This window comes from Choloepus didactylus, chromosome 26 (assembly GCF_015220235.1).
Source record: "Choloepus didactylus isolate mChoDid1 chromosome 26, mChoDid1.pri, whole genome shotgun sequence".
NCBI classification, from domain to species: Eukaryota; Metazoa; Chordata; class Mammalia; order Pilosa; family Megalonychidae; genus Choloepus; species Choloepus didactylus.
In genome coordinates this window covers 980,112-1,052,200 of record NC_051332.1, presented here as the reverse complement: position 1 = coordinate 1,052,200, position 72,089 = coordinate 980,112, and positions in this window count along the sequence as shown.

Genomic DNA, 72,089 nt, shown 5'->3' with positions numbered 1-72,089 from the left:
CACAAAAGATATGAAAAGACAGTTGTCTGAAGAGGAAATACAAATGGCCAAGAAGCACAAGAAAAAATTTTCAGCCTCACTAGTGATTAGAGAGATCCAAATTAAGACCACAATGTGATATCATCTCACACCAATTAGAATGGCTGCCATTATACAAACAGGAAACTATAAGTGCTGGACAGGATGTAGAGAAATTGGAACTGTTATTCATTGTTGGTGGGACTGTATAATATTTCATCCACTTTGGAAGTCAGTCTGGCAGTTCTTTAGGAGACTAGATATAGAGTTACCCTTTGATGAAGCAATTGCACTTGTCAATATATAGCTGGAAGACTTGAAAGCAGTGATGCAAACAGAGATCTGCATGCCAATGTTCATAGCAGCAGTATTCACAATCACCAAGAGATGGAAACAACCCAAATGTCCTTCAACAGATGAGTGGATAAATAAAATGTGGTATATACACATGATGGAATAATATGTGGCAGTTAGGAATGATGTCATGAAGCATATGACAAAGTGAATGAACCAGGAAGACATAATGCTGAGTGAAGTAAGCCAGGCACAGAAACAGAAATATTATATGCTACCACTAATGTGAACATTGAAAAATGTAAAACAAATGGTTTATAATGTAGAATGTAAGGGACCTAGAAATAGAGAGCAATTAATGGAGAGGGAGCAATAACCCAATAAAAACAGATAAGCTATTGTGTGTAAATTTAACATTCTGGGAATGCCCAGGAATGACTACATTTTGTTTATTTGTGGTGAGTATCATAGAAGTAAGTTCACAGAAATGTTGCTATATTAGGTTATTTTCTTGGGGTAGTGTAGGAACATGTTGGAAGTAAAGTAGTTATTTTAGGTTAGTTGTCTTTTTCTTACTCCCTTGTTATAGTTTGTTCGAAATATTTTTTGTTCTATGTTTTTAAAATTATTTTGTTATGTTAATTAAAATAAGAGTTAATTTAAAAACAAAGAAAAATTATACAGAGTCTCCCTGAGGAGCTGGTGGAGAATGCAGGGGTGTTGGTCTTCCCCAACTCAATGACTGATGATGTCCTCACAGACATAGGGGACTGGTGGTTTGATGGGCTGAGCCCTCTACCATGAGACTTACTCTTGGTATGACTGTTGCTGCAAAGGAGATGCTAGACCTGCCTATAATTGTGCCTAAGGATCTCCTCCAGAATGCCTCTTGCTCAGTTGTGGCCTTCTCTCTCTAGCTAAGCCAACTTGGCAGGTGATATCACTGCCTTCACATCTACATGGGTTCTGCCACCCAGGGGAGTGAATCTCCCTAGCAACATGGAATATGATTCCCAGGGAGGAATCTAAACCTGTCAACATGCGATGGAGAACATCTTCTTGACCAAAAGGTGGATGTGAGAGGAAATGAAATAAGCTTCAGTGGAAGAGAGATTGCAAAAGAAGCCAAGAGATCACTCTGGTAGTCACTCTTATGCACAATATAGACAACTCTTTTTAGGTTCTAATGAACTGGAATAGCTAGCACTAAATACCTGAAACTATCAAACTGCAACCCTGAACCCATGAATCTTAAGGAAGACTGTATAAAAATGTGGCTTATGAGGGGTAGCAATGTGATTGGGAAAGCCATATGGACCACATTCCCCTTTGTCCAGTGTATGGATGGGTGAGTAGAAAAATGGAGGCAACCAAAAATCAGCACCTATTGTTTTTACTTTAATTGTTCTTTTTCACTTTAATATTTATTCTTATTATTTTTCTGTGTGTGGTAATAAAAATGTAAAAAAATTAATTTTGGTGGTGAATGCACAGCTATATAATGGTACTGTGAACAATTGATTATAAACTTTGTATGATGGAATGTATGAGAATATATCTCAATGAAATTGAAGGCAAAATTTAATCAATATGAAGAAGGAGCTTTAGAAATATATTTTGAGACATTTAAAATCAGTGTATCTTTTATTTATTAATGTGCACCATATACAAAAATTGACACACCACAGAGGAATATTTCTCAAAATATAATGCAAATTTATATTTCATATATAAATGTATCATATGCAGCTATAAGGAGAAAAACCAAACTAAGGTTTCCATAGAGAAAAATGGGCAAATAGACTGGACTGAAAATTTACAAATTAAATCATACACATGGAATACAAAAATGGAAAAAATAAATTTAGAAAAAATGTGATAATACATCACCAATTTTCCTTTACTGATTGAAAAATGGTTTCAAAAATGGTAAGTTTAAAATTGGTTAAAAGTCAGGGAGACAGACATCCTTATATTATGCTGATAGTCGTGAAAATTGATGTGATGTTCTAGGACTTACACATTTTAGTATACAGTAGTTAAAGAATCACATTTATTGTCCTGGAGTTTCTATTTTCAACTACTAGTTTGAAAATCACAAATATAAACAGAATTGTATGTATTAATAAATTAATGAAAACTTATTTATAAGATCAATAACCTGAAACAAGTTCTATTTATAAGAGTAGATTAAGGGCCATAGAAATTTTGATATATATTAAGAATACAATATGCAGTAAAAATATTCTATTTTTCAAGATATTGCTCTGATAAGTAATGTCTACACATTAAAACATGGATTAAATTAGCTAAATTATTTTCTGTGTATTTTAGACCAATATTTACATTATTATGAAATAAAATAATAAAAATATGCATAAAAGGAGTACTACAGGAAAAATTACTGTAGTTTTGGGGAAAATATCTTAGGAAATGCAGAGAAATAAAGGTTTGTTAATCAAATAATGAATCCAAAGTGTCAATGACAATGCCACTATATTTAGAAGTGCTAAAAGATCCCTTTCAAAACAGTGGAAAATACATTATAATTGTATTTATAACTTGATGTTTAAGCATAGATATGCAGGTTCAGTGTGGTTGTTAACTCCTTAATGTCATGATTCTAAAAACCAGTAGCTTCTTCCTGACCAGAACCTAAACTCATGGAAATCCATCAGTTGATGGAAGCTCATAGATTAACCTGTTCTAAACCAGCTCAGAACATTAGATTAGATATAGATTTATTCTGAAATGTAGGCATCATCTTTACACAAGAGAACTGGCTGCATTGCATGTTAGGTCAGTTAAATCTTCAGTCCAGATGCTTTACTAGGGGTAGCAGGCACACATACACACACAAACACACACACATATGTGTGTACGTACAAACAGGTTTTGTTCATTCAGAATTTTACAAAAAATAATTTGGAAAAGTGAAGATGTAACTTAGGAGATATATACAGAGGAAGACATTCCTGCCAGAGAAAGCATCAAGGGCAAAGGGTACCTAAGGCAGAAGCAAAGAGGATGCTGGTACCTGGAGGAGATGATGAGTAGAATTCAAGATAGAGATGAAACTGAAGAACTGACAGTGGGTGGCATTGGACGACACTGGGAGGACTTTGGTTTGAGTGTCATTACTCTTGATCCTACAAGGTATAGTGGCTGCTGGACTGAGAATGAGTGAAATCAACTGAGGGAAGAAGCTAGATAACTGGGTCAGGGACTGTGGCAACAAAATCAAGAACAGGTGATGAGGTGTGGCCCATGGTGATAACGGTGTAACATACAAGAAGTGGTCAATTCCTGGATATATTTTGAGAACAGAGAGAAATGAGTTTTCTGCACTATTAGAGTTGGTTGTTAGAAGAATAAAAGAGGCCAGAATCTCACTAAATCACACACAGATCAGTAGGAAAGACAGAATGATCTTTAACTGAAATGCAGAATATGCTGGGAGAAAATTATTTGAAAGACCAATAGTACCTAAAATGTTCAATTATATTATTTGTAAAATTAATTGTAAATTTAAGATATGAGAATAAACATCATATGTACCCTAATAAAGAAGCATGAACTTTGAATATTTGTGGTAAAATACTCTTGCCTGAGTTATCTTTTAATAAAGCTCAGAGATAAAATGAATTTCTTAGTCAATGACAGGGTTGGGGAAGGAAAAAGAAAGGAAAGCATTTTGATACCTAGGTAACAACACATTCATATACTGGCACAAGGTTTCACAGCTAAATGTTACACTGAGACACAGTCAGCAGTGGTCATATCCACACCACAGTCACCAAAAGGAATATAGAAGTAATGTAATGTGAGTTTTGAATGTTAGGAGTAGGATAATCTGTTTGGGAATAAAAATAATAACATGAAGCAATGAAAGGCGATTATAATTAAGTGGGAACATGAACAATCTATGCTCAAATGATAGAATAATGATTCAAGGACAGAAGATGAAGAAAGGAATAAACAAGAGAAACAGGAAATGTAAATAGAAAGTCCAGGAAAGAAAGTAGGAAAGAAGGAAGTAATAGCAGAATAGAAGTAAGTAAATTAAGAAGAAAGAAAAAGGAAGGCATAGAAATTTGTGGTAGGATATTGTATTAGGATAAGGACTACTTGATGGATAGATATATGGAAATGTGACATGTTCAGAATGGCTTCATGACTGTGACATACTGTGTTATTACAAAAATTCCTGTTGAGTTTCTGTAATGAATCTATATTTTAATAATGTTTTTATCACAACCTTTGGGTATTCTTAATACTTAAGTGACCAGAGATCGCAACAATTTGATCAGTCTTATGAGGGTTCTGCTCTGAACTCTGCAAGTAAATATTTAATAGCATGAACCAACAGAACCCTTAAAGTCAAGCTTTAAAGATTTATACATCCTCATTTTAACTACTGTCTCCCTAAAAATAAAATTTACATCCAGAAAAGAAGCAAAAATGCTTTTTTGTGACAATCCAGAAATGTTGGAAGGTTCCAGCATATTTGGAAACAGTGAAAGTGGACATAATATATCTAAATTTTTCTCCCAAGCAGAACATGCTGATATGAAATGGATACCTGAAAGAAACATTGAGCCAAGAATTTCCAGGCTACTCATTTGCTACACACAAAATAATATATTTTTGAACTGGTATACTCTTAGGTAACACATTTTTTAAACTGTTGACTAGAATTAGGATTATTTTTAGTATCTACTTATTTGGAAAGGTCATTCATTTTAATTAAATACTGAATCTCAAAATCAAGAAATTATTTTGCATGTTTACCAGCTATCACTTTTCCTAATGCCATCTGCATGCCCTTTTTCCTCAGGCTATAGATGAGAAGATTCAGGGTAGGGGAAAACACAGCATAAAGCACAGACATCAACAATTTCAGGGAAGAAGATTTGATTTTTTTTGCTAAATATGTAGTAATCCCTGAAAACAGGAACAATGTCACCACAGTGAGCTGGGGCAGGCAGGTTGAAAAAAAAATTTAGCCTGCTCTTTGCCACTGGAATTCTTAGAACATTGGAAAAAATGTGAACATAAGAAACAAATGTTAAAATAAAACAAAAGCAAAACTACAGCTAAGAATAATAAATGCATCTTCAAAAATATGTTCCCTAGAACAAGCAAGTGTAATCAGTGATTGAACATCGCAGAAGAATTGGTGCAATATATTGGACCCACAAAAAACTGACAGAGAATGTACCGTCTACATGAATAGAACCATAGACACATCCACTGGGCCATGATGCTGTCACTATCTCCACACAGGCATCTCTATGAGCAATGGCATCATAGTGCAAATGATGACAGATGACAGCATAGTGGTCATAGGAAATCACTATTAGAAGGGCAAATGCTGCACCATCAGAAACAAAAACAAGATAATGTTGCATGGCACATCTCAGGAAGGAGATGGAATTGCTGTTGGTCAGAAAGTTCATGATGGATTTAGGGACAGTGATAGAGATGAAGCAGATATCAATCAAGGACAAGTTCTTCAGGAAGAAATGCAGGGGAACTTGGAGATGCTGGTCAGTGGTGGTAAGGGTGGTAATGAGGAGATTCCCCATCACTGATGCCAGGTAGATTGGCAAGAAGAGCATGGCATAGAGTCTCTGTACCAACCAGTCATCAGAGAATCCCATGAGCATGAATTCTGTTATGATAGTAATTTGGTAAATATCCCAGTCATGTTACAGAAATAGAAAAACAAAACACACAACATTCTCATTCACAGACTTCCGCCTGTTTTCTTCTGCTAGTGTCTTAATGCTATTCTGTTGTGAATCATATGCTTAGGGTTATCATTACCATATTGAGTAATTCTAACACGTGAAATAGATTTCCTTTTAAAATATATGGAGTTACAAATTATAGCATAAACATTAATGTATCTGCCAGTCAATTGTTCATGAACACAAAAGGGCTACTTCATTGCTGTGACTTCAGACACTGGAAGGCAGAGGTAATTGTTTTGGAGCATATTCTGAATATACAAGAGCTAAATTCCCTTACAAAAATGATCAACAAAATATGTTTTCCTTTTCCTATAAAGTTTTTTTCCTAATACTTAGATAACTGTTTCTCTGTTCTTGGTTCCCAGAAGAAAACATTTAAATTTCCAAGAATAGGGAAATGCCCTATATTTTTCAGAGCTGTGTAAAATGTCGCAGGGAATTTAGATGATAAAACAAAGAAAATATATATTGGTGTACATGGGGTAAAGCCATCCTTTAAAATCTCTATAACTCTGTGGAATTATATAAATACTTCTGTATGTGTACGTATTTGCACACACCAATATAACATAGGAACTATAAATGGATTATCTGTTTATTTGTTGGCTTGTATTAGAGAGTGCTGTTGAAAGCTTTCCAAATATCATATCTAATCATACTCTTTAATCCTTGAAAAGGGTAGTGGGCCTTGTTCTCTATGAGCTACAATAGTGGAATTAGTATCTCATTACCAAGCAGAAATGTCAGACAGGATCAGAACATGATCAAAATTTTAGGATTCTAAAGGCCAAATGTCATTTATCTAGTCAATGGAAAAATAAAGATAAATAAGGATATTCCAGCTTGTCAGATACTGACTTGGAAAAATATACTGCATTGAATTTATTTGAAAATAGTCCCAACTATTTGAGTTTGTACTCACCTCCTAGTATATCATCTTATTTTAAGGAGAAAGGAGAAGATGGAATAAACCAACTGGCAAGATATATTTTCAAAGTGATCATGTCTTTCCCTAGTACTCTGCTTTCCTTTGGTCTACAGCAAGTGACAAGTTCAGGGTGTAATGATGCTATCACTAAAGAAGGACTAAATTTGGCTCACCATCTAGATGTCTTCAGAGACTCTGAGTTCCATCTCTCCCTTAAGGGCATTTGTTATGAAATGAAGATCTGGGAGCACAGTTTGGAATAATTTTATCATTTTCATACTTACAAAACAACCCCTCTTGTAAAATTGGTCCTGGATGTACATTATTTTACTGTATTACTGGAGTGCTTTCTAGATGGCAATACTGTACCAAAATGCATATTTTCCACTTAAATATTTAGATTTAAAAGATCATAAGGTGTGTGCATATCCTGGACTTCCCAAGTGGCTAAATAGACTGTGACCTAAATGGCCAAAAATGAGGATGAGTGGCTTGTTTTCCTAGGAGACCTTGGTCATCTTGGGATTTGAAGCCTAAGGGCCAAGATTTTACATCCAGTGCTGTGATGGTATGGTTAAGGTAATGTGTCATCTTGGCCAGGTATTGATGTCCAGTTGTTTGGTCAAGTAAGTACTCAACTGATTGTTACTGTAAGAATATTTTGTGGACATAAACAATCAGCAAGTTGATTGAATATATGACTAATTATATCCACAATCAACCTAGGAAATTGCCTTCAACAATGAGAGATTTCTCATCTAATCAGTTGAAGTACTCAAAAGGAGAAGTGATGAGTTCAGCTGTCAGAAAGGAAAATTTCCATCCCTACTTCAGAAGCTACAGGCTAGCTTCTCCTGGGCAATTTATGGGAAACCTTCATTGGAGTGGCCAGCTGCTGGCCTGCACTATGGTATTTGGACTTTCTCTTCCCCACAGTCACTTGAGCCATTTCTTATATTAAAATCTCATAATATTTACATTATATATATATACACACACATCCTATTGGCTCTGAATCCTTACAGAACTCTGCCTAAAACAAGTGCCATGTGTCCCACACAGATTTCTGTGAGTCACAATTAAATAGGAAAGACACTCAGTTGCTTTCCCTCTTTTGTTAGTAAATTGTTACTGTTTGGATAGGCAGTCTTTCAAGACCTAAGTTCAGGAATTTATACATGTCAGAGTGGCTTAGGTGCCATGTTTTCTATTTTTAATGTATGTACATAAATTTTATATTAAAATAGTCTCTACAAAAATGATTTTAAATTTACATATAAAACATATTAAAAGTGTAATCTTTATCTGCATATATCTATAATTACATCAAATGGAAATGGTCCAATATCTCCAATTGAAAGACAGAAATTCTCAGAATAGATTTACAAAATCACTGAAACATGTGATGAGAACAAAAACACTCACTTCAAATATAATGCTACAGGTTGGCTAACAGTGAAAGTAAGAAAAATATACTATGCCAACACTAATTCTTAAGTGCTGGAGTAGATCTACTATTATCACAAATAAACTTAAGAATAAATGAGACATTACTAATGATAAAATGTATGAAAAACACATAATCTTAAGATGACAGATGAAAAACTTATGAAGTAAAAACTATCAGAATTGAAAGGAGAAATTTATGAATCCACGATCATATTTAGACATTTCAACACTTCTCTCTCAGCAATAGAGTTAGTAGAAAGAAAATCTAATAGGATATAAAAAGTCTGAAAAATGGCATTGACTAGCTAGTATCCAAGGGACAGTACTAAAACACTGCACCAACAACAGCAAAGCACACATTTCTCTCAAGTTAACATGGAATATCCACACAGTTAGAATGTGTCCTCATTAGTACAACAAACCTTAAGAAATATAAAATAATTGAAATATATGAAGTATATTATCCGACAATAATGAAATCAAACTTAAAACCAATAATAGGAAGATAACAGGAAAACCTCTCTACACTTCAAAATTAAATAGCAATAGAGAACCTAAGATGGCAGCTAGGTGGGATGGGGCAAAAGGACACCTCCATGAAAAATACTAGATGAAAACCAGAAAGTGACCCAGAACACCAGTCCCAGCAATGCACCAGCCAGACAAGTTCTGCTGAATCCACAGGGACTGTGCATTTTGTGAAACCAGGAGTCTGCATTCTGAAATGCGTGGGTGAGTTGGCTGAAAGTCCCTTGGACACACTACAGTGTGGGGAAATGATGGGTTGGCATTTGGAGACGGACTAGTTCTTTAAACAAAAAAGCCTGGGAGCAGCTGCAGATATGACCAGGAGAGTTGCACAATTAAGCATGGTGGGAGCAGGTTGGGCTAATGCCTCGGTGTCTGGCATGGAGGATACCATTTCCCACACCTCCTACTGGTTGTCTTGGGGCCAGGGGAACAAAGGAGAGCCAAAAGGAGAAAAAACTGCACAACTTACAGTTGTCTCCATGGTGGGTGGGGTACACTACTGTCCAGGGCCAGGGCCACAGCCCAGAGCCATGCTGGAAAACCCAGTGTGATGGGGAGTCTTTCCCACAGCACTGTGCACATGCCACAATATTGGCCATGGACAGTGGCCTTTAATACACCCATGGCTGACTGTCCAAGAGCTGGGAGGATGGAGCTGTGTGAAAAGGGGGAAGTTAATGTATCCCATTCAAACACCTATGAAGTAGGCTGGGAACACCCCTGCACAGCCTGGCAGCCCAGGGTTTCCCTGGAGGCTGTCACACACTTGTGATGTGGCACAGCCCTCCCTCAGCAGAGGTCCTGGAAGACCACAGGAGGGAAGGGGAATCCACTTAGAAATCCCAGGGAACCTACACCAATACCAAGGACTTGTGGGTCAGTGGCAGAGATGGTCTGTGGCAAAAATGCAATGACAGCTTAGATTCTTGCAACAGCCTTGAACCTCTGGGAACACCTGGGAGGTTTGATTATTAAAGCTGCTCCCCCTCCCTAACCACTAAGACACATGGCCCTAATTCAGGGCAGACAGCACCAACACACCCATATTTAGTGTACTAGTTGAACCCTACAGGAATCAGATCCCCACACACCACAGGGACAAGGTTGGGGATAACTGACTTGAGGGGAATAGGTGACCCACAGAACATCTGCTGGTTAGTTAAAAGTGTATGACACCAATCTGCAGTTCTGACAAATTACAGATCAAGTAAAGCAAATGCCAAGAGGCCACAAACAACAGAAAATCTTAAGGCATATGATAAAACCAGATGATAAGGAGAAGCCAAACCCAAAACCCAAACCAAAAGATCAGAAGACTCACAGTACTTGGTACAATTAATCAAAGCACTACAGACAGGCAACAAGAGCATGGCACAGGATATAAAGGACATGAAGAAGAGCATGGCACAGGATATAAAAGACATGAAGAAGACCCTAGAAGAGTGTTCTAGTTTGCTAATGCTGCAGAATGCAAAACACCAGAGATGGATAGGCTTTTATAAAACAGGGGTTTATTTCGCTACACAGTTACAGTCTTAAGGCCACAAAACGTCCAAGGTAACACCCCAGCGATCGGGTACCTTCACTGGAGAATGGCCAATGGCATCCGGAAAACCTCTGCTAGCTGAGAAGGCAGCTGGCATCTGCTCCAAAGCTCCAGCCTCAAAACGGCTTTCTACCAGGACGTTCCTCTCTAGCAAGCTTGCTCCTCTTCAAAACATCACTCCCAGTGCACTCCCTTCCCTCTCTCTGAGTCAGCTCATTTATATGGCTCCACTAATCAAAGCCCACCCCGAATGGGCGGGGCCATGCCTCCATGGTAACATCTCATCAGAATTATCACCCACAGCTGGGTGGGGCACATTCCAAGCAAATCTAACCAGCACCCAAACTTTTGCCCCACACAAGACTACAAAGATAATGGCATTTGGTGGACACAATACATTCAAACTGGTACAAAGAGCATAAAGAACAAACTGCAAGAGTAAATAAAAAAAAATAGAAGATCTTATGGAGACTAAAGAAACTGTAGTCCAAATTAAAAAGACTCTGGATACTCATAATACAAGATTAGAGGAAGTTGAACAACAACTCAGCCTCCTCAAGTACCACAGAACAGAAAATGAAAGAACATATTGAAAACATCAAAATGGATCTCAGGCATATGATAGATAAAATAAAACATCCGAATTTAAGACTCATTTGTGTCCCAGAAGGGGAAGAGAAGCATAGAGGTCTAGAAAGAGTATTCAAACAAATAGTTGGGGAAAACTTCCCAAATCTTCTACACAATATAAATACACAAAACATAAATGCCCAGTGAACTCCAAATAGAATAAATCCAAATAAACCCATTCCAAGACATATTCTAATGAGACTGTCAAATACTGAAGAGAAAGAGCAAGTTCTGAAAGCAGCAAGAGGAAAGCAATTCACCACATACAAAGGAAACAACATAAGACTGAGTAGTGACTACTCAGCAGCTACCACGGAGGTGAGAAGGCAGTGGCATGACATATTTAAAATTCTGAGAAAGAAAAATTTCCAACCAAGAATACTTTATCCAGAAAAACTCTCCTTCAAATTTGACGGAGAGCTTAAATTTTTCACAGACAAACAAATGCTGAGAGATTTTGTCAATAAAAGACCTGCCCTACTTCAGATACTAGAGAGAGCCCTAGTGACAGACAAACAAAGAAAGGAGAGAGAGATATAGAGAATTTTAACAGACATATATAGAATATTACATCCCACGTCACTGGGACACACATTCTTGTCTAGTGATCACAGAACTTTCTCCAGAATCGACTGTATGCTGAGACATAAAAACAAGCCTCAATAAATTAAAGAAAAAGAATTTGTTCAAAGCACATTTTCAGACTACCATGGAATACAAATAGAAGTCAATAACCTTCAGAATTTTGGAGAATTCAATAACTCCTGGAGGGTAAAATTGTGGAGGAGATGAAAACATTTCCAGATAATCAAAAGCTGAGGAACTTCAGCACCATTAGATCAGTCCTATAAGAAATGCTAAGGGAGTTCAGCAGGCTGAAAGGAAGGGACACTAAACAATTGACTGAAACTGCATGAAGAAATAAAGATTTTCAGTAAAGATCACATGGTAAATTTAAATACCAATACTACTGCATTTTTGATTTGTAGCTCCACTATATACTTCCTACACGATCTAAAATACATAAACTGTAATGATAAACCAGTGGTTTGGGGCTCAATGTAAAATATTTAATTTTTGACAAGTACTACATACAGGTAGGGGAATGATGGAGTATAGGAACATAGTTTATGTGTCATGTTGAAGTTAAGTTGGTATCAAAGAAAAACAAGATTGTTATTGATTTAAGAGGTTAAATTTAAGCCCCACAGTAAACACAAAGAAAGCATTAGAGAATATGAACATAGAGATGAAAAGTAGAGTATGGGTTACAAGAAGTGGGGGAAGGGGCAATGGGGAGTTAAGAAATGAGTGTAGGGTTTCTGTTTGGGTTGAAGGGAATCTTCTAGAAATGGATGGTGGGAAGATGATAGCATCGCAACCTTCTAAATGTGATTAATCCCATTAATGGAAAGCTGGGTGGGTGGAATGGGAAGATTAGGACTGTATATATGTTTCCACATTTGAAAAAAGAAGACAGTCTAAATAGTGACAATTAAATGTCAAGGATGACCTGGATTGGATCTGAGGATGGAGGAGAGGAAGCTCAAAGGGACACAGATGAGACATAAGAAAAAAAAAGGAAATACAGAATGTAAGCTTTTAATCAATGTTGAATTTCTTGAACTTCTTGGCTGCACTTAATGGGATTGCATAAAATAATGTTCTTGTCCATGGGAAAGGTATACGTGAATTATACTGTTTGTTCAAAGATATGTGCAGCTTGCTCTCGTATGTTCACAGGACAGAATATTAGATGATGGATGATAGGGAAGGAGGGAGGGAGAGAGGGAGGGAAGAAAAGAAATGGTGTGACAGGATGTTAAAGGTGGTGGATCAGGGTATTGGGGGAGGGGGGTTGGGGTATGATGGAGTTCTATGTATGGGGCTTGTACTGTTTTTGCAACTGTTCCTGTAAGTCTGAATTTATTTCAAAACAAAGTTTATTAAATAAAAAAAAGATACACAATGTATGATAATCTCAATTGATCAAGTGTTGACAGCTAGGATGTAATCTTCCTAACAAAACATAAATTACTGTCATAGAATATAAACAATAACCAGAAAAGCTCATATATGACTGTTGTGAAACAAGAAAGAATCCAGGCCATGCTGAAACCACAAATATTTCTAATATTTCCCTTTTATAAATAATATGAATGACTACAGTTCATTTACCAACATCTGTGCCAGTTTGAATGTATTATGTCCCCCCAAACACCATTATCTTTAATGAAATCTTGTGGGTCAGATTGATTGGTCTTTTTGATTAGGGTGTGACCTTTTGATTGGATGTTTCCATGGAGATGTGACCCATTCAACTGTAGGTGATAACTGATGAGCTATTTCCATGGAGGTGTGGCCCCACCCATTCAGGGTGGGCCTTGATCAGTGGAGCCATATAAATGAGCTGGCTAACAGAAGGAACTCAGTGGGGATGTGAGGAACATTTTGAAGAGGAGCTACATCCAAGAGGGACATTTTGAAGAAAGCACAGGAGCTACAGATGAGACATTTTGAAGATGGCCATTGAAAGCAGACTCTTGCTCCAGAGAAGCTAAGAGAGGACAAATACCTCAAGTGCAACTAAGAGTGACATTTTTGAGGAACTGCAGCCTGGAGAGGAATGTCCTGGGAGAAAGTCATTTTGAAACCAGAACTTTGGAGCAGACATCAGCCACATTCCTTCCCAGCTAACAGAGGTTTTTCAGACACCATTGGCCATCCTCCAGTGAAGGTACCCAATTGCTGATGTGTTACCTTGGACACTTTATGGCCTTAAGACTGTAACTTTGTAACCAAATAAACCTCTTTTATAAAAGCCAAAAAAATAAATAGCAATCATCTAAAGAATCCATGTGCTCAAGGGGAATTATTTTTATTTGAAATAAAGTGAAAATACAACTGCCACAGTTTGTGGGATGCAGGTAAAGCAGTGCTCTGAGGTCTTAATCTCATGAGTAACATTTACTATCTTATTTTAGTAAAAGAGTGTAAGAGAAATGCATGGTTATAAAAATTTAAATAGAGAATGAAAGCTAATAAAAACAATGGTGTCAAATTACATTATTATATTTGCTTTGAATGCCTTCTAGAAAGTGTTGAATAGTGACTAAATTTCTGCTTAATATTATGTTAAGACTTGAAACTCCACATGACATCTTGGTCCTTAATTACTAGAGAGAAATTGGGTAAACTGTGTTAATTCTAACTTAGCAGAGAAATTAAATTTGAGTATGTTAAAAATTGAATTTCTCTTGTCACCCATTCTTTCACTTTTCACATCTTGATCAGAGGTACCATGGTTTCTTGATGACATCATATTACAGCTTTGCCAACATTTTATCAGTATAAACTTTAGGGTTAAAATTCTCTTTGTGCATCTGGTCTGGAAAGTTCAAAACGTTTTAACTTCAGGCTATCAAATTCTTTTATCTTAGATAACATGCAATCTGTTGGCTTAAACAACATGAATGTATTGGCTCACAGTTTTGAGGCTAGAAGTCCAAAATCAAGGCATCATCAAAGCAGCACCAATTGGGTGCTCTCTCCCAAAAGACAATGGCATTGTGGAGCTGGCTGATTGTAATCCTTGTTACTTGGCTTTTCTGTCACATAGCAAAGCACATGTTGGCCTTTCCTCACTTCCCTGGCTTCCATTGACTTCCAACTTCATGATGCAACCTGTGGCTTTCTCCCTGTGTGTCTGAATTTCATTCTGCTTATAAAGGATTCCAGCAAAAGGATTAAGACTCACCCCCATTCTGTCTGGCCCCACATTAACTGGAGTAATCTCACTGAAATTTCCCTTTGACAATGGACTCACATCTGTGAGAATAAAGTAAGTTTAAAAACATGGTTTTCTGGGAAACATATCTTCCATCACTACAGCATCCTACAGTGTTCATGTTAGTCCCCCACAGCAAAGAATGATATGTTCTAAAATGGAAATAATGCCTTGTTTGGGAAGCCTTGTGCTAAGCTATAAACAGCCCTATGAACTATCATAGAACCTATAAAGGATGTTCAGAAACAATCATAAACATAATTTGGAATCTACATAATAGAAGTTAAGCAAAGCTCAAAGAAAACAAAACATGCACTTTAATACTTGTTCCAATAGTAATAAAATATGAGACAAAAACAATATTCTACATCAATCTGTTAGAAAAAAGAAATTGACAAAAAAATGAAAGAAAGTGAAAGGAATAAATAAAGAATAACGTTTGTTCTGTTTGCTAGAGCTCTTGTTATGCAAGATAAGAGAAATGGATTGACTTTTTAAATTTTTTTCATTTTTTCATTTTTATTTTGAAATAAACTCAAACTTACAGAAACAGTTGAAAAAATAATACAAACCCCATACACAGAACTCCAGCATACCCCAACCCCCTGCCACCAATACCCAGATCTACCAACTTTAATATTTTGTCACTTTACAATTTCTTTCCTTCCCTTCCTCCCTCCCTATCTATCATCCATCATCTATTGCTCTGTCTTCTGAATATATGAGAGGAAGTTGCACACATCCTTGAACAAATAACTTAATTCACATATACTTTTCCTATGAACAAGAACATTCATTTATTTAATCACATTAATTGTAGTTAAAAGTTCAAGAAATTTAAAACTGATATAAATCTTTCATTCTATATTTCATTTCTTTTCTTAGGTCCCAATTGTGTCCTTTTTAGCCTCTTCTCCTCTATTCTTAGATCTCATTTAGCATCAACTATGGCATTTGATTGTCACTATCTACTTAGACTGTTTTATTTTTTCAATTGTGAAAACATACACAGCATGAATCCTCCCATTCCAACCCCTCCCAAGCATTCCATTTAGTGGGATTAATCACATTCACAATGTTGCAGTACCATCACCTTCCCACTATCCATTACTATAAATTTCCATTCACCCCAAAAGATACCCTACACTCATTTCTTTTTAACTTTGCATTGCTCCTTCCCCCAATTCTCATAAGCCATACTCTCCATTTCATCTCTATGATTCTATTCTCTGATACTTGCTTTGTGTTTACCATGGGGCTAAAATTTAACATATTAAATATATAACAATCTACTTTTCTTTGACAACAACTTAACTTCAATAGGACATATAAACTATGTTCCTATACTCCTCCATTCTCCCACCTTTATGTAGTTCTTGTCAAAAATTGAATATTTTACATTGAGCCAAAACCACTGATTAATCATTACACTTTATGTATTTTAGATCCTGTAGGAAGTAAATAGCAGAGTTACAAATAAAAAATACAGTAGGATTGGAATTTATATTTACAATGTGTTCTTTACTGAAAATCTTTATTTCTTCATATGGTTCAGTAAATTGTTTAGTGTCACTTCCTTTCAGCCTGCACAATTTCCTTTGGCATTTCTTATAGGACTGATCTACTGATGATGAAGTCCCTCAGCTTTTAATTATCTGGGAATATTTTCATCTTACCCTCATTTTTAACCTCCAGGTGTTTGTGAATTTTCTAAGTCTCTGATGGTTATTGACTTCTATTTGTATTCCATTCTGGTCAGAGAATGTGCTTTGAATAATTTCAATTTTTTAAAGATTTATTGAGACTTGTTTCATGTCACAGCATATGACCTATTCTGGAGAAAGTTCTGTGATCACTAGAGAAGAATGTGTATCCTGGTGATTTAGTATGTAATGTTCTACATATATTTGTTAAATTTCTCTATATCTCTCTCTCCTTTGTTTCTCTGTCAGTAGGGCTCCCTTTAGTATCTGAAGTAGGGCAGGTCTTTTATTAGCAAAATCTCTCAGCATTTGTTTTTCTGTGGAAAATTTAATCTCTCCCTCAAATTTGAAGGTGAGTTTTCCTGGATAAAGTATTCTTGGTTGGAAATTTTTCTTTCTCAGAATTTTTAATATGTCATGCCACTGCCTTCTCACCTCCATGGTGGCCACTGAGTAGTCACTACTTAGTCTTACGTTGTTTCCTTTGTATGTGGTGAATTGCCTTTCTCTTGCTGCTTTCAGAACTTGCTCCTTCTCTTCAGTATTTGACAGTCTGATCAGAATATGTCTTGGAGTAGGATTATTTGGATTTATTCTATGTGGAGTTCACTGAGCATTTATGCTTTGTGTATTTATATTGTGTAGAAAGTTTGGGAAGTTTTCTCCAACAATTTTTTGAATACACTTTCTAGACCTCTAACTTTCTCTTCCCCTTCTGGGACACCAAGTCTTATATTTTGATGTTTTATTTTATCTATCATATCTCTGAGATCCATTTTGATGTTCTCATTTCTTCCCCATTCTTTCTTTTGTTCTTTCATTTTCCTTTCTGTGGTCCTTGAGGTCACTGAGTCATTGTTCAGCTTCCTCTAGTCTTGTACTATGAGTAAACAGAATTTTTTTAATTTGGTCAACAGTTTATTTCCATAGGATCATCCATTTTTTAATTTACTCTTGCAATTTCTTCTTTATGCTCTTCTGGGGTCTTTTTCTTGTCCTTTATATCCTGTGCCATGCTCTTCTTCATGTTCTTTATATCCTGTGATATTCTCTCACTGGTTGTCTGTAGTTGTTTGCTTAATTGCTCCAAGTACTGTGTCTCCTCTGATCTTTTGATTTGGGTGTTTGGGTTTGGGTTATCCATAACATCTGGTTCTTTCATATGCTTTAAAATTTCCTGTTCTTTCTGGGCTTGTGACATTTGCTTTTCTTGATAGGGCTCTTTTAGGATATGAAGCATTATTCAAACACCGATCTCTAATTTGTCAGATCTATGGCTTCGTGGTGTATATTTTCTCTAACTAGCAGATGGCATCTGTGAGTCACTTATTCACCTCAAGTCAGTTCCCTCCAACTTTGCCTTTGTGGAGTGTGGGGGTCTGAATCTTGTGTTGTCCAATTTCTGTGTGTTGTTGGTGCTATCTGCCCTGAATATGGGGGGTGTGCCTGAGCAGTTAGGGATGCAAGGCAGCTTTAATAATCAAACCTCCCTGGTGTTTCTGGAGATTTAAGGCTGTTGCAAGAGTCTAAACCTTCATTTCAGTCTCACCACAGATTGTCTCTGCCACTGACCCACAAGCCTTTGGTATTGGTATATGGTCCCTGGGATTTCTGAGGGGGTCCCCCTTCTCAGCCATGCTCTTCTAGGGCCTCTGCTGAGGAAAGGCTGTGCTACATCACATGTGCATGCCATACCTCTAGGGAAGCCCTGGGCCACTGGGACATGCAGGGGCCTTCCCAGCCTGCTGTAAAGATGGCTGAATGTTAATTTCCCTTTTTTTTGCACAACACTGCCTTCCCAGCTTGGGACAATTAACTGTGAGTGCATGAGTTTACTGTCCACACCTGACAACATGGTGTGTGTGTGTGTTGCTGGAAACACCCTCCATCACACTGGGTTCCTCAGTGTGGCTCCAGGCTGTGATGCCTGTGTAAGGAAGGAGTGTTCCTAGCCCACCATGAAGATAGCTGCAAGGGTTGTGGTTACTTTCCCCTTTTGGCTCACCTCTGCCTTCCTTGCTCTGAGACAATTAGCAGTGGGTGTGTGAAAGGCTATCCACACCAGATATTGAGGCATTTGCACAGCCCATTCCTGCTGAGGTGCCCCTCATCACTGTATCTGCAGCCACTTTTGGGTTTTTTAAAAAAATAACTTTTCTCCCTCCAAATGCCAACCCATGGTTTCCCCACACTGCAGCATGGCTTCCAGACACTCAGCAGGGTCAGTCACTCATTTCAGACTCCCAGTTTTACCAAGTGCATGGTCCCTGTGGATTTAGAAGACCTTGTCCAGCTGGTGCATTGCTAGAACTTGTGTTCTGGTTCAATTTCTGGCTTTTACCTAGTATTTTCCCTGGAGGTTTTTTTTCCCCCATGTCTCCTAGCCACCAACTTAGGTTCCCACCCTTTTCATTGACTTTTATAAAGGGGATTTATTAGGTTTCAAATTTACAGTTCTAGGATTATAAAAGTGTCCAAACCATGGCATCAATAAGAGGATACTTTCAGTGAGGAAAGGCTGATGGTGTCTGGGAACACCTCTGTCAGTTGGGAAGTCAAATGACTGGCATCTGCTTGTCCTTTTCTCTTGGACTGTGTTTCAAACTGGCTTTCTCCAAAATGTCTCTGTAATATCTTATTTCCTCTCTCTCATCTTCTGTGTGTCCTTGTTTCTTTTTCCCAGGATGTTTCTCTCTAAGCAGCTAGGCTTCCTCTCTTAGCTTCTCTGTGACAAATTCTGGTCTTCATCTCTTAGCTTAGCATCTCCAAAATGTCCTTCTGCCCACATCTCCAAGCATCTCTAAGCATCTCTGTTGGAACCCACTCCTGTCTCACTTCCCAAACCTTTTACAGGACTCCAGTGATCCCATGCAGAATGTGGAAGGCTGTGGCTCCAAGGAAATATCTAATAAAAATATCTCACCTACAGTTGGGTGAATCATACATCAATGGAAACAGCCTAATCCAAAGATCCCCCAAGATTGGATTAACAGAACATGGCTTTTGTGGGGGACATAAAATATCCAAAGCAGCACACCATTGTATTTATGCCATTAGAAAACAAGGATAGAAAAATAATTATTAATTCCTCCTTTGGAATTAATCAATGATATAGCAATATAGAAAAAATTTTCTTCTAACCCAATCAAGGAAAAAAGTAGAAACACAAAGTGGAGCCATCAAGAATCTTAAAATCTTACCAGGGAACTAATTCTATGTAAGCAAATTAGAATTTATAGAGGAAATTATACATTTTAACAAGCAATTATTTGCCATAATATGCAAAAAAAAGCCATTTCATATGAAAAGTTTATAGGGAGGAAATAAAGACAGTCTTCAAAATCCTTACAGATTTCCCAGAGGAATTAATTTTTCATCACCTTTTTTATTGATATAAAATACATAAATTATATCTTATGTATGCAGTTCAATGAATATATCCATGGAAACAGCACCCAGATCAACTATGGAATATCTCCACCATCTAAGTAAGTTGTCTTGATGTTGTTTTTTAATTTCAATTTTATTGAGGTATATTCACATACCATGCAATCATCCACAGTGTACAATCAAGTGTTCACAGTACCCTTATATAGTTGTGCTTTCATCACCACAATTTTTGAACATTTTCATTACCACATACATAAAAGAATAAAAAAGGTAAATAAAAAATTACACCCCCAAATCCCATACTCCCCATCCCTCAGTTTTATTCATTTATTTTTTAAACTTTGTTTATCAAAAAATTTAAAAAACACCATTTCAAACAAAACAAAACAAAGGAATAAGAAAAATAACTACTTCCAACACGTTCCTACCATACCCCAAGAAAATTAACAAAACATAGTCTTTCCTAAGCATTCCCATATAATTATGATTACCCTCAAAATCTTATATGTTTTTATTAGATTAGCACCCACTTTCATTAGTTGTTCTCTACTTCTGGGTTCTCTACATTTTACTATATAAGACACTATTTTACATTTTTCACAAAGTTCATGTTAGTGGTAACATACAATATCTCTCTTTTTGTGTCTGGCTTATTTCACTCAACATTATATCTTCAAGATTCATCCATGTTGTCATATGTTTCACAGCCTTGTTCCTTCTTACTGCTGCAAACTATTCCATTGTGTGTACATACCATATTATGTTGATTCACTCAACTGTTGAAGGACATTTTGCTTATTTCCATTTCTTGGCAATTGTGAACCATTCCACTGTGAACAAGGGTGTGCAAGTATCTGTTTGTGTCACTGCTTTCAGGTCTTCTGGGTATATACCAAGAAGTGAAATTGCTGGATGGTTGGGTAACTCAACATCTAGTTTTCTAAGAAACCACCAGAGTTCCCTGCAGAGTGGCTGTACCATTATACCATCCCACCAGCAATGAATAAGGGTTCCATTTCTCCACACCCTCTCCAGCATTTGTAGTTTCCTGTTTGTTAATGGTGGTCATTCTAATTGTTTGAGATGATATCTCATTGTGTTCTTGATTTGCATTTCCCTAATAGCTAGTGAAGATGAAAATTTTTTCATGGGTTTTTTAGGAATTTTTATTTCCTCTTCAGAGAAATGTTTTGCTTTTTTTTTAATATAATTTGCCCATTTTATAATTCAGTTGTTTGTACTATTGTCATTGAGTTGAAGGATTTCTTTATATATGCAAATAGTATTTTTCAGATACATGGTTCCCAAATATTTTTCCTATTGAGTTGGCTGCATCTAACATTTCTGACAAAGTCCTTTGAAGCAAAAAATCTTTTAATTTTGAGGAACTCCCATTTATCAATTTTTTTCTTTCATTACTTGTACTTTGGGTATAAAGTCTAAGAAGCAACCTCATAATACTAGGCTTTGAATGTGTTTCAGTACATTATCTTCTAGGAGTTTTATGGTGCTGTCTCTTATACTGAGGTCTTTGATCCACTTTGAAGTAATTTTTGTGTAGGGTGTGAAGTTGGGGTCCTTTTTCATTCTTGTGAAAATGGATATCCTGTCTCCCAACCCAATTTTCTAAAGAGACTCGGATTGGGGGAGGGTTCCTGGCACTTTCATGTGGCACCCCTATCTCTAGGCTGTTCACACCCTGGACTTCCAGACAGGAAGTGTGGATACCATCACAAGCCCACTGAATCTCAAATTCCCTCAAGGAAGCTTCCAGCTGTGGCACTGTGAAGGGGTGTCCCCCAGCCAGCTGCAAAGATGGCTGCATGGGCATGGAAATCTACCCCCATCTGCACATGTCTGCCTGTTGCAATGGCCAGTCCTGGCACAGGGGTACTTGGTCATGGGGCTGTGTATGGTTATCACCCATGCAAGGTACTGAGGCAGGTCCTGAGGGCATGGAAGGTTACTCCCCACTATGCTAATCTGAAGCTCTGGCTGTCCTTTCCCCTGATGCTTTCTGGGTCAATCACTCACCCACTCACATGTGGCTCTGGCTGCTAGTTACTGGTAGCCTTCTGGGCCAGATACTCACCTGCTTGTCTGTGGCTCCAGCTGCTTGTTCCCCATAGCTTTCTGGACAGGACACTAACCCTCTCATCTGTGACTCTGGTTGCTCATTCTTTGTGGTTTTCTGGGCTGTACAAACCTATTTTTCTGCAGCTCTGGCTGCCCCTTCCCCAGTGCTTTCTGGTCCAAACACACCCACTTGTCTGTGGCTCTGGCTGCTTCTTCCTGGTGGTTTTCTGGGCTGGGCACTCACCTACTTATCCATCTCTCTTGACTTTTTGAAGTTAATACTGTCCTGAGGTAGGCACTTTTCTAACTTCTCAAAATATCACTTACTTCTCTGTCTCTTTTTTGCACCTCTTATTAATTGTATTATATGTCCTTTTCTGTAACTGCCTTATTCCACTTATTATAATGTCTGAGAGATTCTTTCATTTTGTTCCTTGTAGAAATTTGTCCATTTCATCTAAATTTTAAAATTGATTTGCATAGCATTGTTCATAAGATTCTTGTTTCCTCTGGATTCCCTCATCAATGGTATTGTTTCATTTCTGATATTGGATATTTGTGTCATCCTTCACCTGACAAAGTGTGATCTTCTGGAAACCTAAATTTTGACTTTGTTTCTCTCTCTGTTTAATGTTTATTTTCTATTTTCTGAATTTATATATATAATTATTTTTAAATTTTACTTTCTATGTGTTAATTTGCTTTTTCTATCCTTTTCCTTTTAATGCTTGAAATGGGTTCTTAGCTTTATGAGCTTTCAGACTTATTATTTGCCATGGCATTCAAGGCTATAAAACTGCTTCTTCTTCCACAGGGAAGTGTTCCAATTCAGGCTGCCATGCCAGTGGGGGAAGGGCACCAGCCTCTGTGGTTTGGGGTTTACTTAGATTTTTATGCTGTGATCTTGACCCTTCTACCCATTCCAGACAGGTATACAATGTGTATCCAGTAATGGATGTCCCCAAAACAGTTGTTTCAGACAGTTCCTGGATATTTACTGTCTGCTCTAGGTTTTGCAGATAAAATAAAATTTCACCATTCTATAGCTGATGGGTGGCTGGATAATTTCCAGTGTCTGGTGTAAAATATGTGCAATAATTTCCCCTTCTCTATCTCCCAAATTCACTGCAGCATAATTGTGATCCAATGATATTGAAACATTAGATTTTATGTGGTTTATTAGTTTTTTGTTGTTGTAGTAACAAATTACCAGAAATATAACTCACAGCAGCACAAATATTTGTTACAATTCATCACAAATTTATAATGCAATTTTATATTTACATCAGAAGTTTAACATCCAAAATCAAGATTTCAAGAGGTTGTGTTACTTTCTGAAGGTTCCAGTGGAGAATCTGTTTTCCTGGATTTTTCTAATATCTGGAGTTCCCCTGCATTCATTGGGTAATGAATTTCTCCATCGTCAAAATGAGCAATCACCACTCAAGTCCTTCTCATGCTACAGTCTCTGGTTCTCTGACTAGAGTTGGAAAAGGGCCTCTGCTTCAAACGACCTACATTAGATTGTGCCCACTTGGATAAACTAATATAATATCTCTATACCAAGGTCCTTATTCTTAGTTAGATTCTCAAAGTTACTTTTACTTAGTAAAATATTCACAGATTCTGTAGAAAAGGACATGGGACATCTTTAGGAGCCTACCATATGCAGAATTTAAAATGCCCCCTTTTATAGGAAATGTAGCCTATAAATGCAGATCCCAAACAATTTAAACAGATACCTAGTGTAATTTACTTGGTTTTGAGGGAAAAGTGAGTAAAGTCCAGACTGAGAAAGTATAACAGGGGGTTGTAAGGAGAAAGATTGGGCCTCTTGAAGTGTGTGAGTCCTCATCAGTTTTTGCACAGCTACCTTTATATGGTCTATATCAAATGATTGGAAGTGAGCCATTACATTTCACTCATAAAAATCTTTTTCCCAAGAACTGCATACACATTTATTCAGCAATGGAAATTCTTGTTCTCCATTTATGGCACAAATTCCTTTGTTCTTTTTTCCTATGTAAATACAGTTAATGATCATGGAAACTGGAAACATGTAAAAGGCTAGTATTATTAGAAAGTTTTATTATAATCCACTACTATTGGAACTGATGAAAAGTCAATTCAGTGCAAATAAAAACAGCTATTAAAAGCACAAATAAATAATTAAATCAGATCCATCAATTCATTTTAAATCAACTGCAGACTACATACTGAGTAATGTATAATTTTTCCATTTAGAATCTTACTATCTTCCAGTATGACAATTATTTTTATAAATTGCTTTAAGGCACAAATAAAATGAAAGAAGATGTTAAAAATTTTTAAATATAAGGATAATAACAAAATTTTTGTCAGAGTAAGAAAATATGAGATATTTTCCAACAATTCATTTCTTTAATAAATAGCTGTTGAGTCTCTCCTCTATGCCACACACTAAGCTAAGCTCTGTAGATATAGCTCCTACCCTCAAAAATAATACAGTTTAGTAACTAAAAAGGAAATACACCAAAGGCTTATGGAAACAAATATCAAGCTACAACTAAAATAAGTATATTGAAGAGGAGATAAATCTTGTTTAAAAGTATCAAATGGAAGAAACTGAACTAGTTTGTTGTACTACAAAGCAGAGGAAGTTTAATAATAAAATAGGCCAGGGCAGGAAAATATAACACTAGATCAATAATAGAGAAATGGTCTCAGGATCATGGGTTGTATATTGAGACTTAACAAAGATCTATGACTCTTTCCAGTAGTAAACTAAATTTTCCTGTATATTGTTGTGACTGCCTCAAACACACCTAATACATTAGAAACTTTTAATAACACTCCTACAGTTATTATCTCTTCATAGCAATAATTGATCAAAGCTATACCTCTCCCTGCCTGTTTGAGACTCTTAGAATCCTGTCAAACCTCTTTCTTCTCTGCCTATTCCACTTTTTTTGTTTTCTCTTTCCTTTCATCTCTGTAGTTTCTGCTCCTAGATGAGTCTATATTTCCTTCTTCCCCTTTGCTATGTTTTGTTTTGCTTCCACCTCAGGTTTAACTTTAATGCTCCAAACTCATATGAGACTCAGTACTTTTCCTTTTAAATAAACCTTAGGTATTACATTATCCAAAAGTTGATTCCCTACACCAACATTCATTCTAAGAATACTTCTGAGCTTGTTGTCTTACTCTATGATCCCAGAATCATGTTTTCATATTATTATAACTGAATGAACCAAAATTTCATAAAGTTACAAAGAAGTCCATCTTCTCACTGAGCTGCAATTCTAAAAGTACACCAGAAAATTGCCTACAGTAAATTTAGGTATGAAAATAGTAAGACAGATGAATAATGAATTGCCTTAAACCTTGTATCCTTTAATTTCAGAATGAATTATATGTATCACCCCAGGATATAGCATTTTACATTCCCCCTTTGTTAAGTGTAACCATACATTTGGTTTGTGTGAGAGAATCCAGGTTTATCCCTGATATTCTATCATCCTGTCCAATGTAGCATTTACAACAGATAAAGATTCTGATACATAAATGATTAACATTTATCTGCCCAATTCCAAGTTAAACCCTACAGTTTGCCCCATCCACTTGAATTGAGCATACAGGATGCTTCTTAATAACTGTTCAGTGAGTACATCCATGGTTTACATTATAATCATAGTTTAAATATCTATTGTTATCACTAGAATTTACAACCAGACAGTTCAGACATTTATGTCAATGAACAAAAAGATCATCACACATGTGAAGTTAACTCTTCTAATTTGAAGGACAATTTTTGGTCATTAGCAGTTTCCTTAGCGCAGCATTCATATCCTTATTTCTTAGATTGTATATGAGTGGATTCATGGCAGGTGGTACCACAGTATAGAACATGGACTCCATCAAGTTCAAGCCTGATGGAGATTTAGGAAGGGAACATAAATAAGCAAAAAAATGCAGAAGAAATAAAAAGTCAAAACAATGAGGTGAGACAAGCATGTAGAGAAATCTTTGGACTTTCCTTCTCTGGATGGTATATTCAGCAAGGTGGATAAGATGTTAATGTAAGAAATATCAATAAACACAAATCAGACAATATCTAATACAGTGTTGACCCCAATAACTAACAATTCTCCAATGTTATAAGAGCAGGCAAGGGAAAGGAGTTGAGGGAAATCACAGAAGAATTGATGAACAAAAAAAGGTCCACACATTGCTATGGAGAATGTGGAAGCTGTGTGCAGAATTGCATTGAGACCTCCACTGGTCCATGAAGAAATGGCCATCTGCACACAGGCCCCATGGCTCATGATGATTTCATATCAGAGTGGGAGGCTGATGGCAACATAGTGATTATAAAATGTCTCTGTGAGGAGAGCTACTTCTGTAGAGACCAAGAAGATGAAGAAAAATACCTGTGAAACATATCACAGGGATGAGATGGTGTTGTGATTAGTCACAATGTTAGCTATGGATTTGGGGACAGTGATGGAAATGAGGCAGAGATCCAGAAAGGACAAGTCCTTCAGGAAGTAGTACATGGGGGGTGTGAAGACAATGATACTTGCTGGTGAGAATGATGATAAGATTCCCTAGTAGGGCTGCCAGGTAAATTATCAGAAAGAGTACAGCATGTAAAATCTGGATCTCCTGAATATCAGAAAACCCCATGAGGAAGAATGTAGTTCCCAAGGTGAAGTTGTCCATTACTCAAAACTTAGTCAATTACTCTAAATTAAAGTGAGCAATATGAGACTGAAATGAAGTGATTTGATGTTTTTTCTTATGTAAATTTCTCTCTAACACTCACACATACACCTATCACAAAATTTACAACCACATAATAACCACACAAGGTTGTCACTGAAGTAATTTAACTCCAGTTTTCAATGTTGGATGTGTGAATGGAAAGGACTCAGTCTCAAATCTTCCATTTGAATTTCTATTTAGATTAAGGTCTGTACTTCACATAGTACTTTAATAGAATTTTGCATTTTTTATATTGCATTATGTAGTAATAAAAGCATTGGTTTGGGGGTAATCAATATGAGTACAAATATTAGCTCAAACATTTGCTGGCAATATACCATTCATAAATCAGTTGCTATCAATTCACATGTGAATTTTCTGATTGGATCATTATTCTGATTCAATTAAATAATGTAGCAATAAATACCTATCATAAACACTGGGCATAAAGGAATAACAGACAACATTTCGTCTATTCCTCAGATCTTTCTTCTTGTGCCAGTAAAAGGAGAAATTGTGATTAATGTTGAAATTGGCAAAAAAAAAATGTATATACTGAGAGTCCTGCCTAAATCACAGGGTTATCTTTGCATTTTTATTGTTGTGGGACTATTTTGCAATTCTGGAAGTTGTAGAAAACCTGTTAATAATGCAAATAATTATGTTCCATAGAAATGTAAATTTATTGTGTTCTGGGTTGATGCAATTGATTATTTCTCTGTAAACAGATGAATTTTCCAATTACTTGAAAATCCTTTCTATCATTTTTATCTGCTCCATATGTATACTAGCTTGATTTCTCCTCTGAGTGAGTTGCATTATCTTTCTGGTTCCCACATTAATTAATGAGTTAAATAAAATTTTGGAATGTATTTGCTTTTGTTTGAAAATCATGACTTTATCTTTGTGAAAATTATCCTTTAATATCTGACCTAATGAGTAATCACTGATAATTAGATTCAAACATTAGGAAAGGATTTGTGATATTTCAGGTAATTACATTTCAGCAATATATTACAGGTATAGACAACAGAAATCTATCATAGTTTGAGAAAAAAAAACTGGTCATAAGTTTAGTAGTGACCTCAAAGTAGAACTATTTGAATTGTGCAGCAAAATATTCACATATATTTCATATGAATTAAAAGCTTTTAAATTCTCAAGGGTTTCTCCATTATAACTGCTATGGGCTTTAGGGGATTGGTACAGTGAATCACAAGTTTTTAAGCAAATCTCCTATTTAAATGCCAGGAGTAACAAACCCTCTGAATACTCAGCTGCTTGGGCCACTGGTGTTTCTCAAGTGACCCTTAGGTTTAGACAGTGTCCCTAATATCACCATTCTCAGTGGCTTCCCCATCAACTATGTGGCTGAAAATAGTAAATGTTCCCTATATCTCCCCACCAATCTGTTCTCTTCTCACTTATTTTTCTATTCTTTTCCTTTTGTCACAGAGGAAGAATGTCTCCTTCACACATGAATCTGTAGTGCAGTATTGTATAATGGAAATGCATTTGGATGGAATTTATTAAATGAAATTCTGTATTTCACATCATACTTTAATAGAATTTTGCATTTTTTACATTGCATTATGTAGCAATAAAAGCATTGGTTTGGGGGAAATCAACATGAGCCTAAAACTCATAAACTCAAATTTATCAGGAAGAACCTATTTAAAGAAACACAATTTGAGGAATAGGCTTTAAAAGAAAGATTCAGCACTTTTCTAATATGTCCAGATGAAGGAAATAATTGAGATATATTCAGATGATAGAGGATAAATATACCCATAGAAAGAAATGCCCCATTTGATATGAGACTGGACACTGTATTTGTTTTGTGGCTTTCTACATTGCTATCATTATTATTACTATAAACATTTTGCTTGGTCAATGGGACATGATTGGGTAATTTTTCAGGAGAGGACCAGGCCCCTAGATGAGATATTTTTACAACAACCAGGTTAATTTAATGATTGTGATAATATTCCAGTAAACACATAAGAGAATGTCCCAGTTCTCAAGTGAAATACTACAAGAATAATTAAAGAAAGTGACATTCTTTAAAATGTAAATTTAAATTCTTTAAGAAAACTTTATTATACAAAGAATATGAAACATTAAATTGGTGAAAAAAGAAATTAAATAAAGACAGTATACACGTAATGGTTTCCCTCCTCATGAAGTCACAAAGTCAGATCAGGGTGAGATTACACTGACCTGTTTTAATGGGATATTAGCAGAATCATCACAGTCAGTGCCACTTGGGCTTACTAGCTTGGGTTTCAGCAAATTCAGGAATGGAGAGTTTGGGGAAGTCTTCCTTTGCTAATAATCTTGCTTTCAGATCTGGAAAAAAATATGTCTCATATTTGTGGTTAATGTCTCCCAAGTCCAGCACCATGTAAAAGGGGGAATTGGGGTAGGCATTCACAGTTACATATGTATCATTATAACTGACAGAGCAGGGTATTTGGGCCCCACAGGACAGGGTTATTACTCAGGGCAATGATAATTATGGACCAAGAAACAAAAAATATTCAGTGTACACCATCATGCCTGCTTTCTGGGAGTCTCCATCACTGTACCCAATCATGTCCCCAACCCTCTCAACAACAAATATCATCCTTTCCTCATATCATGTGTTCCCTTCATCACAGGACCACCTTGATTGTCATGCAGCATTTGGGCCCAGAATGAGATTTCTGGCAAGCATAAATAAAGCAAGATATCCTGACACTAAGGAAGCTATGAACCAATCCTCATATCAACTATAAACAGTGGGCAGGTCAGATACCTCAAAGTTGTCCAAATTTCCCTGATTTAAAGGAGGGTCATTGACTTCACATGGGCATTCTTCATATTAGGCTCTGCTAAGTGAGAACCTGGGATGCTAAGCAGCTTGTCATAGAATCAGTGGGTATTTCTGTGTCATTGGGAAAAAAATGGCAGGCCCAAGCTTGGAGAGGGGCACTTCTTTAAAGTTTCCCCTACCACACACCCAAGTGAAGTTTACCCTTGGGCATTCCTGTAGAGCTACCTCAAGGGAGAGTCAAACCCTCACCATCCATCAGGGCTGCAGGTGATCCTCAGGGCTGCAGAATCATCCTCATATACCTACAACAAACTGCACAGGCCACAACACCAGAACCATCAACTGCACACTTCGGGATCTCATTACATATTCATACAAAAGGGCAGCCATTGGGATAGAGCCCTGTTGCTTAGCAACCTAATGTCTATTGTGAGGCAGGAGAGGGTCAGCATAATTCACATATAAGCAATCCAAACACCCATCAGAATTTTGTGCCACTTTGGGTCTGGGCTGACACTGTCTCTTCCACAGGTTGGAGACCCAGTGAGATTTCTTCCATGAGTTTTCTCAACTTGTGATATACTACTGTATATTAGACCCACCAGGATACAGGGATTCCTATTTTGAGTAATGGGAAAGATTCAGAAACAGTTGGTGTAGTGTTTTGTTGCCTGTACTCACAAGACCCAGGAGAGAAGCCTCTATTTGAAAGTGGATATGAGGGATGTGAAGTCGTGTAACTGCAACAAGTTGACAAGAGGTGGAAAAAGGAAACCTTGTACCATGCAGCAATAAACAATACCCCAAGGAAGATACAAGGACGGTATGATGAATACTGTTTATAATATTAGAAATGTTAGATTTCCCATTAATATAAACTTGTGCAATGTGGGAAGAAAAGAAGTTATTTCAGGTTACTTGCTTTCCTGAAACTTTGCTTTGTTTTATTATAAAGTGGTGATTTTTGATACTTTGTTGTTGTAACTAATAGATAATATTTAAAATATTCAATAAAATGAAAGAAACAAAAATGAAGATTCTCATTAAAAAAAAATCACAATCAGGACACCATAATATTATTCCAATACATCCTAAACACATGAACTCAATTTCATCAGGAAGAACTTCTGAAAAGAAACACAATTTGAGGAATATTCTTTAAAAGGATGGTTCAGCAATTTTCTGATTTGTCCAGATGAAGGAAATAATTGAGATATATTCAGATGAAAATAATAAATATACCTGTAAAATAGATGCCACATTTGATATGAGAGTGGACACTTTTTTTGTTTAGTTGCTTTCTATATTTCTATAATCATTATTACTATTAAGATTTTGCTTGGTCAATAGGACATGCTTCAGTAAATTGTTCAGGTGGGAACCATGCCCCTAGATGAGATATTTGTACCACAACCAGGTTAATATAATGATTGTGGTAATATTCCTGTGAATACATAAGAGAATATCTATCTTCTTAAGTGAAACACTACAAGAATAATTAAAGAAACTGACATTTTTATAAACATAAATTCAAAATTCTTAAAGAAAACCATACTATACAAAGAATATGAAACAATGTTAAATCAGTAAAAAAGAATTTAAATAAATACAGTTCACATTTGTTGGTTTCCCTCCTCATGAAAGCACAGGGTCAGATCAGGGTGAGATTACACTGATCTGCTTTAATGTGACATGAGAAAGATGGTCACAGTCAGTGACACTTGGGTCTATTCCCTTGGGTTTCTGCAAATTTGGGAATGGAGAGATTGGGGAAATCTTTTCCTTTGCTAATAAACTTGCTTTCACATCTGGAGCAAAATATGTGCAAAATTTGTGGTTTAATCTCTTCCAAAACCAACACCATGTAAAAGGGGAACTTGGTGTTGGCATTCTCAGTTACATCTGTTTCATTCCCACTGACAGGGCCAGGATATGTTGTCCAGTAGGACATAGATATCCATCAGGACAATGATAATTCCTGAACAAGGAACAAACAATATGCAGTGTACACCATTATGTCTGCCCTCTGGGAGTCTCCATCCCGGTACATAATCATGTCTCTAACCCACTCACCAAATTATATCAGCCTCTCCAGGTATGTGTTCTCTTCAGCACAGGATCACCTTGAATGTCATGCAGAATTTGGACCCAGAATTAGATTTCCTTCAAGCATGAATAAAGCAAGAATTCCCACCACTAAGACAGCCATGAACCAATCCTCATGTAAGCAATAAACAGTGGAGAGGTCAGACACCTCAAAGTTGTCCAAATTTCCTTGACATAAATTGGGTTCATGGACTTCACATGGGCATGCCTCTTAGTAGGCTCTGCTAAGTGAGCACCAGGGATGCTAAGATTACTGTCTTAGATTCAAAGGGAAATTCTGTGCCATTGGAAAGAAAAAGGCAGGCCCAAGCTTGGCCAGGGGCACTTCATTTAAGTTCACCCTAATCCACCAATAATTAGAGTTTGCCATTGGGCATTCCTGTATAGCATCCTCCAGGGAGAGTCAAACCCTCATCATTCATATGGGATACAGGTGATCCTCGGGGCTATAGAATCATCCTCATATACCTACAACAAACTTCACAGGCCACAACACCTCAACCATCACCTGCACACGTGGGTATTTCATTATATTTTCAGATGACAGGGAAGCCATTGAGATACAGCCTGTTGCTTAGCAACCTGATGCCTATTGTGAGATAGGAGAGGGCCAGCATAATTTGCATATGTGCATTCCAAGTACCAGCCAGTATTCTGTGCCACTTTGGATACTGTGCTGACACTGTCTCTTGCACAGGAAAGACCTCAGTGAGATTTCTCCCATGAGTTATTTCAACTTGGGATTTCCTGCTATATATTAGACACACCAGGGTACAGAAATTCCTATTTGGAGTAATGGGGAAGATTCCAAAACAGTTGGTGTGGTGTGTAGCTTCTTGTTCATACAAAGCTCAGTAGTGAAGCCTATGTTTGAAAGTGGATATGAGGGATGTGAAGTCATGTAACAGGAACTAGATGAAAAGAGGTGGAAAAATGTAACCTAGGACAGTGCAGCAAGAAACAATACCCCAAGTAAGATACGTGGACTGTATGAAGAGTACAGTTTATAATATTAGAAACCTTTAATAAGATGCCTTGAAGAAAACCCATTAATGCAAACTTGTGCAATGTCGGAAGCAAAGAAGTTATTCCAGGTTACTTGCTTTCCTGAAACTCTGTATTGTTTTACTATAATGTGGTGATTTTTGATACTTGTATGTTGTTGTAACTAATAGATAATGTTTAAAATAAATTCAATAAAATGATGCAAAAATGAAACTTCTCATTTGAAAAAAATCACGAGGACTCCATAATTTTCTGCCAATAGAGCCTAAAACTCATAAACACAATTTCATCAGGAAGAACCTCTGAAAAGAAACACAACTTCAGGAATATTCTTTGAAAGTATGGTTCAGCAGTTTTCTAATATGTCCAGATGAAGGAAATAATTGTGATATATTCAGATGAAAGAGAATAAATATACCTGTAAAACAAATGCCATGCTTGATATGAGACTGGACACTATTTTTGTTTTGTGGATTTCTACATTTCTATCATTATTACTATTAACATTTTGCTTTGTCAATAGGACATGATTGGGTAACTGTTCAGGTGGAGACCAGGGCCCTAGATGAGATATTTGAACTACAACAAGGATAATTTAATGATTGTGTTAATACTCCTGTGAATATGTAAGAGAATGTCTGTGTTCTAAAATGAAACACTACATGAATAATTAAAGCCACTGACATTTTTAAACATAAATTTAGAATTCTTAATGAAAACCTTATATAAGGAATATGAAACAGTGTTAAATCAGTGAAAAAATAAATTAAATAAAGACAGTTCACATGTGTTGGTTTCCCTCCTCATGAAGGCACAGGGTCATATCAGGGTGAGATTTCACTGAGCTGCCTTAATGGGATATGAGAATAATAGTCAAACACAGTGCCATTTGGGCCTACTACCTTGGGCTTCAGCAAATTCTGGAATGGACTTGTTGGGGGAGTCTTCTTCCTTTGCTAATAAACTTGCTTTCAGGTCTGGAACAAAATATGTGCCACATTTGTGGTTAATCTATCCCAAATCCATCACCATGAAAAAGGAGGATGTGGGGTGGGTATTCACAGATGTGTATACTTCTAACTGACAGAGCCAGGGTATGTTGGTCCCCAGGACAGGGATAACCCTCAGGGCAAAGATAATTCCTCAGCCAAGAAACAAGAAACATTCAGTGTACACAATCATGCCTGCCCTCTTGTGGTCTCCATGCATGTTCCCAATCATGCCTCCAAAACATGCAAGTCAAAAAATATCAGACTCTCCACCTATCATGGTTTCTCTTCATCATAGGTTCAACTTGACTGTCACTCAGCATTTAGGCCCAGAATGACATTTCTGGCAAGTATAAATAGAGCAATAAATCCCACCACTAACACAACCATGAGCCAATCCTCATGTCAGCTATAAACAGTGGACAGGGCAGACTACACAAGCTTTTCCAAATTTCCCTGAACTACAGTGGGTTCATTGACTACACATGGGCATGGCTCATGGTAGCCACTGCTTAGTGAGCACCCCCATTTCTAAGCCTCTTGTCTAAGATCCAGTGGTAATTTCTGTGCAATTGGGAAAAAAGGCAGGCACAAACTATCCAGGGGCACTTCATTAAAGTTCCCCCTACCCCACACCCAATTGAAATTTGCCCTTGGGCATTCCTTTAGAGATTCCTCCAGGTAGAGTCAAACCCTCACCATCCATTGGGGCTGCAGGTGACCCTCTTGGCTGCAGAATACTCATATAGGTATAAGAAATTTCACAGGCCACAAAATCTCCACTATCACCTGCAAACTTGGGGATCTCATTATATTTTTAGACCACAGGGCAGCCATTTGAATAGAATCCTGTTGCTTAACAACCTGATGCCTATTGTGAGAAAGGAGAGGGTCAGTGTACCTTGCATATGTGCATTCCAAGCACCTGCCAGATTTCTATGCTGCTTTGAAAGCTGGGCTAACACTGTCTACTCAACAGGTTCAAGCCCAAGTGAGATTTCTTCCCTGATGCTTCTTAACTTGGGATTTCCTGTCATATGTTAGGCACACCAGTGTTCAGGGATTCCTATTTGGAGTAATTGGAAAGATTCAGAAAAAGCTGGTGTGATGTGCAGCTGTTTGTGCACACAATGATCAGCCAGAAGCCTCTGTTTGAAAGTGTTTATGAGGAATGTGAAGTCATGTAACTGTAACTTGATGAAAAGAGTGGGAAAAAGGAAACCTAGGATTGTGCAGCAATAAACAATACCCCAAGGTAGATACATGGACAGAATAAAGAGTATTGTTTATAATATTAGAATTCTTAATCAGATGCCTTGAAGACAGCACATTAATGCAAACTTGTGCAATATGGGGAGCAAAGAAGTTATTTCATGTTACTTGCTTTCCTGAAACTTTGCTTTGCTTTATTATAAAGTGGTGAATTTTGATACTTGTGTGTTGTTTTAGTTAATAGATGTTTAAAATAAATTCAATAAAATGAAAGAAACAAAAATGAAACTCCTTATTTTAAAAAAAAATATTGATGAGGGCCCCATAATTTTGTCAATACAGCCTAGAGCTCATAAACTCAATTTCATCAGGAAGATCCTCTGAAGACAAACACAATTTGAGGATTATTATTTAAAAGGATGGTTCAGCAGTTTTCTAATATGTCCAGATGAAAGAAATAATTGAGATATATTCAGATGAAAGAGAATAAACATACCTGTAAAAGAAATGCCATGTTTGATATAAGACTGGACAGTTTTTGTTTTGTGGCTTTCTGCATTGCTATCATTATTAGTATTAACATTTTGCTTTGTCAATAGGACATGATTGGGTAAATGTTCATTTGGGGTCTAGGTCCCTAGATGAGATATTTGTTCTAAAACCAGGTTAATTTAATGATTGTGGTAATATTCCTGTGAATCTGTGAGAGATTGTCTCTGTTCTTAAGTGAAATACTACAAGAATAATTAAAGAAACTGACACTTTTTAAACATAAATTTTAAATTCTTAAAGAATATCTTATTGTACAAGGAATATGAAACAATGTTAAATCAGTGAAAAAAACAAATTAAATAAAGACAGTTCACATGTGTTGGTTTCCTTCCTCATGAAGGCACAGGGTTAGATCAGGGTGACATTACACTGACCTGTTTTAATGGGATATGAGAAGAATGGTCACAGTTAGTGCCACTTGGGTCTACTCCCTTGCGCTTCAGCAAATTTGGAAAAGTAGATGTCAGGGAAGTCTTCTTCCTTTGATAATAAACTTGCTTTCTGATCTGAAGCTAAATATGTGCCACATTTGTGGTTAATCTCCCCCAAGTTCTGCTCCATGTAAAAAGGGGGAATCAGAGTTGGCATTCACTGGTACATGTCTATCGTTCTAACTGACAGATCCAGGGTATGCTGGCATACAAGACAGGGGTAACCATTAATGCAATGATAATTCCTGGACCAAGGAAAAAACAACAATTTGTGCCTGTCCTCTGGGAGTCTCCATCCCTGTACCTAATCATGCCACTGATCAACTCAATAAAATATATCAGCCTCTACATGTATCACGTGTCGTTTCATCACAGGACAACCTTGACAGTCATGATGCATTTGGGCCCAGAATGAGATTTCTGGTGAGCATAAATAAAGCAAGATATCCCACCACTAAGACAGTCATGAGGCAAATCCTCATGTCAGCTGTAAACTGTGGACAGGTCACACACTTCAAAGTTGTCCAAATTTTCCTGACATAAAGTGGCTTCATTGACTTCACAAGAGCATGTCTCATTGTAGGCTCTGCTAAGTGAGAACACATGATTCTAAGCTGCTTGTCGTAGATTCAGTGGGAAATTCTGTGCCATTGGAAAAGTAAAGGCAGACCCAAGCTTGGCCAGGGGCACTTCATTAAAGTTCTCCTACCCCACACCCAATTGGAATTTTCCCTTGGGAATTCCTATAGCGATTCTTCCAGTTAGAGTCAAACCCTCACCATCCATTGGAACTGCAGGTGATCCTCAGGGCTGAAGAATCATCCTCAGATACCTACAACAAACTGCAAAGGCCACAACAGCTCCACCATCACCTGTAGAGTTGTGGATCCAATATATTTTCAGACCACAGGGCATCCATTTAGATAGAGCCCTGTTGCTTAGCAACCTGATGCCTATTGTGAGGTACAAGAGGGTCAGCTTAAATTGCACATGTGCATTCCAAGCACTGGCCAGAATTCTATGCCATTTTGGAACCTGGGCTGACCCTGTCTCCTCCACGTGTTCAAGCCCCAGTGAGATTTCTTCCCTGAGGTTTCTTAACTTGGAATTTCCTGCTGTATATTAGGCACACCATGGTAGGAATTCCTATTTGGAGTAATGGAAAAGATTCAGAAACACTTTGTGTGGTGTGTAGCTGCTTGTGCACATAAGGTTCAGCTGAGAGGCATCTATTTGAAAGTGAATATGACAGATGTGAAGTCATGTAACTGTAACTACATGACAAGGGGGAGAAAAAGGAAACATAAGACTGTGCAGCAATAAATAATACCCCAAGGAAGATACATGGACTGTATGAAGAATACTCTTTATAATATTAGAATTCTTTAATCAAATGCCATGAAGATAGCACATTAATGCAAACTTCTGCAATGTGGGGAACAAAGAAGTTATTTCATATTACTTGCTTTCCAGAAACTTTTCTTTGCTTCACTATAATGTAGTGATTTTTGTTACTTGTGTGTTTTTGTAGCTTTTAGATAATGTTTAAAAGAAATTCAATACAATGAAAGAAACAAACATTAAACTTCCAATTTAAAAAACAATCACCATGATGGCAAAATAATATTTAGCCAATACCACCTAAATTTCATAAACTCAATTTCATCAGGAAGAACCTCTGAAAAGAATCACAATTTGAGAAATATTCTTTAAAAGGATGGTTCAGCCATTTTCTGTTATGTCCAGATGAAGGAAATAATTGAGATATATTCAGATGAAAGAGAATAAATACACCTGTAAAAGAAATGCCACATTTGATATGAGACTGGCCACTGTTTTTGTTTTGTGGATTTCTACATTACTATCATTATTATTACTATTAACATTTTGCTTGGTTGATAGGATATGATTGTGTACTTGTTCAGGTGGGGATCAGGCCCCAAATGAGATATTTGTGCTACAACAAGGTTAATTTAATGTTTGTGGTAATATTCCTGTAAATAAATAAGAGAATGTCTGTGTTATTAAATGAAATACTACAAGAATAATTAAAGAAACTAACATTTTTTAAACATGAATTTTAAATTCTTAAAGAAATCTTAAATACAAGGTATATGAAACAATGTTAAATCTGTGAAAAAAAGAAATTAAATAAAGACAGTTCACATGTGTTGTTTTCTCTCCTCATGAAGGCACAAGATTAGATCAGGGTGAGATTGCACTGACCTGCTTTCATGGGACATGATAAGAATGGTCACAGTCAGTGCCTCTTGGTCCTACTCCCTTGGGCTTCAGCAAAAATGGGAATGGGTTTGTCAAGGAAATCTTCTTCATTTGCTAATAAACTTGCCTTCAGATCTGGAACAAGATATGTGTCACATTTGTGGTAAATCTCTCCCAAGTCCAGCACCATGTAAAATGGGGCTTGTCATGGTCTTTCACATTTACATGTGTAACATTATAGCTAACAGAGCCAGGGTATGTTGGCTCCCAAGACAGGATATCCCACAGTGCAATAATAATTCCTGGACCAAGGAAGATACATTACTCTGTCTACACCATCTTGCCTGCCCTCTGGTAGTCTCCATCCCCATCCCCAATCATGCCTCCACCCACTCAACACAAAAAATATCAGGCTTTCCAGGTACCATATGTTTTCTTCATCGCAGGACCAGCATGACTGTCATTCAGCATTTAGGCCCAGAATGTGTTTTATGGCAAGCATAAATATAGCAAGGGATCCCACCACTAAGAAATCCATGAGCCAATCCTCATGTCAGCTATAAACAGTGCACAGGAAAGACACCACAAATTTGTCCAAATTTCCCTGACTTTAAGTGTATTAATTGACTGCACATGGGCATGACTCATGGTAGGCTCTGATAAGTGAGCACACAGGAAGCTAAGCTGCTTGTTTCATATCCAGCAGAAATTTCTGTGCCATTGGAAATATAAAGGTAGCCCCAAGCTTGGCCAGGAGTACTTCATTCAAGTCCCCTCTACCCCACACACAATTGGAATATTCACTTGGGCATTCTTGTAGAGCTTCCTCCAGGGAGATTCAAACCCTCACCCTACATGGGGGTTGCAGGTGATCCTCTTGGCTGCAGAATAATCCTCATATTCCTACAACAAACTGCCCAGGCCACAACATCTCCACCATCACCTACACACTTTGGGATCCCATTATACTTTCAGACCACAGGGCATCAATTGGAAGAGAGCCCTGTTGCTTAGCAACATGATGCCTATTGTGAGGTAGGAGAGGGTCAGTGTAATTTGCATATGCACACGCCAAGGGCTCACCAGTATTCTATGCCACTTTGGAACATGAGCTGACAATGTCTCCTACACAAAATCAAGCCCCAGTGAGATTTCTTCCATCAGGTTTCTTAACTTGGGATTCCTGCTGTATATTAGGCACACCACGGAACAGGAATTCCTATTTGGAGTAATGTGAAAGATTCAGAAACTCTTGCTGTGGTGGGTAGCTGCTTGTGCACACAATGCTCAGCAGCAAAGACTCTATTTGAAAGTGGATATGAGGGATGTGAAGTTGTGTAACTGTAACTAGATGACAAGAGGGGGAAAAAGGAAACCTAGGACTCAACAGCAATAATAAATACCCCAAGGAAGATACATGGACTGTATGAAGAGTACTGTTTATAGTATTCAAAATCTTTACTCAAATGCCTTGAACATAACCCATTAATCTAAGCTTGTGCAATGCAGGAAGCAAAGAAGTTATTTCAAATAATGTGCTCTCCTCAAACTTTGCTTTGCTCTATTATAAAGTGGTGGTTTTTCATACTTGTGTTTTGTTGTACCTTTCACATAATTTTTAAAATGAGTTCAATACAATGAAGGAAACAAAAATTAATATTCTCATTTAAAAAAATTTGCCACGAGGGCACAATTATTACCTGCCATTAGAACCTAGAATTCATAAGCTCAATTTCATAACAAAGTACCTCTGAAATGAAACATAATTTGAGAAATATTCTTTAAAAAGATGGTTCAATATTTTTCTAATACTTCCAGATGAAGGAAATAATTGAGATATATTCAGATGAAAGGCCATAAATATACCTGAAAAAGAAATCCCACATTTGATATGTACTGGACACTATTTTTGTTTTGGGCCTTTCTACATTTCTATAATTATTACTATTAACATTTTACTTGGTCAATACAACATGATTGTGTAAATTTTGAGGTGGGCCCCAGGTCCCAGGATGAGATATCTGTTCTACAGGTAAATTTAATGATTTTGGTAATGTTCCTGTGAATACATAAGAGAAAGTCTCTGTTCTTAAGTTAAATACTACAAGAATAATTAAAGAAACTGTCATTCTTTTAAACATAAATATAAAATTGTTGAAGAAATCCTTATTATACAAGGAATATGAAACAATGTTAAATCAGTGAAAAAGGAAATTAAATAAAGACAGTTCACTTGTGTTGGTTTCCCTCTTCATGAAGACATGGGGTCAGATCAGGGTGAGATTACATTGACCTGCTTTAATGGGATATAAGGAAAATCATCACAGTCAGAGCCACTTGGGCCTACTCCCTTGGGCTTCAGAAAAAATGTGAATGGAGATGTTGGGAAAGTCTTCTTTCTTTGCTAATAAAATTGCTTTCACTTTATGTGCCACTTTTGTGGTTAATCTCAACCAAGACCAGCACCATGTAAAAAGAGGACTTGGGGTGGGCTTTCACAGTTACATGTGTATCATTCTAACTGACAGAGCCAGGGTATTTTTGCCCCAAGTATATATATATTATTCAGGGCAATGAAAATTCTTGGAGAAAGGAACAAAATATATTCAGTGTACAACAATATTCTGGCACTCTGGGAGTCTCCATCCCTGTAACCAATCATGCTTCCAACCCACTCAGCAAGAAAATATCATCCTCTCAATGTACCATGTGCTGTCTTCATCACAGTACCACCTGGAAAACTTAGCAGCATTTAGGCCAAGAATGTGATTTCTGGCAATCATAAATAGAGCAAGAAGTACAACCACTAAGACAGCCATGAGAAAATCTGCATGTCAGCTATAAACTGGACAGGGCAGACAACTCAAATTTGTCCAAATTTCTCTGAAATAAAGTGGGTTCATTGAATTCACATGGGTATGCCTCATGGCAGTCTCTGGCAAGTGATCACCCAGGATGTTAAGCTGCTTGTCTTAGATACAGTAGTAATTTCTGTTCTATTGGAAAAAAAAGGCAGGCCCCAAATTTGCCAGGGTCACTTCATTAAAGTTCCCCCTATCCCACTCCCAATGGGAATTCCACCTTGGGCATTCCTGTAGAGATTCCTCCAGGGAGAGTCAAACTGTCACCATCCATCAGGGCTGAACGGATCCTTGGGGCTGCAGAATCATCCTCATACACCTACAACAAACTGCACAGGCACAATAGCTTCACCATCATCTGCAGACTTGGGGAACCCATTACATTTTCAAAGCAGAGGGCAGCCATTGGGATAGGGCCCTGTTGCTTAGCAACCTGATGCCTATGTTGTGGTAGGAGAGGGTCAGTGTAATTGGCATATGTGCTTTCCAAGCAACCACCAGAATTCTATTCGACTTTGGAACATGGGCTGACACTGTCTTCTCCACAGGTTGGAGCACTGGTGTGACTTCTACCATGTGTTTTCTTAAGCTGGGATCTCCTGCTGTATATTAAACACACCAGGATACATGGATTCCTTATTGGAAAAATGGGAAAAATTAGGAAACAGCTGTTGTGGTTTGTAGATGCTTGTACACACAAAGCTTAGGAGAGAAGCCTTTATTTGAAAGTGGATATGAGGGATGTGAAGTCATGTAACTGCAGCTAGATGACAAGAGGGGGGAAAAGGAAACCTAGAACTATGCAGCAATAAACAATTCTCCAAGGAAGATACATGCACTGTAAGAAGGTACTGTTTATAATATTATAAATCTTTAATCAAATTACGTGAAGGTAACATATTAATGCAAACTTGTGCAATGCAGAAAGCAAAAAAGTTATTTTAGTTTACTTGCTTTCTTGAAACTTTGTTTTGCTTTATTATATTGTGGTGATTTTTGATACTTGTTTGTTGTAGCTTACAGACAATTTTCAAAATGAATTCAATTCAATGAAAGAAACAAAATTTAAACTTCTCATTTAAAAATGAATCACCATATGGGCAAAATAATTCTCTAACCATACAGCCTAAACTTCATAAACACAATTTCATCAGGTAGAAACTCTGAAAAGAAACACAATTTGAGGAATATTTTTTAAATGGATGGTTCAGCAGTTTTCTAATATGTCCAGATGAAGGAAACAGTTGATATATTCAGATGAAAGAGAATAAATATACCTGTAATAGAAATGCCACATTTGATATGAGACAAGACACTATATTGTTTTGTGACTTTCTACATTTCTGTCATTATATCTATTAACATTTTACTTGGTCAATAGGACATGATTGGGTAATTGCTGAGGTGGTTACCAGGCCCCAAGATGAGATATTTTTACTACAACCAGGTTAATTTAAAGTTTGTGGTAATATTCCTGTAAATACATAGGAGAATATCTCTGGTCTTAAGTGAAATACTACAAGAATAATTAAAGGAACTGATATTTTTTTAAACATAAAATTAAAATTGTTAAAGAAAATATTATACAAGGAATATGAAACAATGTTAAATTGGTGAAAAATGAAAATAAATAGACAGTTCACATGTGTTGGTTTCCCTCCTCATGAAGTCACAGGGTCAGCTCAGGGTGACATTACACTGACCTGCTTTCATGGGATAAGAGAAGAATGGTCACTTTGAGTGCCACATGGGCCTACACCCTTGGTCTTCAGCAAATTCAGGATTTGAGTGGTTCGGGAAGTCTTCTGCCTTTGCTAATAAATTTACTTTCAGATCTGGAACAAAATATTTGCCATACTAGTGGTTAATCTCTCCCAACTCCTGTAATTTGTAGAAGGGGGACATGGGGTGGGCATTCACAGTTTCAAGTGTATCTTGCTAAATGACAGAGCCAGGGAATGTTGGCTCCCAGGACAGAGATATCCCTCAGGTTTCAGTGATAATTTCTAGAAAAAGGAACAAATAATATTCAGTGTACACCATCATGTCTGCCCTCTGAGAGTCTCCATCCATGTACCCAATCATACCTTGAACCCACTCAATGAAAAATATCAACTTCCCCATGTATCATGTGTTCTCTTCATCACAGGAACACCTTGAATGTCATGAAGCATTTGGGCCCAGAATGAGATTTCTTGCATGCATAAATAAAGCAAATTCCCACCATTAAGACATCCATGGATGTATCCTCATGGCAGCTATGAACAGTAGAAAGAGCATACACCACAAATTTGTCCAAATTTCCATGACTTAAAGTAGATTCCTTGACTTCACATGGGCATGCCTCATGGTAGACTCTGCTAAGTGAGCACCCAGGATGCACAGCTGTCTTAGATTCAGCATGATTTTCTGCGCCACTGGAATAAAAAAAGCAGGCCCTAGATTGGCCAGGGGCACTTAATTAAAATTCTCCCTACCCCTCACCAAATTGAATTTTTCCCTTGGGCATTCCTGTAGAACTTCTCAAAGGAGTGTTAAACCCTCACCATCCATCAGTGCTGTAGGTGATCCTGTTGGCTACAGAATAATATTCATATACCTAAAACAAACTGCACATGCCACAACACCTCCACAATCACCTGCACACATGGGAATCCCATTATATTTTCATACCACAGGGCAGCCATTGGGATAGAGCCCTGTTGCTTAGCAACCTGATGCCTATTGTGAGGCAGGAGAGGGTCAGCATAATTTGCATATCCACATACCAAGCACCCACCAGAATTCTATGCCTCTTTGGGACCTGGGCTAACACTGTCTCCTCAACAGGATCAAGCCCCAGTGAGATTTCTTCCATGAGTTGTCACAACTTGGGATTTCCTGCTACACATTACACACACCAGGTACAGTATTCCTATTTGTTGTAAGGGAAAAGATTCAGAAAATGTTGGTGTGTGGTGCAGCTGCTTGTGCACATAAGGCTCAGTAGAGAAGCCTGTATTTGAAAGTGGATATGGAACTGGAACTAGATGACAAGAGGGGGAAAAAGGAAACCAGGCCTGTGCAGCAATAAACAATACCTCAAGGAAGATACATGGACTATAAGAAGAGTACTGTTTATAATATTAGAAATCTTAAATCAGATGCCTTGAATATGACCCATTAATGCAAATTTGTGCAATGCAGGAAGCAGAGAAGTTATTTCAGGTTACTTGCTTTCCTGAAACTTTCCTTTGCTTTATTATAAACTGTTAATATTGATACTTATGTGTTTTTATAGCTAATAGGTAATGTTTAAAATAAATTCAAAAAAATGAAAGAAACAAAAATGAAATTTCTCATTAAAAAAAAATCACCATGGGGAAACCACAATTTTCTGCCAATACAGCCTAAAACTCATAAACTCAATTTCATCAGGTAGAACCTCTGAAAACAAACACAATTTGAGGAATCTTCTTTAAAAGGATGGTTTAGCAGTTTATTAATATGTCCAGATGAAGGAAATAATTGAGATATATTACGATGAAAGAGAATAAATATACCTGTAAAAGAAATGCCACATTTGACATGAGACTGGACACTATTTTTGTTTTGTGGCTTTCTACATTTCTATCATTATTATTACTATTAATATTTTGCTTGTTCAATAGTACATGATTGGCTAAATATTGAGGTAGGGACCAGGCCCTAGATGAGATGTATATATTACAACCAGGTTAATTTAATTATTTTGGTAATTTTTCTGTGAATTTGTAAGAGAATGTCTCTGTTCTTAAGTGAAATATCACAAGAATGATTAAAAAACCTGACATTTTTCAAAACAGAAATTTAACATTCTTAACACCTTATTATACAAGGATTATTAAACAATGTTAAATTGGTGAAAAAAGAATTTAAATAAAGAAAGTACACATGTGTTGGTTTCCCTCCCCATGAAAGTACAGGATCATATCAGGCTGAGATTACACTTATCTGCTTTCATGAGTTATGAGAAGAATGGTCACAGTCAGTGCCATTTGAGCCTACACCCTTGGCATTCAGCAAAAATGGGAATGGAGAGGTCAGGGAAGTCTTCCTTTACAAACAAACATGCATTCAAATCTTGAAGAAAATATGTGCCACATTTGAGGTTAATCTCTCCCAAACCCAGCACCATGTAAAATAGGTGTTTTGGAGGGCATTCACACTTACATTTGTATCAGCCTACTTACAGAGGCATGGTATGTTGCCTCACAGTACAGAGATATCCCTCATAACAATGATATTTCTGGACCAAAGAACTAATAATATTCCATATGCACAATCATGCCTGCCCTCTTGGAGTCTCCATACTGTCCCCAATCATGCCTCCAACTCACCAAAAAATAACATCCTCTCCACGTATCATGTATTCTCTTCATCACAGGACCACCTTGACAGTCACTCAGTATTTAGGCCCAGAATGAGATTTCTGGCAAGCATAAATAGAGCAAGAAATCCCACCATTAAGAGAGCCATGAGCCAATCCTCATGTCAGCTATAAACAGTGAACAGAGCAGACAACTCAATGTTGTCCAAATTGCCCTGACTTAAAGTGGGTTCATTGAGTGCTCACGGGAATGCCTCATTGTAGGCTCTGCTAAGTAAGCACTCCAGATTCTAAGCTGCTTCTCTTAGATCCAGCAGTAATTACTGTGCCATTGGAAAAAAGAAGAAAGGCCCAAGCTTGGCCAGGGGCACTTCATTAAAGTTCCCCTACCTCACACCCAATTGGAACATGCAATTGGCCATTCCTGTAGAGCTTCCTCCAGGGAGAGTCAACCCTCACTATCCATCAGGGCTGCAGGTGATCCTCAGGGCTGCAGATTTATCCTAATATACCTACAAAAAACAGCACAGGCCACAATGCCTCCACCATCACCTGCACCCATGGAGATCCCATTATACTTTCAGACCACAGGACAGCCATTGGGATACAACACTGTTGCTTAACAACCAGATGCCTATTGTGAGATAGGAGAGGGTAAGCTTAATTTGCATATGCACATTCCAAGCACCGACCAGAACACTATACCACTTTGGAACCTGGGCTGACACTGTCTCCTCCACTTGTTCAAGCCCCAGTGAGATTTATTCCATAAGTTTTCTCAACTTGGAATTTCCTGCTGTATATTAGAAACACCAGCATACAGGGATTCCTATTTAGAGTAATGGGAAAGATTCAGAATCAGTTGGTGTGGTGTGTAGCTGCTTGTGCACACAAGGCTCAGTAGAGAAGCCTCTATTTGAAAGTGTATATGAAGAATGTGAATTCCTGTGACTGGAAGTAGATGACAAGAGGGGCAAAAAGGACACCTAGGACTGTGCAGCATAAAAAATACCCCAAGGAAGATACATGGACTGTATGAAGACTACAGTTTATAATATTTGAAATCTTTAATCAGATGCCTTGAAGATAACCCATTAATACAAACTTTTGCAATGCATGAAGCAAAGAAGTTATTTCAGGTTACTTGCTTTCCTGAAACTTTGCATTGCTTTATTATAATGTGGTGATTTTTAATACTTGTGTGCTGTTGTAACTCACAGATAATGTTTAAAATAATCCAATAAAATGAAAGAAACAAAAATAAAACTAGTCTTTAAAAAAATCAGCATTAGGGCACCATCATTTTCTACCAATACCACCTAAAACTCATAAACTCAATTCAATGAGGAAGAAACTCTGAAAAGAAACACAATTTGAGGAATACTCTTTAAAAGGATGGTTCAGCATTTTTCTGATATGTCCAGATGAAGGAAACAATTGAGATATTCAGATGAAAGAGAATAAATATACCTGTATAAGGAATGCCATGTTTGATATGACACTGGGCCCTATTTTTATTTTGTGCCTTTCTGCATTTACATCATTTTTATTACTAGTAACATTTTGCTTGGTCAATAGGACCTGATTCTGTAATTGTTCAGGTTTGGAACAGGCCACTAGATGAGATATTTGTTCTACAACCAGGTTAATTTGATGATTGTGGTAATATTCCTGTGAGTATATAAGAGAGTACCTCTGTCATTAAGTGAAATACTACAAGAATAATTAAAGAAAGTGGCAGTTTTTAAACATTATTTAAAAATTCTTAAAGAAAACCTTATTATACAAGGAATATGAGACTGTTAAATCAGTGAAAAAAGAAAATGAAGACAGTTCACATGTGTTGGTTTCCCTCCTCATGAAGGCAAAGAGTCAGATCAGGGTGAGATTACACTGACCAGCTTTAATGGGATATGAGATGAAAGGTCAGTCAGTGACAGTTGGGCCTACTCCCTTGAGCTTCAGCTAATTTGGCAATGGAGTGGTTGGGGAAGTCTTATTCTTTTGCTAATAAACATGCATTCAGAACTGGAACAAAATTTGTGCCACATTTGTGGTTAACCTCTCCCAAGACCAGCACCAGGTAAAAGAGGGACTTGGGGTGGGCATTCACACATACATGTGTTTCATTCTGACAGATCCAGGGCATGTTTGCCCCCAGGACAGGGGTATCCTTCAGGCCAATGATAATTTTTGGACCAAGGAACAAGCAATATTTAGTGTACACCATCATGCCTGCCCTCAGGGAGTCTCCATCCCTGTACTCAATCATGCCTACAACTCACTCAATAAAAAATCAGTCTCTCCATGTATCATGTGTTCTCTTCATCACAGTACCACCATGACTGTCATGCAGAATTTGGGCCCACAATGAGTTTTCTGGAAAGGATAAATAAAGCAAGAAATCCCACCACTAACGCAGCCATGAACCAATAGTCATGTCAGCTATAAGCAGTTTACAAGACAGACACCTCAAAGTTGTTCAAATTTCCATAACAGAAATTGGTTTCATTGCCTTCACATGGGAATGTCTCATTGTAGCCTCTGCTAAGTGAGCATTTGGGATGCTAAACTGCTAGCTTTAGATTCAGCAGGAATTTCTGGGCCGTTGGAAAAAAAAAGACAGGCCAAATCTTGGACAGGGGCACTTCATTAAAGTTCATCCTACCCACTTCCAATTGGAATTTGATCTTGGGCATTCCTGTAGAGCTTCCTCCAGGTAGAGTCATACCCTAACCACCCATCAGGGCTGCAGATGATCCTCTGGGCTGCAGAATCATCCTCATATACCTAGACAAACTGCACAGGCAACAACACCTCCACCATCACCTGCACCATTGGGGATACCATTATATTTTGAGACCACAGTGCAGCCATTGGTATAGAGCCCTGCTGCTTAGCAACCTGATGCCTATGGTAAAGTAGGAGAGAGTCAGTGTAATTTGCATATGTGCATTCCAAGCAACCACCAGAAATCTATTCTACCTTGGAACCTGGGCTGACACTGTCTCCTCCACAGGTTGGAGCCCCAGTGTGATTTCTTCTATGTGTTTTCTTAACTTGGGATCTCCTGCTGTATATTAAACACACCAGGATACACAGATTCCTTATTGAAATAATGGGAAAGATTAGGAAACAGTTGAGGTGGTGTGTATATGCTTGTGCACACAAGGCTCAGCTGAGAAGCCTCTATTTGAAATTGGATATGAGGGATGAGAAGTCATGTAACTGTAGCTAGATGAAAAGAGGGGGGGAAAGGAAACCTAGGACTGTGCAGCAATAAACAATGCTCCAAAGAAGATACATGGACTGTATGAAGGGTTCTGTTTATAATATTATAAATCTTTAATCAAATTACACGAAGGTAACATATTAATGCAAACTTGTGCAATGCAGGAAGCAAAAATGTTATTTTAGGTTACTTGCTTTCTTCAAATTTTGCTTTGCTTTATTATAATGTGGTGATTTTTGATACTTTGTTCCTGCAGCTTATAGACAATTTTTAGAATGAATTCAGTACAATGAAAGAAACAAAATTTAAACTTCTCATTTAATAATGAATCACCATGTGAGCAAATAATTCTCTGCCAATACAGCCTAAACTCCATAAACACAATTTCATCAGGTAGAACCTCTGAAAAGAAACAGAATTTGAGGAATATTCTTTAAATGGATGGTTCAGCAGTTTTGTAATATGTCCAGATGAAGGAAATATTTGATATATTCAGATGAAAGAGAATAAATTCACCTGTAATAGAAATGCCACTTTTGATATAAGACAAGACACTATATTGTTTTGTGACTTTTTACATTTCTATCATTATTATTACTATTAACATTTTACTTGGTTGATAGGACATGATTGGGTAATTGTTGAGGTAGTTACCAGGCCCCAAGATGAGATATTTTTACTACAACCAGGTTAATTTAAACTTTGTGGTAATATTCCTGTGAATACATAAGATAATATCTCTGGTCTTAAGTGAAATACTACAAGAATAATTAATGGAACTGATATTTTTTAAACATAGAATTAAAATTGTTAAAGAAAACCTTATTATACAAGAATATGAAACAATGTTAAATTAGTGAAAAATGAAAATAAATAGACAGTTCACATGTGTTGGTTCCCTCCTCATGAAGGCACAGGGTCAGATCAGGGTGACATTACAATGATCTGCTTTCATGGGATAAGAGCAGAATGGTCACTTTGAGTGCCACATGGGCCTACACCCTTGGTCTTCAGCAAATTCAGGATTTGAGTGGTTGGGGAAGTCTTCTGCCTTTGCTAATAAATTTACTTTCAGATGTGGAACAAAATATTTGCCACATTAGTGGTTAATCTCTCCCAACTCCTGTAATGTGTAGAAGGGGGACATGGGGTGGGCATTCACAGTTACAAGTGTATCTTTCTAAATGACAGAGCCAGGGAATGTTGGCTCCCATAACAGGGATATCCCTCAGATTTCAGTGATATTTCTTAGAAAAAGGAACATTCAATATTCAGTGTACATGATCATGCCTGCCCTCTGACAGTCTCCATACGTGTACCCAATCATGTCTTGAACACACTCAATGAAAAATATCAACTTCTCCATGTATCATGTGTTCTCTTCATTACAGGAACACCTTGAATGTCATGAAGCATTTGGGCCCAGAATAAGATTTCTTGCAAGCATAAGTAAAGCAAGAAATCCCACCACTAAGACATCCATGGATGTATCCTCATGACAGCTACAAACAGTGGACAGAGCAGACACCAACAGTCTGAATTTCCATGACTTAAAGTGGGTTCATTGACTTCACATGGGCATGCCTCATGGTAGACTCTGCTAAGTGAGCACCTGGGATGCACAGCTGTTTGTCTTAGATTCAGCATTAATTTCTGTGCCACTGGAATAAAAACAGACAGACTCAAGCTTGGCCAGGGTCTCTGTATTAAATTTCCACCTTTCCCAAACCCAACAGGAATTTGCCCTTGGGCTTTCCTGTATAGCTTCCTCCAGGGAGAGTCTAGCCCTCACCCTCTATTGGTGCTTCAGGTGATCCTCAGGGCTGCAGAATCATCCTCATATACCTACAACAAACTGCACAGCCCACAGCAAGTCCACCATCACTTGCACACTTTGGGGGCCCTTTATATTTTCAGACTGCAGGGCAGCCATTGGGACAGAGCCCTGTTGCTTAGGGTCCTGTTGCCTATTGTGAGGTAGGAGATGGTCAGAGTAATTTGCATATGTGCATCCAAGCACCCACCAGAATTCTATGCTGCTTTGGAACCTGGGCTGAAACTGTCTCCTAGACAGTTCTGAGCCCCAGGAGATTTATTCCATGAGTTTTCTCAATTTGGGTTTTCTTGCTGTATATTCAGCACATCGGTGTACAGGGATTCCTATTTGGAGTAATGGGAAAGATTCACAAACAATTGGTGTGCTGTGTTGCTTGTGAACACAAGGCTTGGCAGAGAAGGTTCTCTTTGAAAGTAGATATAAGGGATGTGAAGTCATGTAACTAGATCTGGGGGCGAAGAGGGGGAAAAAGGAAACCTAGGACTGTGCAGCAATAAATATCCAAAGGAAGATACATGGACTGTATGAAGAGTACTGTTTATAACACTAGAAATCTTTAATCAGATGCCTTGAAGATAACCTGTTAATGCATACTTGTGGAATGCATGAAGCAAAGAATTTATTTCATTACTTGCTTTCCTGAAACTTTGCTTTGCTTTATTATAAAGTGGTGATTTTTTATATTTGTGTGTTGTTGTAGCTAATAGATAATGTTTAAAATAAATTCAATAAAATGTAAGAAACAAAAATGAAACTTCTCATTTTAAAAAAATCACCATGAGGGCAACATTATTTTCTGCCAATGCAGCCTAAAACTCAAACTCAATTTCATCAGGAATAACACTGAAAAAGAATCACAATTTGAGGAATATTCTTTAAAATGATGGTTCAGCCATTTTCTAATATGTCCAGTTGAAGGAAATAATTGAGATATATTCAGATAAAAAAGAAAAAAAAATACCTGTAAAAGAAATTCAACATTTGATATGAGACTAGACACTTTTTCTTTTGTGGCTTTCTACATGTCTATCATTATTATTACTATTAACATTTTGCTTGGTAGATAAGAGATGATTGGATAATTTTTCAGGTGGGAACCAGGCCCCTAGATGAGATATTTGTACCACAACCTGGTTAATTTAATGTTTGTGGTAATATCCCTGTGTATACATAAGAGAATGTCTCCATTCTTAAGTGAAATACTACAAGAGTAATTAAAGAAACTGACATTTTTTAAGCATAAATTTAAAATTCTTAAAGAAAACCTTACTACAAAAGGAATATGAAACAATGTTAAATTGGGGAAAAAAAGAAATTGTGTAAGGGAGTTCATATACGTTGGTTTCCCTCCTAATGAAGGCACAGAGTCAGACCAGGGTGAGATTACAATGAACTGCTTTAATGTGATATGAGAAGAATGGTCACAGTCAGTGCCACTTTGGCCTTCTCCCTTGGGCTTCAGAAAATTTGGGAATGGAGAGGTTGGGAAAGTTTTCTTCCTTTGCTAACAAACTAGCTTTCAGATCTGGAAAGGAATATGCATCACATTTGTGGTTAATCTCTTCCAAGACCAGCACCATGTAAAAGGGGAACTTGGGTGGGCATTCACAGTTACATGTGTATCATTCTAACTTTTATAGCCAGTGTATGTATGTCCCCAGGACAGGGATATCCTTCAGTGCAATTATATCTCCTGGACCAAGTAACAAACAATATTCTGTGTACACCATCATGCCTGCCCTCTGGGTGTCTCCATCTCTGTACCAAATCATGCCACCAATCCACTCAACAAAAGAGTATCAGCCTCTCCACATATCATGTGTTCTCTTCATCACAGGACTTCCTTGACACTCGTGCAGCATTTGGGCCCATAATGAGATTTTTGGGAAGCATTAATATTGCAAAAATCTGACCACTAAGACAGCCATGAAACAATCCTCATATTAGCTATTAGCAGTGGACAGTTCAGACACTTCAAAGTTGTCCAAATTTCCCAGACATAATGTGGGTCCATTGAATTCACATGGGCATTCTTCATGGTAGGCCCTGCTAAGGGAGCACCCAGGATGCTAAGATGTGTGTCTTAGATTCAGAGGGATATTTTGTGCCATTGGAAAATGGCAGGCCCAAGCTTGGCCAGTGGTATTTCATTAAATTTCCCACCTCTCCACACCCAGTTGGAATTTGCCTTTGGGCACTCCGGTAGAGCTTTCTCCAGGGAGAGTAAATCCTCACCATCCACCAGGGCTGCAGGTGATCCTCAATGCTGCAGAATTATTCTCATATGCCACCAAAAACTGCACAGGCCACAACACTTCCAACATCACCTGCAAACTTGGGGATCCCATTATATTTACAGACCACAGGGCAGTCAATGGGATAGAGCCCTGTTGCTTAGCAACCTGTTGCCTATTGTGAGGTAGGAGATGGTCAGCATAATTTGCTTACATGCATTCCAAGCATCCACAAGAATTCTATGCCACTTTGGAACCTGTGCTGTCACTCTCTCCTCCACAGGTTCAAGACCCAGTGAGATTACTTCCATGAGCTTTCTCAACCTGGGTTTTCCTGCTGTATAATAGGCACACCAGAGTACAGGATTTCCTATTTGGAGTATTGAGAAAGATTCAGAAGCAGTTCATGTGGTATGTAGCCACTTGTACACAGAAGGCTCAGCAGAGAAGTCTCTATTTGTAAGTGGATATGAGGGATGTGAAGTACTGTAACTGGAACTAGATGACAAGAGGTTGAAAAAGGAAACCTAGTATTGTACAGCAATAAACAGTAACCCCAGAAAGACACACGAACTGTATAAAGATTATTGTTTATAATATCAGAAATCTTAGGTGCATTGATGATAACCCATTAATGCATACTTGTGCAATGTGGGAAGCAAAGAAGTTATTTCAGGTTACATGCTTTCCTGAATCTTTGATTTACTTTATAATAATATGGTGATTACAGATACTTGTGTGTTGCCTTAGCTAATAGATAATGTTTAAAATAAATCCAATAAAATGAAATAAACAAAAATGAAACTTCTCATTTAAAAAGAAATCACCATGAGGTCACCATAATTTTCTGCCAATACAGCCTAAAATTCATAAACTCAATTCCATCAGGAAGAACCTCTGAAAAGAAACACAATTTCAGGAATATTCTTTAAAAGGATGGTTCAGCAGTTTTCTAATATGCCCAGATGAAGGAAATAATTGAGATATATTCAGATGAAATAGAATAAATATACCTGTAAAAGAAATGACACATTTGATATGAGACTGCACACTATTTCTCTTTTGTGGCTTTCTACATTTCTATCATTATTATTACTATTAACATTTGCTTGCTTGATAGGACATGATTGGGTAATTGTTCAGGTGGGGACCAGGGCCCTAGATGAGAAATTTGTACTACAACCAGGTTAACTTAATAATTGTGGTGACATACCTGTGAATACATGAGAGACTGTCTCTGTTCTTAACTGAAATACTACAAAGAATAGTCAAAGAAACTGACATTTTTTAAACATAAATTTAAAATTCTTTAAGAAAAGCTTATAATACAAGGAATATGAAACAATGTTATATCAGTGAAAAAAGAAATTATATAAAGACATTTCACATGTGTTGGTTTCCCTCCTCATGAAGGCACAGGTTCAGATCAGGGTGAGAATACACTGAATTGCTTTCATAGGCAATGAGAAGAATGGTCACAGTCAGTGTCACTTGGGCCTACTCCCCTTGGCTTCAGCAAAATCAATAATGGAGAAGTCTAGGAAGTCTTCTTCCTTTGCTAATATTCTTGCTCTCAGAACTGGAATAAAATATGTGCCACATTTGTGGTTAATCTCTTCCAAGAGCAGCACCATTTAAAAGGGGGAATTGGAGTGTGCATTCACATTTACATGTGTATCATTCTACCTGACAGAGCCAAGGTAGGTTGGCCCCCAGGACAGGGATATCCTTCAGGGCAATGTCAAATCCTGGACCAAATATCCAACAATATTCATTGTACACCATCATGCCTTCCCTCTGGGAGTCTCCATCACTGTACCCAATCATGCCTCCAACCCACTCACCAAAAAAATCAGCCTCTCCTCATATACTGGGTTCCCTTCATCATAGGACCACATTGAATGTCATGCAGCATTTGGGCCCAGAATGAGATTCCTGGCAGGCATAAATAAAGAAAGAAATTCTACCTTTAAGGCAACCATGATCCAATTTTCATGTCAGCTATAAAGAGTGGGCAGAACAGACACCTCAAAGTTCTCCAAATTTCCCTGACATAAAATGGGATCATTGACTTCACATGAGCATGCCTCATGGTAGGATCTGCTAAGTGAGCAACCAGGATACTAAGCTGCTTGTCTTAGATTCAGTGGTAATTTCTGTGCCATTGTTAAAAAAAGACAGGCCCAAGGTTGAAGAGGGGCAATTCACTAAAGTTCCCCCTACCCAATCCCAATTGGAATTTGCCATTGTGTATTCCTGTAGAGCTTCCTCCAGGGTGCATCAAATGCTAACCATCCATATGGGCTGCAGCAGATACTCAGGGCTGCTGAATCATCCTCATATACCTACAAAAAACTGCAAGGCCACAACACCTCAACAATCACCTGCACATTTGGGAATCCCATTATATTTTCAGACCACAGGGCAGCCATTGGATAGAGCCCTGTTGCTTAGCAACCTGATGCCTATTGTGAGGTATGACAGGGTCAGCTTAAATTGTGCTTGTGCATTCCAAGCACCCACCAGAATTATATGCTGATTTGGAACCTGGGCTGACACTGTCTCCTCCAGAGTTTTGAGCCCCAGTGTGATTTATTCCCTGAGGTTTCTTAACTTGGGGTTTCATCCTGTATGTTAGAAACACAAGGTTAGGTATTCCTATTTGGAGTAATTGTAAAGATTAAGAAACACTTGGTGTGGTGTATAGCTTCTTGTGCACACAAGGCTCAGGTAACAGGCCTCTATTTTAAAGTGGATATGAGGGATGTGAGGTTGTGTAACTGAAACTACATGACATCAAGGGGAAAAAGGAAATATAAATCTGTACAGCAATAAACAATACCCCAAGTAACACACATGTACTGTATGAAGAGTACTCTTTATAATATTGGAAATCTTTAACTAAATGCCTTGGAGATAACACATTAATGCAAACTTGTGCAATGTGGGAAGGAAAGAAGTTATTTCAGGTTACTTTCTTTCCTGAAAATTTGCTTAGCTTTCTTATCATGTGGTGATTTTTGATACTTGTCTGCTCTTTTAGCTTATAATGTTTAAAATGTATTCAATACAATGAAAGAAACAAAAATTAAACTTCTCATTTAAAAAAGAATCACCATGAGAGCACCATAGTTTTCTGCCAATGCAGCCTAAAATTCATAAACTCAATTTCATCAGGAAGACCCTCTGAAAACCAACACAATCTGAGGAACATTCTTTAAAAGGATTGTTCAGCAGTTTTCTGATATGTCCAGATGAAGAGAATAATTGAAATATATTCAGATGAAGGAGAATAAATATATCTGTAAAAGAAATGTCACATTTGATATGAGACTGGTAACTATTTTTCTTTGTGCCTTTCTACATTTCTATCATTATTATTACTATTAACAAATTACTTTGTTGATAGGACATGATTGTGTAATTGTTCAGTTGGGGTCCAGGCCCAGACATTAGATATTTGTACTACAAGCAGGTTAAAATAATGTGTGGTAATGTTACTGTGAATACATAAGAGAATGTCTCTGTTCTTAAGTGAAATACTACTAGAATAACTAAAGAAACTTATTTTTTAAATATAAATTTAAAATTCTTAAAGGAAACCTAATTATACAAGGAATATGAAACAATGTTAAAATGGAGAAAAAAGAAATTACATAAAGACAGTCCACAGGTGTTGTATTACCTCCTCATGAATGCACAGGGTCAGATCTGGGTTAGATTGCACTGACCTGCTTTAATGGGATATGAGAAGAATGGTCACAGTCAGTGCCACTTGAGCCTACTCCCTGGGGTTTCAGCAAATTTGAGAATGGAGAGTTCAGGGAAGTCTTCTTCCTTTGCTAACAAACATGCTTTCAAATCTTCAACAAAATATGTTCCACATTTGTGGTTAATCTCTCCCAAGACCAGCACTATGTAAAAGGGGGACTTGAGATGGGCATTCACAGTTACATGTGTATCATTCTAACTGATAGATACAGGGTATGCTGGCTCCCAGGTCAGGGATATCCCCCAGTGCAATGATAATTCCTGGACCAAGGAAAAAATATATTCTGTGAACACCATCATGCCTGCCCTCTGGCACTCTCCATCCCTGGACACAATCATGCCTCCAATCCACTCAACAAAAAATATCAGCCTCTCAACATGTAATGTGTTCTCTTCATCACAGGATGACCTTGACTGTCATACAGCATTTGGGCCCAGAATGAGATTTCTGGAAAGCATAAATAAACCAAGAAATCCCACCACTAAGCCATGTGCCAATCCTCATGTTAGCTATAAACAGTTGACAGGTCAGACACCTCAAAGGTGTCCAAATTTCCCTGACATAAACTGGGTTCATTGACTTCATATGGGCATGCCTCATGTTAGGCTCTGCTAGGTGAGTACTGAGGATGCTAAGCAGCTTGTCTAGATTCAGTGGTAATTTCTGTGCTATTGGGAAAAAAAGGCAGTCCCAAGCTTGGCCAGGGTCACTTCTTTATAATTCCCCCCACACCCTATTGGAATTTGCCCTTGGGCATTCCTGTAGTGCTTCCTACAGGGAGAGTCAAACCATCACCATCCATCAGTGCTGCATGTGATCTTCAGTGGTGCAGAATCATCCTCATATGTCTACAACAAACTGCACAGTCCACACTTCCACCATCACCTGCACACTTGGGGATTGCATTATATTTTCAAACCACAGGGTAACAATTGGGATAGAGCTCTGTTGCTTAGCAACCTGATTCCTGTTGTGAGGTAGGAGAGTGTTAGCATAATTTGAATATGTGAATTCCAAGCACCCACCAGAATTCCATGCAGCTTTGGAAACATGGCAGACCCTGTCTCCGCCACAATTTTGAGCCCCAGAGAGAATTCTTCTCTGAGTTTTATTAACTTGGGGTATCCTGCTGTATATTATGCACACCAGGGTACTGGGATTCCTATTTGAAGTATTGGGAAAGATTCAGAAACAGTTGATGTGGTGTGTAACACCCTGTGCACACAAGTCTCATCAGAGTAGCCTCTATTTGAAAGTTGATATGAGGCATGTGAAGTCGTGGAACTGTAAGTACATGAAAAGAGGGGAAAAAAGGAAACCTAGGACTGTGGAGCAATAAATAATACCGCAAATAAGACTCATGGAGTGTATGAGATGTACTGTTTATAGTATTAGAAATCTTTAATCAAATGACTTGAAGATAACCCATTAATGCAAACTTATGCAGTGCAGGAAGCAAAGTAGTTATTTCAGGTAACGTGCCTTCCTGAAACTTTGATTTCTTTATTATAAATTGGTGATTTTTGATATTTGTGTGTTGTAGTAGCTGATAGATAATGTTTAAAATAAGTTCAATAAAATGAAAGAAACAACAATGAAATTTCTCATTTAAAAAGTAATCACTATGAGTCACCATAATTTTCTGCCAACACAGCCTAAAATTCATAAACTCAATTTCATCAGGAAGAACCCCTGAAAAGAAACACAATTTGAGGAATATTCTTTAAAAGGATGTTCAGCAGTTTTCTGTTATGTCTGTATGAAGGAAGTAATTGAGATCTATTCAGATGAAAGAGAATAAATATACCTGTAAAAGAAATGCCATGTTTGATAAGAGACTGGACACTATTTTTGTTTTCTGCCTTTTACATTTCTGTCATTATTATTACTATTAACATTTTGCTTGGTCGATAGGACATGATTTGGTTTGGTTATTGTTGAGGTGGGGACTAGGGCCCTAGATGAGATATTTGTACTATCACCAGGTAACTTTAATGATTTTGTTAATGTTCCTGTGAATGCATAAGAGAATGTCGCTGTTCTTAAGTGAAATACTGCAAGAATAATTAAACTGAAATTATTTTTAAATTTGATTTTGAAATAAATTCAAAGTTACAGGAATGGTTGCAAAAACAATACAAACCCCATACACAGCATACCCTGATCCCTCACACCTGATACCCTGATCCATCAACTTTAACATGCTATCACACCACCATTTCTTTCTTTCCCTCCCTCTTTCCCTCCTTATCTATCATCCATCATTTATCGCTCTGTCTTCTGAACATATAAGAGCAAGCTGCACACATTCCTGAACAAACACTATAATTCACATATACAATTCCCATGAACAAGAACATTCTTTGTACAATCCCATGAAGCACAGCTAAGAAGTTCAAGAAATTCAACATTGATACAAAGCTTACATTCTATATTTCCTTTTTTCTTTCTTATGTCCCAACTGTGTCCCTTTGAGCCTCCTGTCCTCCATCTTCAGATCCCATTCAGGATCATCTTTGGCAATCAATTATCATCTATTTAGACTGTCTTTTTTTTCAATTGTGAAAACATATGCAGCCTAAATCTTCCTATTCTTTCCCCTCCCTAGCATTCCATTAGTGGGATTAATCACATTTAGAATGTTGTCATGCTATCACCTTCCCACCATCCATTACTAGAAATTTCCCTTCACCTCAAACAGCAACCCTACACTCATTACTTAACTCCCGATTGCCCCTTACCCCACTTTTCATAACTCATAATCTACTTTTCATCTCTAGGGTCGTATTTTTTTACTGTTACTTTGTGTTTACTGTGGGGCTTAAATTTAACTTCTTAAATCCATCACAATCTTGGTTTTCTTTGATACAAACTTAACTTCAATAGGACTCATAAACTATGTTCCTATGCTCCTCCATTCCTCTGCCTTTATATAGTTCTTGTCAAAAATTGCATATTTTACATTGATTCCAAAACCCCTGGTTTGTCATTAGAGTTTATGTATTTTGTATCCTGTAGGAAGTAAATAGTGGAGTTACAAATCAAAAATTATTGACTTCTATTTGTATTCCATTGTGGTCAGAGAATGTGCTTTGAATATATTCAATTTTTTTTAATTTATTGTGTCTTGTTTTATGTCACAGCATATGGTTTATACTGGAGAAAGATCCATGATCACTAGAGAAAAATGTGCATCCTGGTGATTTTGGATGTAAAGTTCTATATATGTCTGTTAAAATTCTCTATACCTCTCTCTCCTTTCTTTGTTTCTCTGTTGGCAGGGCTCCCTTTAATGTTTGAAGTAGGGCAGGTCTTTTATTGGCAAAATCTCTCAGCATTTGTTTGTCTGTGAAAAATTTAAGCTCTCCCTCAAATTTGAAGGAGAGTCTTGCTGGATAAAGTATTCTTGGTTGGAAAATTTTCTCTCTCAGAATTTTAAATATGTCATGCCACTGCCTTCTTGCCTCCATGGTGGCCACTGAGTAGTTGCTACTTAGTCTTATGTTGTTTCCTTTGTATGTGGTTCATTGCTTTTCTCTTGCTGCCTTCAGAACTTGCTCCTCTTCAGTATTTGACAGTCTGATGAGAATATGTCTTGGAGTGGGTTTATTTGGATTTATTCTATTTGGAGTTGACCGGGCATTTATGCTTTCTGTATTCATATTGCATAGAAGGTTTGGGAAGTTTTCCCCAACAATTTCTTTGAATACTCTTTCTAGACCTCTACCCTTCTCTTCCCCATCTGGGACACCAATGAGTCTTAAATTTGGATGTTTTATTTTATCTCTCATATCCCAGAGATCCTTTACAATTTTTTATATATTTTTCCCCATTCTTTCTTTTGTTCTTTCATTTTCTCTTCTGTGGTCCTCTAGGACAAGGAGTCCCTGTTAAACTTCTTCTAAACTTGTATTATGAGTATACAGAGTCTTTTTAATTTGGGCAAAAGTTTTTTTTTTTAATTTCCATAAGGTCTTCTACTTTTTGTTTACTATTGCAATTTGTTCTTTATGCTCTTCTAGGGTCTTCTTTATGTTCTTTATAACCTGTGCCATGTTCTTCTTCTTATCCTTTATATCCTGTGTCATGCTCTCATTCTTTGTAGTCCTTTGATTAATTTTGACAAGTACCATGTCTCTTCTGATCATTTGATTTTGATGTTTGTGATCGGGTTCTCCATATCATCTGGTTTTATCAAAGGCCTTAAGATTTTCTTTTGTTTTTGGCCTCTTGGCATTTGCTTTGCTTGATAGGGTTCTTTCAAGTTATAAAAAATGTCAATCTAATTTTTCAGATCTACAACTTGGTGGTGTACACATTCTCTAACCAACCAGTAGGCAGCATCTGCAAGTCACCTATTCCCCTCAAGTCAGTTCTCCTCAAATTTGTCTTTGTGGTGTGTGGGGAAATGGTCCATGTGTGGTTCAATCTTGTACTTAGTTTGGGTGTGTTGTTGGTGCTCTCTGCCCTGAATGTGAGGCATGTGTCTGGATGGTTAGGGTGGTGGGGCAGCTTTAATATTCAAACCTCCCAGGTGTTCCTGGAGATTCAAGGCTGTTGCAAGAGTCTAAGCATTCATTTCAGTCTTGCCACAGATTTTCTCTGCCACTGACCAAGTCCGTGGCATTGAGGTAGGGTCCCTGTATTTTCTTAGTGGGCCCCTCTTCTCAGCTGTGATCTTCCAGGACCTCTGCTGAGGGAAGGCTGTGCTATGTCACAGGTGTATGCCTTCCCTCAAGGGAAGCCCTGAGCCACCAGTCCATGCAGGGACAACCCCAGCCTGATGGAAAAATGGCTGAATGTGGTGACTCAACCCCCCTTTTTGCTCAGCTCCACCTTCCCAACTCTGGGAAAACTAGCTGTGGGTACACCCAAGGCCAGTGTCCACAGCTGACATTGTGGTGTGAATGAAGTGCCATAGGATACACTCCCCATCAGACTGAGTTTCCTGGTGTGGCTGTGGGCTGTGGATTCGGCCCAGGGCAGGAGTGTTGCAAGCATGCTAGCAAGCTGACTACAAGGCCACTGTTTCTTTCTCCTTTTGGCTCTCCACATTGTACCTCTGGCCCTGGGACAATCAGCAGCAGGTGTTGGGAGGGCTATCCTCCATGCCAGACACAAAGACATTGGCTAAAATCTGCTCATGAAATGCTTCACTGCACATTTCTCACTGCTGTATCTGCAGCCACTCCCATTTTCTTATAAGGACTAGTCCATCTCCAAATGCCAACCTGCAGTTTCCCCACACTGCAGCATGGCCACCAGTCTTTCAGCAGGTTTACTCACATGTTTCAGAATGCAGAGTTCCAGTTTAACCAAGTATATGGTCTGTGTGGAATTAGCTAACATTGTCAAGCTGGTTGTTTGCTGGAGGTGATGTTCTGGATCACTTTCTGGTTTTTATCTAGTATTTTTCATGGAGGTGTATTTTTCCCAGTCTCACCTAGCCATCATCTAAAGTTCTCCTTGAAGCTGACATTTTTTTAAACATAAATTTAAAATTCTTAAAACCTTATTATACAAGGAATATGAAACAATGTTAAATAGGTGAAAAAAGAAATTAAATAAAGACATTTCACATGTGTTGGTTTCCCTCCTCATGAAGGCACAGTGTCAGATTAAGTTGAGATTACACTGACCTGGTTTCATGGGATATGAGAAGAATGGTCACAGTCAGTGCCACTTGGTCCTGATACCTTGGGTTCAGCTAATCCAGGAATGGAGAGATCAGGGAAGTCTTCTTCCTTTTCTAACAAACATGCATTCAAATCTTGAAGAAAATATGTACCACATTTGTGGTTATTCTTTCCCAAGTCCAGCACCAAGTGAAAGGGGGATTTGTAGTGGGCATTCATGCTTACATGTACATTAATCTAACTGACAGAGCCAGGATATTTTTGATCCCAGGAAGGGGATATCCCTCAGGGCAATGAGAATTCCTGGACCAAGGAACAGTATATATTCAGTGTAGACAATCCTGCCTACCCTTGGGGAGACTCCATACCAGTTCTCAATCATGTCTTTAACACACTCAACGAAAAGAATATCAGCCTCTCCACTTATCATGTGTTCTTTTCATCACAGGACCACCTTGACTGTCACTTAGCATTTAGGTCCAGAATGAGATTTCTGGCAAGCATAAATACAGCAAGAAATCCCACCACTAAGACAGCCATGAGCCAATCCTCATGTCAGCTATAAACAATGTACAGGGCAGACACCACAGATTTGTCCAAATTTCCCTGACTTAAAGTGGGTTCACTGATTTCACATGAGCTTGCCTCATGGTAGGCTCTGCTAAGTTAGCACCTGTGATTCTAAGCTGGTTGTCTTAGAACCAGTGGTAATTTCTCTTCCTTGGAAAAAAAGGTAGGCCCAAGCATGGCCAGGGGCACTGCATCAAATTTCCCCTACCCCACACCCAATTGGAATTTGCCCTTGGACATTCCTGTGGAGCTTCTTCCATGGAGAGACAAACCATCACTTTCCATCAGGGCTGCAGGTGATCCTTGGGGCTGCAGAATCATCCTCAAATAACTACAACAAACTACACAGGCCACAACACCTCAACAATCACCTCCACACCTGGGTATCAATTATATTTTCAGATCACTGGGCAGACATTGGGATAGACCCCTGTTGCTTAGCAACCTGATGCCTATTGTGAGGTTAGAGAGGGTCTGTCTAATTTGTGTATGTGCATTCCAAGCCCCCACAAGAATTCTATGCCTCTTTGGAACCTGGGCTGGCACTGTCTCCTCCACAGTTTTGAGCCCCAGTGGTATATCTCCCATGAGTTTTCTCACCTTGGGAGTTCCTGGTGTATATTAGAAACACCAGGGTACAGGGATTCCTATTTGGAGTAATGAAAAAGATTCAGACAGAGTTAGTGTGGTGTGCAGCTGCTTGTGCACACAAGAATCAGCAGAGAAGCCTCTATTTGAAAGTGGATATGAGGGTTCTGAAGTCTTGTAACTGAAACTATATGACAAGAGGGGGAAAATGATACCTAGGACTGTGAAACAAACAAAAAAAAAAAATACCCAATGGAAGATACATGGACTGTATGAAGAGTACTGTTTATAAAATTAGAAATCTTTAATCAGATGCCTTGAAGATAACCCATTAATTCAAACTTGTGCAATGCAGGAAGCAAAGAAGTTATTTCAGGTAACTTGCTTTCCTGAAACTTTGCTTTGCCCTTATTATAAAGTGGTGATTTTTGATACTTGTGTGTTGTAGCTTCTACATGATGTTTACAAAGAATTCAATACAATGATAGAAACAAAAATGAAACTTCTCATTAAAAATATTACAATGAAGGCACCATAATTTTCTGCCAATATGGTATAAAACTCTTAAACTCAATTTCATCAGAAAGAGACTCAAAAGAAACAAAATTTGAGGAATATTTTTTAGAAGGAGGGTTCAGCAGTTTTCAAATCTGTCCAGAGGAAGGAAATAATTGAGATATATTCAGATGAAAGAGAATAAATATACCTGTAAAAGAAATGCCATGTTTGATATGAGACTGGACACTATTTTTGTTCTGTGGCTTTCTACATTTCTATCATTATTATTTTTTTTAACATTTTGCTTTGTTGATAGGACATGATTGGGTAATTGTTCAGGTGTGGACCAGGTTCCTAGATGAGATATTTGTGCTACAACCAGGTAAATTTAATGATTGTGGTGATATTCCAGTGAATACATAAGAGAATGTCTCTGTTCTTAAATGAAATACTACAGGAATAATTAAAGAGACTGACTTTTTTTTTAATATCAATTTAAAATTCTTAAAGAAAACCTTGTTATACAAGGAATATGAAACAATGTGAAATCATTGAAAAAAGAAATTAAATAAAGACATTTCAAGCATTGGTTTCCCTCCTCATGAAGGCACAGGGTCTGATCAACATGAGATTACCCTGACCTGCTGTAATGGGATGAGAAGAATGGTCACTGTCAGTGGCACTTGGGCCTACTGCCTTTGGCTTCAGCAAATTTAGCAATGGAGAGGTGAGTGATGTCTTATTCCTTTACTAATAATCTTGCTTTCAGATCTGGAACAAAATATTGCCACTATTTTTGTTAATCTCTCCCAAGTCCAGCAACATGTAAAATGGGTCTTGAAGTGGGCAGTCACAATTACATGTGTATCATACTAAATGACAGAGCCAAGTTATGTTGTCTCCCAGGACAGGATATCCCTCAGGGCAATGATAATTACTGGACAAAAGAACAAACAATATTCAGTTAACACAATCATGCCTGCCCTCTGAGAGTCTCCATAACTGTTCACAATCATGCCTCCAACCCACTAAACACAAAAAATATCAGCCTTTCCATGTATCAGGGGTTCTCTTCATCACAGAACTACCTTGACTGTTACTCAGCATTTGGGCCCAGAATGAGATTTCTGGCAAGCATAAATAGAGCAAAATTCCCACCAGTAAGACAGCCATGTGCCAATTCTCATGTCAGCTATAAAGAATAGACAGGGACAAAAACCCAAAGTTCTCCTATTTCCCTGACTTAAATTGGCTTCATTGTCTGCACATGGGCATGCCTCATGGCAGGCTCTGCAAAGTGAGAACCCTCATTTCTAAGCTGCTATTCTTAGATCCAATGGTAATTCTGTGCCATTGGAAAAAGAAAGGCAGTCCCAAGCTTGTCCAGGGGCACTTTGTTAAGTTCCCCCTACCCCATACCTAACTGTAATTTGCCCTTGGGCATTCCTGTAGAGCTTCCTCCAGGGAGAGACAAAACTTCAACATCCATCAGGGCTGCAACTGATCATCTTGGCTGCAGAATAATCCTCATATACCTATAAAAAACTGCACAGGCCACAAGACTTGCACCATCACCTGCACACTTGGGGATCTCAGTGTATTTACAGACCACAGTGCAGCCATTGTGATAGAACCCTGCTGCTTAGCAACATGATGCCTATCCTATGATAGGAGAGGGTCAGCATAATTTGCATATGTGCATTCCAAGCACCAGCCAGAAGTCTATGCTGATTTGGAACCTGGGCTGATGCTGTCTCCTACACAGGTTCCAGCTCCAGTGAGATTTCTTCCCTGATGTTTCTTAACTTGGGATTTCCTGCTGTATATTGGGCACACCAGGGTACAGGTATCCCTATTTGGAGTAATTGGAAAGATTCAAAAACAGTTGGTGTGGTTTGTAGCTGCTTGTGCACACAAGGGTCAGCAGAGAAGCCTCAAATTGAAAGTAGATATGAGGGATGTGAATCCCTGTAACTGGAACTAGATGACAAGATGGGGAAAAGGTAAACCCAGGAATGTGCAGCTATAAACAATACCCAAAGGAAGATACATGAACTGTATTATGAGTGCTGTTTATAATGTTAGAAATATTTAAAAGATACCTTGAATATAACCCATTAATGCAAACTTGTGCAATGCAGGAATCAAAGAAGTTATTTCAGAACACTTGATTTCCTGAAACTTTGTTTTGCTATGTTATATGGTGGTGATTTTTGATACTTGTGTGTTGTTGTAGCTTCTAGATAATGTTGAAATAAATTCAATAAAATGAAAGAAACAAAAATGAAACTTCTCATTAAAAAAAACATCATCAGGGCACCACCATTTTCCACCAATACAGTCTAAAACTCATAAATTCAATTTCATCAGGAAGAACCTCTGAAAAGAAACAGTTTGGGGAATATTATTTAAAAGGATGGTTCAGCAGTTTTCTGATATGACCAGATGAAGGAAATAATTGAGATATATTCAGATGAAGAGAATGAATATACCTGTTAAAGAAATGCCACATTTGATATGAGACTGGAGACTATTTTTGTTTTCTGGCTGTCTACATTTCTATCATTATTATTACTATTAACATTTTGCTTGGTCAATATGACATGATTCTGTATTTGTTCAGTTGAGGAACAGGTGCCTAGATGAGATATTTGTACTACAATCAGGTTAATTTAATGATTGTGGTAATATTCCTGTGAATAATAAGAGAATGTCTTTGTTCTTAAGTGAAATACTACAAGAATTATTAAAATGATTGATGTTTTCTTAAACATAAATTTAAAATTCTTAAAGATAACCTTCTTATACAAGGAATATGAAACAATGTTAAATCATTGAAAAAATAAAATGAAAACTCACATGTGTTGGTTTCCCTCCTCATTAAGGCACATATTCAGATTAGAGTGAGATTACACTGAACTGCTTATATGAGATATGAGAGGAATGCTCACATTCAAAAGCACTTGGGCCTACTCCCTTTGGCTTCAGCAAAAATGGGAATGGAGATGTTGGGGAAGTCCTCTTCCATTGCTAATAACTTGCTTTCAGATCTGGAATAAAGTATGTGACATATTTGTGGTTAATGTCTCCCAAGAGCAGCACCATATAAGATGGGGACTTGGGGTGGGCACTCATAGTTACACGTGTATCATTCTTACTGACAGAGCCAGGGTATTTTGGGCTACAGGACATGGATATCTCTCAGGGCAGTGTTACTTCCTGGATGAAGGAACAAAATATATTCACTGTACACCATCATGCCTGCCCCCCTGGTGTCTCCATCCCCATAAAAAATCATGCCTCCAACACACTCAATAAAAAATATCATCCTCTCCATGTATCATCTTTTCTCTTCATCAAAGGACCTCCTTGACTGCCATGCAGCATTTGGGCCAAGAATGAGATTTCTGGCAAGCATAAATAGTGCAAGAAGTACCGCCACTAAGACAGCCATTAGCCAATCCTCATGTCAGCTATAAACAGTGGAAATGTCAGACACCTCCAAGTTGTCCAGATTTCCCTGACATAAAGTGGCTTCATTGAATTCACATAGACAGGCCTCATGGTAGGCTCTGCTAAGTAAGAACCTGGGATGCTAATCTGCTGATCTTAGAACCGGTGGTAATTTCTGTGCCATAGGAAAGTAAAAGGCAGGCCCAAGCTTGGCCAGGGGCACTTCATTAAAATTCCCCCTAACCCTCTCCCAATTGGAATTTGCCCTTGTGTATTCCTGTAGAGCTTTCTCCAGGGAGAGTAAAACCCTCACCAGACATCAGGGATGAAGGTCATACTTGGGATAGCAAAATCATCCTCATATACCTACAGAAAACTACACAGGCACACCTCCACCATCACTTGCAAACTTGGGGAACCCATTATATTTTCAAAACACAGGACAGTCATTGGTATAGAGTACTGTTGCTTAGCAACCTGATGCCTATGGTGAGGTAGAAGAGGGTCAGTGTAATTTCCATATGTGCATTCCAAGCACCTGCCAGAATTCTATGCCATTTTGGAACCTGGTCTGACCCTGGCTCCACTGGTTTGAACCCAAGTGTGATATCTTCCATGAGTTTTAATAAGTTGGTATTTCCTGCTGTATGTTAGACAAACCAGGGTAGAGGCATTCCTATTTGGAATAATGGGAAAGATTCAGAAACAGTGGGTGTGGTGTGTAGCTACTTGTGCAAACAAGCCTCAACAGAGAAGCCTCTATTGGAAAGTGGATATGAGGGATGTGAAGTCACGTAACTGGAACTAGATGACAAAAGGTGTGAAAAGGAAACCTAGGACTTTGCAGCAATAAACAATATCCCAAAGAAGATACATGTACTCTATGAGGAGTACTGTTTATAATATTAGAAATCTTTAATCAGATGCCTTTTAGATAACCCATTAATGCAAACTTGTACAGTGTTGGAAACAAATAAGCTTTTTCAGGGTACTTGCTTTCCTGAAACTTTGCTTTACTTTATTACATAGTGGAGATTTTTGATACTTGTGTATTGTAGTAGCTAATAGACAATGTTTAAAACAAATACAATAAATTTAAAGAAAGAAAAATGAAACTTCTCATTAAAAAAAAAACTCAACTTGAGGGAACCATAATTTTCTGCCAATACAGCCTAAAACAAATAAACTCAATTTCATCAGGAGGAATCTCTAAAAAAAACACAGTTTGAGGAATATTATTTAAAAGGATGGTTCAGCAGTTTTCTGATATGACTAGATGAAGGAAATAATTGAGATATATTCAGATGAAAGAGAATGAATATACCTGTAAAAGAAAAACTGTGTTTGATATGAGACTGGACACTACTTTTGTTTTGTACCTTTCTACATTTCTATCATGATTATTACTCTTAACACTTTGCTTGGTTGATACAGCATGATATGGTAACTGTTCAGGTGGGGACCAGGTCCCTAGATGAGATATTTGTACTACAACCAGATTAATTCAATGATTTTGGTAATATTCCTGTTAATCCATAAGAGAATGTCTCTGTTCTTAAGTGAAATACTACTAGAATAATTAAAGAAATTGACATTTTTTGAACAAAAATTTAAAATTCTTGAAGAATACCTTATACAAGGAATATGAAACAATGTTAAATTGGAGAAAAGAGAAATTAAATAAAGACAGTTCACATGTGTTTGTTTCCTTCCTCAGGAAGACACAGGATCAGATCTGGGTGAGATTACACTGACCTGCTTTAATGGGATGTGAGATGAATGGTCACAGTCAGTGCCACTTGGGCCTAGTCCCTTGGGCTTCAGCAAATTCAAGAATGGAGGAGTCATGGAAGTCTTCTTCCTTTGCTAATAAACTTGCTTTCCGATCAGGAAAAATATGTACCACATTTGTGGTTAATCTCTCACAAAACCAGCACCATGTAAAAGGGTGAATTGGGGTTGGCATTCAAAGTTACATGTGTATCATTCTAACTGTTAGAGCCAGGGTATGTTGGCCTCCAGGAAAGTGATATCCTTCAGGACAATGTTAATTCCTGGACCAAGGAAAACTGCATTTTCAGAATACACTATCATGCCTGCCCTCTGGGTATCTCCAACCCTGTACACAATCATGCCTCCAACATACTTACAAACTGTATCAGCCTCTCCATGTATCATGTGTTCTCTTCATCACATGACCATCTTGACTTCCAAGCAGCATTTGAGCCCAGAATGAGATTTCTGGCAAGCATAAATAAACCAAGAAATCCCACCACTGATACAGCCATGAACCAGTCCTAATGTCAGCTATAAACAGTGGTAAGGTCAAACACCTCAAAGTTGTTCAAATTTCCCTGACATAGGTGGGTTCATTGACTTCACATGGGCATGCCTTATGGTAGGCTCTGCTAAGTGAGACCTGGGATGCTAAGCTGCTTGTCTTGGATTCAGTGGGAATTTCTTTGTAATTGGAAAAAAACAAGGCAATCCCAAGCTGGGTCAGGAGCACTTCATTAAAGTTCCCCCTTCCCCACACCCAATTAGAATTTACCCTTGGGAATTCCTATAGAGCTTCTTCCAGGGAGAGTCAAACCCTCAAAATCCATCAGTGCCAAAAGTGATCCTCGGGGCTGCAGAATCATTGTCATATACCTACAACAATCTGCACAGGCAACAACACCTCCAGCATCACCTGCATACTTGGGGTTCACATTATATTTTCAGACAAGACAGCCATTGTGATAGATCCCTGTTGCTTAGTAACCTGATGCCTACTGTGAGGTAGGAGAGGGTCAGCATTATTTGCAAAAACACATTCCAAGCAACCACCAGAATTCTATGCCACTGTGGAACCTGTGCTGACACTGTCTCCTACAGAGGTATGATCCTCAGTTAGATTTCTTCCATGACTTTTCTCAACTTGGGATTTCATGCTGTATATTATACACAACAGGTCACAGGGGATCCTATCTGGAATAATGGGAAATATTCAGAAACAGCTGGTGTGGTGTGTAGCTGCTTGTGCACACAAGGCAAAGCAGAGAAGCCTCTATTTGAAAGTGGATATGCAGGATGTGAAGTCACGTAACTGTAACTAGATGGCAAGAGGGGGAAAAAGGAAACCTAAGACTATGCAGCAATAAACAATAGCCCAAGGAGATACATGGACTGTATGAAGAGTACTGTTCATAATATTAGAAATCTTTAATTAGATGCCTTGTAGATAACCCATTAATGCAAACTTGTGCAGTGCAGGAAGCAGAGAAGTTATTTCAGGTTACTTGCTTTCCTGAAATTTGCTTTGCTTTATTATAAAGTGGTGATTTTTGACTCTTCTGTGTTGTTGTAGCTAATAGTGTTTAAAATATATTCAATAAAATGAAAGAAACAAAAATGAAACTTCTCATTTAAAAAAAATTCACCATATGGGCATCAAAATTTTCTGCCAATACAGCCTAAAACTCATAAACTCAATTTCATCAGGAAGAAGCTCTGTAAAGAAAAACAATTTGAAGAATATTCTTTAAAAGGATGGTTCAGCAGTTTTCCAATCTGTCCAGATGAAGGAAGTAATTGAAATATATTCAGATGAAGGGGAATAAATATACCTGTAAAAGAAATGCCACGTTTTATAAGAGTGGACACTATTTTTATTTTGTGCCTTTCTACATTTCTATCATTATTATTACTATTAACATTTTGCTTGGTAATAGGACATGACTGGGTAATTGTTCAGGTGGGGTCCAGGCCCCTAGATGAGATATTTGTACTAAAACTAGGTTAATTTAATTATTGTGGTTATGTAATAGGTAAGAAAATGTCTCTGTTCTTAAGTGAAATACTACAAGAATAATTAAAGAAACTGACAGCTTTTTAAACATTAATTTAAAATTCTTAAAGAAAACCTAATCATACAAGGAATATGAAACAATTTTAACATGGTTAGAAAATAAATTAATAAAGACAGTACACATGTTTTGGTTCCCCTCCTCATGAAGGCACAGGTTAAGATCAGGGTGAGATTACACCGACCTGCTATAATGAGATATGAGAAGGATGGTCACAGACAGTGTCCCTTGGGCCTTCTCCCTTGGGCTTCAGCAAATTTGGGAATGGAGAGGATGGGGAAGTCTTTTTCATTTGCTAATAAACTTGCCTACAAATCTGGAAAATATCTGTACCACATTTGTGGTTAATCTCTCCCAAGACCACCACCATGTAGAAGGGGGACTTGGGATGGTCATTCACAGTTACATGTGTATCATAATAATTGACAGAGCAAGGCTGTGTTCACCAGCAGTACAGGGATCTCCTCAGGACAACCATAATTCCTGGATGAAGGAGCAAACATTATTCAGTGTACACAATAATGCCTGACTGCTGGGTTTCTCCATACCTGTACCCAATAATGCCTGCAACCACTGACCAAAATATATCAGACTCTCCACACATTATGTGTTAACTTCATCACAGGACCACCTTGACTGCCATGCAGCATTTGGGACCAGAATGAGATTTCTAGAAAGCATAAATAAAGCAAGAAATCCAAACAGGATGACAGCTATGAAACAATGATCATTTCAGCTATAAATGGTGGACAAGTCAGAAACCTCAAAGTTATCCAAATTTCCTTTAAATAAATTGAGTTCATTGAATTCACATGGTCATGACTCATGGCAGTCTCTACTAATTGAGCATCCAGGATGCAAAGCTGCTTGTCATAGATTCAGAAGGAATTTCTGTACCATTGGAAAAAAAGGCAGGCTAAAACTTAGCAAGTTGCACTTCACTAAAGTTCCCACTACCACAAACCCAATTGGAATTTGCCCTTGGGCATTCCTGTATAGCTTCCTCCAGGGACAGTCAAATGCTGATC